The 65,367-nt window shown below is 41.7% G+C and overlaps 3 protein-coding genes across 5 annotated transcripts; 2 read left to right on the forward strand and 1 right to left on the reverse strand.

Moving 5' to 3' along the window:
- The first annotated feature begins 938 nt into the window (after positions 1–938).
- On the forward strand, positions 939–7,382 carry guf1 (GTP binding elongation factor GUF1). The gene is made up of 17 exons (XM_072663316.1): positions 939–1,382; positions 1,606–1,717; positions 1,848–1,996; positions 2,220–2,300; positions 2,531–2,608; positions 2,942–3,025; positions 3,561–3,625; positions 3,731–3,934; positions 4,143–4,282; positions 4,420–4,543; positions 4,667–4,799; positions 4,939–5,082; positions 5,631–5,764; positions 5,896–5,997; positions 6,630–6,749; positions 6,853–6,889; positions 6,986–7,382. The coding sequence occupies exons 1-17, from the start codon at positions 1,182–1,184 to the stop codon at positions 7,112–7,114; spliced, it is 2,037 nt and encodes a 678-aa protein (XP_072519417.1). The 5' UTR covers positions 939–1,181; the 3' UTR covers positions 7,115–7,382.
- Positions 7,383–7,848: 466 nt separating this feature from the next.
- gnpda2 (glucosamine-6-phosphate deaminase 2) lies at positions 7,849–16,739 on the reverse strand. Its single transcript, XM_072662947.1, has 7 exons — positions 16,601–16,739; positions 14,526–14,655; positions 13,520–13,621; positions 12,184–12,366; positions 11,751–11,935; positions 11,031–11,205; positions 7,849–9,658 (listed from the first exon to the last, which is right to left on the reverse strand). Exons 2-7 carry the CDS (start codon positions 14,647–14,649, stop codon positions 9,594–9,596), a joined length of 834 nt encoding a protein of 277 aa, XP_072519048.1. The 5' UTR covers positions 14,650–14,655; positions 16,601–16,739; the 3' UTR covers positions 7,849–9,593.
- A 470-nt stretch (positions 16,740–17,209) lies between these two features.
- Positions 17,210–60,068, forward strand: frmpd1b (FERM and PDZ domain containing 1b). 3 transcript variants are annotated; one of them, XM_072662945.1, is made up of 17 exons: positions 17,210–17,406; positions 28,414–28,554; positions 40,142–40,249; positions 42,249–42,412; positions 44,645–44,747; positions 46,017–46,062; positions 46,282–46,386; positions 47,141–47,236; positions 47,432–47,557; positions 49,061–49,180; positions 50,110–50,246; positions 50,401–50,527; positions 51,766–51,840; positions 52,750–52,932; positions 53,171–53,315; positions 54,254–55,288; positions 55,428–60,068. In XM_072662945.1, exons 3-17 carry the CDS (start codon positions 40,146–40,148, stop codon positions 57,833–57,835), a joined length of 4,974 nt encoding a protein of 1,657 aa, XP_072519046.1. In that variant the 5' UTR covers positions 17,210–17,406; positions 28,414–28,554; positions 40,142–40,145; the 3' UTR covers positions 57,836–60,068. The 3 variants fall into 3 exon arrangements, with proteins under 3 accessions (XP_072519046.1, XP_072519045.1, XP_072519047.1); XM_072662944.1 differs by having other exon boundaries at positions 17,211–17,406; positions 51,748–51,840; XM_072662946.1 differs by lacking the exons at positions 17,210–17,406; positions 28,414–28,554; positions 40,142–40,249; positions 42,249–42,412 and adding an exon at positions 43,039–44,515 and having other exon boundaries at positions 51,748–51,840.
- Positions 60,069–65,367: the final 5,299 nt, after the last annotated feature.

The following is a 65,367-nucleotide window of genomic DNA, read 5'->3' on the forward strand; positions in this document are numbered from 1 at the left end:
CCTACACTCTAGTGACAGACTGATATACTGCCTCACATTGCCTTTGAGAGGTTTTACAAGTGTACGTATCGCCCGACAGCCATCAAGCATCAAAGCAGGAGAGAGATATTTCATTTGATTTCTTATCTAGGCAATTTTCAGTGGGACCTACTTAGTAGGCCTATGAGTGCGCTGCCATGTTGCCATGGTAATGGTGCTCTCTCCTCGGCTCCTCCGGTGAAGGAGCTGCGTTTAGGGCGACACCGTGAGGAGAAGGAGGACATGGGAACAGTGGGTTCTCCGCCTGGATAGCAGCACGTTTATCCTTCTTTTTGTTACTACGAGCCACAAAAGTATCTAGCTAAAAGAATATTAGCGAAAAAAGCTGTTTAATATGTAATACATCGTTTAATACATTTTAATATTAATTCTCTTTATTTAGTAAATCGCTTCCTCAGTTTTCCTCGCTTTGTTTAAACTGAGGGAAAAATTTACTTTATTTTGTGAATCGAGGGAATAATTTATTAAATTATGAAATTACATATAGCTAGCTATATATTTATAAATATGCGATTTTTATTCCTGTAAAAGAATCCTTCCAAAATATATTTTACACAATAAAAAGTATTTATTTTACATTTATTTCAAAAAGATTTTATTTTAAAATATATAGGGACGTTTTTGTTGTTGTTTTAGTTTGTTTGAGAACTAAAACAAATGTATTTTAAAATATACAAATATTCCATATGTCAACATTTTTTTTCTATATTTTTTTCGTTTTAGTTTTTATATTTTCATACATTGTAAAATATATTTTATTTATTAATATTTCTTCCGTAAATGTGGGTTCTTTATTTAGCTATTATGTTTATACCGTGATACTTTAAGGGCTCTATCCGCTACAGTAGGTGGCGCTGGTGTGTTTTTGAAGCTGTTGGTGGTCAAAGAAGAAGAGGACTCAGGACTTGTCACCTCAACATGGCGGCTCCCTGCAAAACATGACTGTAATACAGAAAACATGATCAAACCCGGGATGTTTGGGAGGGTCTGTCAGGCTGTTTCGTGGAGGATTAAGGATGGCCCGTTTCATCTCTCTATTTTGAACTTGAATATTGTGTGACGAGACGTACAGGGAGGCTATAAACATATCATTAGCTAGCTAGCTTATTACCGTTAGCTGAGTCTAGCTGCTCGCTGCAGTAATGCAGCTCTTGTTGAGACCCCTGGGCAGTGTGTTACCTCTCACTGGCCGCCTGCCCCGTGTAAAGATCTGTCGAATAAAGCGGAGAAGTGAGGGGTCTGCACAGCCATGCCAGCCCTGCACTCTGATCCGACACAGCTGGATGAAGACGGGCTGTGTGTCTGCTCACTGTGCCAGACAGTACAGCTCCTCACAACACAAGGTATTCTCTCAGTCCTGTGGAATATACTTCATGAGTTTATTCCTTGTAAACGTTTTCATAGTCGTAATTGGTCTAATTATGTAATTCCAAATCAAAATTTGGAAAATGATCATAAATACATGCATGCATGAAGCTAACTGATGCCTACAGAGCAGTGTGAAATGTCATGAAGAAAAAAAACGTTGTGATCATCCCTAATCATGTTAATATTTCCTTCTTGCAGCATAATACTGACATGTCAGAGTTTCCTGTGGAAAGAATAAGAAATTTTAGCATCATCGCCCATATAGATCATGGAAAAAGCACCCTGGCTGACAGGCTACTGGAGATGACCGGTGATGACTGGTGTTTTTTTTTTTTTTGGGGGGTTTTAAAATTACCCTTTACTGCAGATACCAACATTTAAAGTCTCTTTCTAAGCTCCAAATGTGTATTTAGGGTCTCTGTCTTTTATATTTGGTGCAGGTGCCATTGCAAAGACTGCAAATAATAAGCAGGTGTTGGATAAGCTCCAGGTGGAGAGGGAGAGAGGAATCACTGTAAAGGCCCAGACTGCCTCTCTGTTCTATCAGCATGATGGACAGACATACTTACTCAACCTCATCGACACACCGGTCAGTAATAATGCTTTGAACTATTATTCAAAGTTAATAATGTAAAAATGAAATGAATGAGTAAATAGTTAAATCAAACTTATAGATTTAAGAAAAGTCTTTCCAAATAATTGAAAAAACCTTCTTCTAGTTCTAGTTTTTGCATATTTGCATATTTGTTGTAATCTGTCTAAAAGCTGATTGATTTTTCTGTTTTTGTTTTGTTTTGTTTTTCTGTGCTTAGGGCCATGTTGACTTCAGCTACGAGGTGTCCCGCTCCATATCTGCCTGCCAAGGGGTCCTGCTGATTGTAGATGCTAATCAGGTAGAACTTTCATTTATAACCATTAAAGGAAAACCCAAAAATGAGAGAGCATATAATAATATTTTATTATAGGAATAATAAATTAGGGCCACAGCAGTACACCTAGTACTACTGTATCTTAGTACTGGATTGATGTTAGCTCAGATAGAATCAGCAGTTGTTCATTGAATTGGTAATGAATAAATGTGCAACCTGTGCAATTTATTTGTGTCAATCTATAACACCTAAAGGGCATACAAGCACAGACAGTGGCCAACTTCTACTTGGCATTTGAAGCTCAGCTGACCATCATACCTGTTATAAATAAGGTAAGTGCACAGCTGTAAACTTAGCTTGGAATAGTGAGTCTTTCAAACGGGTTGTTTATCAGGCAAAACCCCTTATATACTTTGTAGATAATAATCATTAATTAATATTTAACCAAATATCTATTAAATATGTCGGAATGTTGACTGTAATCAATTATATTGATTTTAAAGACCTTACACTAAAACTAAAGCTCACTCTAGTCCAAATGATACAAATAGTCAGTCTATCTCCACCCGGTAGTAACTAAAATATAGTTGCTTAAAATTTTGTAGATAATCTATGTAGGACTCTAAAAAGCAAGTGTAACTCAAAATTGCTCTCTTTGCTATCAGATTGATTTGAAAAATGCAGATCCTGACCGAGTGGAGAAGCAAATTGAAAAGATCTTTGATATTCCGAAGGATGAGTGCATCAGGGTGAGTTAAACCAAAGAAATGAATGAATTACAGTGTGTTCTTTTTGTACAGGTATACACAGATCATCCATAACATTAGAACCAGGTGCAGTGAAAAATATTGATTATGTTCATCTACAGTGGTACTAAGTGAACAGCCAGTTCTTGAATGTGGTTGTTAAAAGCAGGAAAAATGGAAAAAATATAAGAATCTGAACCACATTTACAAGGGCCAGATTGTGATGACTGGATGATTGGGTCAGTGCATCTCCAAAGAGGCAGGTCTTGTGGGGTGTTCACGGTATGTAGCTAGTGGTCAGTACCTACCAAAAGTGGTCAAAGAAAGAACAACCGGTGAACCAGCAACAGGATCATGGGCACCTAAAGCTCATTCAATATTAGGCAGATTTCAGTGTTATGGCTGATTTGTGTATTGTAAGCATTGGCCTTTCAGCATTTGTTGCAATGCCAAGACAGCTTCCATTCATAGCATCCGTTGCTCGGAAAAATATGCTGAACAAATCTGTTAAGTTACTCATGGTTTTGAAAATGTTTAGATCTCTGCTAAAATTGGCACAAATGTGGATCAAGTTCTTCAAGCAGTGGTCAACAGAATACCTCAGTGAGTTCCCATCAAAGTATTTGCCACCTTTTCTATGATTTATTCTGTGTAGGCTGTCATTTCTCTTTCTGTTCTTGGAATTGACTTTTGTCTTTCTATATCTAGTCCCACAGCTAAAGTCGAAGAGCCGTTTAAAGCACTGGTCTTTGACTCCACTTTTGACCACTACAGAGGAGTGGTGGCCAATATCGCTATATTTGGTGGACAGGTCTGTAAGGGTGACAAGGTCGTCTCGGCACACATGAAAAAGACGTATGAAGTCAATCAACTGGGAATACTTAGACCAGATGAACACCCCACAGAGAAACTGTAAGAAACCCTACATCTACTGATACATAGTTTTGCCTGTTCTGTACTTTTTGCCATCGACTGAGCTGTTCCCACTATTTTGGTAATTCAGAGGGATTTTTAGAGACAATTTAGAGTGGTACATTCATTTTATGTACACCAACCAATATATATTACAGTCTTAACAATGAACCCTCCCTGGTGCCCAAACTCTGACCTTTGAACCCAGCTATGCTGGACAGGTGGGCTATATGATAGCCGGGATGAAGGAGGTGAATGAGGCTCAGATTGGAGACACGCTGTATCTCCATAAACAGCCAGTGGAGGCGCTGCCGGGCTTTAAACCTGCTAAATCCATGGTGTTTGCAGGTATACCAATTACAGTTAATTATTGAAATACATAGTGTTTTTCCATACATACACCATAACAGTAGATGGAGTAAATAATCCAAGCAGCTGACCAAGCAACTTTCCCAGCTAATGGAGGTAAATTTCTAATGTCTTAGGCATCTACCCAATGGACCAGTCTGAGTACACTACGCTGCGTAGTGCGGTGGAGAAGCTGACCCTTAATGACTCCAGCGTGACTCTGCAGAGAGACAGCAGCCTGGCTCTGGGGGCTGGGTGGAGGTCAGGGCCAAGTACATGTGTATATACACTTCCCTTACTGCGATATTGTAGCAGAGCTATTATGCTGTTGATCTATGAGGATGCCCTTTAAAAATGTCCTTGTTCTGGTTCTCATTTTCTCAGGCTGGGGTTTCTGGGTTTATTGCACATGGAAGTGTTTAACCAGCGTTTGGAACAGGAGTATAATGCCTCTGTTATAGTAACAGCACCGACAGTGCCATACAAAGCTGTTCTGTCCTCTCCCAAACTCATAAAGGTATGTTTATGGTTTTAGAATTTTTTTCCAATCCTTAAGAGTTTGAAATTCAATTTTTCATTTTTCTGTAATATTTTAGTTGTATGGTAGTTGTAATGGTTTTGAATTGAGCCTTTAATGATGTCACTGTTCTGTGCAGGAGTATGGGAAGGAGATCGTGACCATCGTGAACCCGGCCCAATTTCCAGACAAGTCTCAGGTGGTACAATACCTGGAACCCATGGTTAATGGAACTATTATCACGCCTGATGAGTTCACTGGCAAGATCATGAGCCTCTGTCTGGTGAGACTTACATTTTATAAAATCCTACAGATTGTTTTCGAAATTAGAAGACTGTCAAAGACGTTTGCGCAGTGTTTACTGTATTACAACTCGAATATTTTGAAGGCTTTAACTTATTAACTCCTGATGTCTTCTGACAAACTGTGAAAACTGACTGTTGATGAAACAAAAAAGCAAACATGGAAGTTCTGAGGTGGAGGTTCTCAATAACCTGTGCTTAGTAACCCCTCGTCATTATCAAGTGGCTCCTCACATGCGATCACCCTCAGCTATATTAGCATCATGTTAATAGCTTCTTTGTCTGGCCATAATCTTTACTGTTCAGTGGCGGTGTGGTGTGTATTAGCCACAAAGCCTTTAGCTCAATAACTAGCAATCTAACAGAGTAAAATAATGAAGACATTGCAGACAACTTCAAACCTGGCGAATCGAGTAGAACCATACGAGTGGTTTGTTATCTGGTGTGTTTAAACTCTTCTTCAGACTTGTTAAGAGTGGTGATCTTTACGAGCTGCCAGCCTATAACACAATGTACTGCTTCTGTTCAGAGCCGCAGAGCCATTCAGAAGAACATGGTTTATATCGATGACCATCGAGTGATGATGAAGTATCTGTTCCCGCTTAATGAGATTGTGGTGGATTTTTATGACCAACTTAAGTCCATGTCCTCGGGATATGCTAGGTAATATTACTGCTGAGTTTTACAGATGTGTATATCATGCAGAGCTGTTGCTCTGGAAGCCAGCAGAGAATTGAGCTGTCACTTGAGCCTGATTCAGCACTTTGACACGATAATGCAATTCTCTCCTTCAGCTTTGACTACGAGGCTGCTGGATATGAACCGGCTGAACTGATTAAGATTGATTTCCTGCTCAATGGGAGACCAGTGGAAGAGCTCACCACTATTGTTCACAAGTAAGTTCAGTATGATGTAAATTGATTATTGATAGGTGCAGTAAACAATGGCCAGTCGCAGGTAGATATTCCTAGATTTTTTTTTTTTTAAGAATTTACGCTATATATCCAAATGTTTGTGGACACCCCTTCTACTTTGCTACTTAAAGTCGCAGCGTAGAGATGTACTGCCAATAGAATACGACTCTCTGGAGCAGATAAGTATGAACCCACAGGCACCATGCCTAATGCCAGGCGAAGGCTAGATAGGTATAAAGCCTCCCCAGCATTGAGCTGTGTAGCAGTGGAACTGTGTTCTCTGGAATGATGGTGCTCCATCCAGTACTTTTGGGATGAGTTGAGGATGAGTTGGATGATCACAATCACCACCCCACCTCATCCTAAACATCCTGACCTCACTAACGCTCTTGTCACTGAATGCAGTTAGATCCTCACAGCAGTGCTCCAAAATCTAGTAAAAGTTATAGTCCTTCCCTGGGCAGTAGAGACAGTCGGCCCAACAAAAACAGAATAAACTCTATTTAATACCTTTGATTTAAGAAGAAACTGTGAAGTCCCAATACTTTTGTCCGTGTAGGGTATCAGCAGTTCATGTGGTTTGATGAGAGTCTTTGCTGTGTTGCTTCTCTCAGAGACAGAGCATACAGCATGGGAAAAGCCATGTGTGAGAGGCTAAAGGAGTCCATCCCCAGACAGATGTTTGAGATTGCTGTGCAGGCATCCATTGGAAGCAAAATTATCGCCAGGGAAACGTGAGTCTTCATGCATGCTTGTTACCTAACATCAGCTTGATTTAAATGCAGTTTGCCATGGTATATCTTGATTGTGCATCTCTGCCAATGTTTATTCCACCAGGATCAAGGCATATAGAAAGGATGTTCTAGCAAAATGTGTAAGTAGATGCATCTTGTTGCTTATCATAATCATGGTTAATTTACTGTATATTATTTGACTCTTGTATTGTTCTAAATTCGGCTGTTCCCAACAGTACGGAGGAGATATCACACGGAAAATGAAACTGTTGAAGAGACAAGCTGAGGGCAAGAAGAAAATGAGGCGTATCGGAAATGTGGAGGTGCCGAAAGACGCTTTCATTCACATTTTGAAGAGGAAGTAGACGTTACATTGCAAGGAGATAAGACAACATTGTGCAACAAGCAATGGACATATGAGTTATGTGCTCCTGTGAAAAATGCTGCTACAACTTTACAGACTAAAATATTTAATAACAGACTTGAATGATTTTAAAACGGCTTGAGGAGTGTTTTTTTAAACAGTTGCTATTGGTGCATATGCACTAGAATATGCACTATCAGGACACAAGTACACCTTCTCATTTATTGCTTTTTCTGAAATCAAGGGAATTAAAGATTTTGTTGAAGTAACTGTCTGTACTGTCCATGAAAATTAGCACCATCATTCCAGAGAACACAGTGCCACGGCTCAATGCAGGGGTGCTTAAGATGAGTTGAGTCGAGTCTTGGACACAGACGCGATTTGGCCTCCACCTTTAACCTATCCATGTAACACACGGCCAGGGAGTACAGAGGGTGAAGGGCCTTGCTCAAGGGCCCAACAACCTGTATTGAACCCACGACCCTGTCATCAATAGCCCGGTGCGCTAACAGCTGAGCCACCACTGCCCCACCCCTTTATACTCCTCCAGTCCATACATCTCTACAGGGAGTAGGTAAGCTGAATGCAGCTGAATTGCCAGCTAAATGCATTTCTTAGAGGGGGTGTCCACAAACATTTCAAGATTTAGTGTAGGTGCAATGACAGTATTTGAAACTGCAAGTAGTGTTTTGGGTAATGTATAAAGCTTTTAAGCAAAAATCACTCAAAATCAAGTGTCTCTTAACCAAAAATGGCATTTTTTATTACGTGGATATGAAAGGCAGATTTGGCATAAGTACAAATCTGGTATCAGTTTCAGATTAACTAAAGAGGCAGAATGGAATTTATTTTTTAATAAACCAAAAGAAGTCATGTGCCCACTCCAACTTCCACATGCATGGTATAAGCTACAGGTTGAGCAAAAACACTGAAGTCCCAAAATATACCAAAGCAATGCAGTCAAACTATACCATTAAGCTTTAACATGTTGAAATATGAGAGCGAACTATAAAATTAAATGTGCTGGCTGCCAGTGATCTCTTAACAGTTAAAAAAGCAGCCAACACAGGAATAATAAAGGCCAATATATAAAGTTGTAATAAAGAGAAAGTATACAGAACATGCTAAAGAGGCACAGTTCTGTTAAGCAAATGGCACTAAAGTTTGAAACAGAAAACCAATATCACTCAGCTTCCATCATATAACAGACATTTCCATGGATTCCAAGAGTGTCTCAGAGTGAAATAACCTGATTCACTAAAAGTACATTCAGGAGAGACAGTTCGGAAATGTAAGGGGAAAAAAGAAAAAAGAAAAAACAGTTAATGTTGGTCCCTAATAAACACACGTCACTCAAGCTTGGTCTCAAAAATTGTACACCAACTATTTTTTAGCATCCAGGCAATCTAGATCAATGCTTCCCAATCTCAGCCCTGGAAATACAGGAGCCCTTAAGGGTAGCAGGTACCATACAGGTACAGTACTGCCCACACTAAAGAGCTCAGAAGGTCATAATGAACCCGAATACTCTTTGACTCTGTGGTAGTTTAAGCAACACAGCACCCCCTTTTTTAGGGGGTTTCCCCTGTTCAACCAAACCCATCTCAGCTCATGAATGCTGGATTAATTAGCTGAAGCAGTTGTGTAGTAAGTAGTATGAAACTGTATTCTGGGGGAGAAAAACAAAGGAATTAAGACACTTCACTAAAATAAGAGCTTCTTTCTTAATTTGCACGTGAACATAAGCACTGAAGAGTTAACATGAATAAAAGCAATGTGAGTGTTTTAACATTCCAGCATGTGCGTTACAGTAACGACGTGAAAAGGTCGTAACAAAATCCTGTTAAAAGTGTCAGATTGTTACAGGTGGAGATGAATGATCTTCTAAGAGTGCTGAAGTCAACGGAATACAGTACCTCATGTAACCCAGGATTAATAAAATGGAGATCAAAACTTTACCCAAGACAGTACTGAATTGGCTGTAGATGAGCTCACTGCTTCAACTGTAGCACATTCCCCTCACTCCAAATGATAGTACATAGCAGAAGGCATGTAAATTATAGAATGGAAGAAGAAATAAATGATCTTAGACTAAGTATCAGAGCAAAGTGTTAATCAATGAAACCTTGTCCTTGTAACAAAGAATCACCTTCACAGATTTCCCTTAAAACTCACTCATAGTCATGGTCTTTCTTTATAATACTGGCCACCCAGCAGTTTCCAGTTGGCAGGCATTAATTTGCCCTTGATTTGAGTGTGTTTCTGGAGTGCAAGAAGAAAACCACTGCAGATGCAGATCAAACCTATTGATACAAGTCAACAGCTGAGACGCAAAGACATAATGTACTACACAGGTCAGTGGGACATGCTATTCTCGCTCTCGTCTGGAGGTTGCTGTGGTCTCTGAAGCCATATTCTTCTACTGTAAACTGGTGACAATGTAACCGTTCCTCTCCCTCAAGACGCAGCAATGCTCATCCTTAATCCTTGTAGTTCTTCATGCTGTGCATCGGGTCCACCAGCTGATTGTGAACGTGCATTAGTCCTGTCCAATATAAAAGAAATGTAAAAGAAGAAGACATTCAGATATAACTGGGAAGTCTACAAGGATAAGATGTTGATGGTCCGGGTACTGTTATACACAGTGCTTATAGTGAGAAGTCTACTGTAGAAGTTCTAATGTATAAAATATTATCTAAATAAATATATATATTCTTGATCAATTATTAAATCAATACTTCACATGCAAAGACTTGTGGCTGTGGTTCAATTTGTGTTGTGTTTAAACCCCAAACGCTGGATACACTGTATGGACAAAGGGATGGGACACCTGCTCATTCATAGTTTCTTCCGAAATAAGAAGAAAAGGGTTCCCTGAAGGTTCCTCAAAGCATCCTAAAGAGGTTCCTTTACAGTTTCAAACTGAAGAACCTCAAGGATCTTTTCATTATCTTTTTATTTGGGTGACTGGTCATTCTCAGCACAGCGGAGACACAGACATGATGGTGGCGTGTTGGATCTGACACAGCAGTGCAGCTGGAGTTCCTAAACACTGTGTCCACTCACTGCCCACTTGATTAGACACCCCTACATAGTTGGTCCATCCTGTAGATGTAAAGTCTAGACAGGAGGTCGTTTGTTGCTGCACAGTTTGTGTTGGTCATCCTCTAGTATTTCATCAGTGCTCACAGGACTCTACTGTCTGGGTAAGGCTTTCTACTAGATTGCTGGGAGGATCTGATTGCATTCAGAAACCTGTGCATTACGGAGGTCAAGACATTGGATAATCCCCACCCCACTTCATCCCAAATGTACTGAATGAAGCACCATCATTCCCAAGAACACAGTTCCACTGCTCCACAGCTCAATATCGGAGACGGGGGCTTTAAACTCCTCCAGCCCAGGCCTGGCATTAGGCATGGCACCAACAGGTTCATGTCTGTCTGCTCCAGAAAGTTCAACTGTATTGGCCATACTCTTTTACAGGGACTAGACAAGCTGTGTGTGCGCTGCATCTGCACATCTGTGTCAGCAATGGGTGCAACTTAAAGTAGCTGAATGCATTCGTTAAAAGGGGTGTCCACAAACATTTGGACATATAGTGTCCATATATGCTAATCCATGTTGACCCCAAACTTACTGTAGGTTTATCTGTTTGCATACAAGAGTAACAAGATGCAAGAAATTGTGTGGAATCAGAGCAGTAAACAAACATTGCATTGTGTTTACTGAGAGAGAAAATGGAGTGTTCTGTTACACTATTGACAGCAGAAATGCTGTTTTTTAGTCATATGATCTCGCAGGGGTCAAACTGCTCAAGAAAGCGGTCTTTGAGAAAGGAAGACAACAAGAAGCTGTTAAGCCACAGAGTTCAGACCCAGTCAATTTAGTATAGCTCCCAAAACATGCTCACATACCTCTAAAGTACTTTACGGTCTTGACCCTGAGCTCAAGCGTAGCGTCCTCATCGCACACAAAGATGGTACGAGGGTGTTGTTGGAAGGCAGATACTGTCCACATGTGGTTCACTCCTTCCTCTATGGCCTTATAGAGGGCAAAGGCCTTGTGTGCACCAGTGATCAGGATCATTACCTGGAAATGCAATACAACCAGAAGTGGGTTCGCTGCTCAAGCAGTGATGGCTTCTTGAACCAGGCACCTGCAGGTAATGATGTTATTGTGATGATCAGATAATTTGACAAGCGTGGCACTAAAACATTGGGAAATTACACAATTATGACTACAATAGGGCAGTTTTGGCAGACTGTCCAACATCTGTCCACTGGAGATGAATTAGAAATGCTGAGGAAAAACTAAGGGCTTCATGACATAATTATGAAAGAAAAAAACAAATTAATTTAAAATTAATTAATTCTTCCTTTTTTGGATAAAGTCCATTCAGCTCCAGTCCTGGAGTGCTGGTGTGCTGAACAATCTGATGATTTTCCAGGTCCAACATACTTAAATCAGCTCTTATTTGCAAAGTTTAGTAGGTGTGTTTGTTTCAGAGAAATCACCAACCTGGGCAGAACACCAGCACCTCAGGAGTGGCATTGAATATCCCCACCATAGCACACTTCCTCAGCTCAGAATGTCCTCTGTGTCAATTTGTGTGTCCCTTAGTTAGTGGTTTTTACCTCTCTCGCATCCATAACTGTCCCCACACCAACAGTGAGAGTCATAGTGGGGACTTTAGACAGGTCATTCCCAAAAAAGCGAGCATTGGCCACTATAGTGTCCTTAGCCAGAGTCTTCACTCGTGTCCTCGACACCAGACTGGAACCAGGCTCATTAAAGGCAATGTGGCCGTCTGGCCCGATTCCTGCACAACAAAAAAAGGAGAGCAATGGAAAATCATGCAACACATAGTCCAGTCCAGTCCAGTTAGTACCATACATTTAAATGATGACATTATGGCACTGCCTTGAGTCATCCACCAGTAACAGACTATGCCTATTCATTCCATACATGCTTGTCCGCTTGTCTAGATTGCACATGCACTTAACTCATCTGTGTAGTAATGCAATGGTATTTTTAAAGCTTGTGAAACCAGCAGAGTCCTTAGCATACCTCCTACAAACAGCTCGATGCCCCCGGCAGCCGTTATCTTCTGCTCAAATGCTTCACACTCCGCCTGCAAGTCAGCTGCATTGCCGTCCAAAACGTGGGCGTTTTGAGGCTCAATGTCGATGTGCTTGAAGAAGTTGTTCCACATGTAGGAATGATAACTCTCTGGATGGTCTCGAGGCAGACCTGAAGAGAAATAAGTGTTTTAAAGAAAACAGCATTAAACAAATCAGTAAATTATTGGATTCCATAGTAATTGATGACTTATTTACACAAAGCTGATTTTTAGCAGCATACTGTTAAAGTTCTATTAATTAAATGAAAGATTGGATTTTCAGTCCTGTGCAATGTGCTATTCATTAATTTGCCCTGTAACTCCAGATCAAGGTCTGTTATCAGTGGGGTAACTGGCCATTGACATTTGACATGTGGAATGGCGGGGTGCTGTCCAAGGTATGTGTGCACCAGTGTGTTTGTAGGTGCATTTGACTCGACAGATGTTAAGCAATTTGGTTAGCTCTATGGTGGACAATGGGATTATCACTTTCTGTCAGACATTGCTTACTGGGAAACTTTGAAACGCTCCTCATAAAGAGATCAGCACCTAGATATACACAGACCAAATTATTGGGACACCTGCTCATTCATTGGTTGTTCCAAAATTAAGAGTTTATTCTGCCTTTGTTGAAGTAACTGTCTCTACTGTTCAGGGAAGGATTTATACTAGATTTGATTGCATTCAGCATCAAGAGCATTATTGAGGGCAGGATGTTGGATGATCACCACCCCACCTCACCCCCAACTCCCCAATTTATCCCAACAGTATTGGATGGAGCACCATCATTCCAGAAAACTACAGCTCCACAGGTCAGTGCTGGAGGGCTTTATACCCCTCTAACCCACACCTGGCATTAGGTTGATGTTTAGGTTCTTTAGAGAGTCCTATTGTATTGGCAATCCTTCTCTACAGGGACTAGGCAAGCTGTGGGTGAGTATGCATTTGCACATCTGTGTCAGCAATGGCTGCAACTTAAAGCAGCTCAGTGCATCAATGAGACTGTGTGTCCACAAACATTTAGACATACAGTATGAACTTGCACACTCTGGTCATCATTAAATATGGGATGCACTGAGCGATAAAAAAGTAATTATTCATTAGCTCATTTAGCTTTGCACTGTAAAAAATACATCTATGCTACTGTTAAAGGTGCTATTTTTGTCATGTAGACTGGCTGATATGTAGTGTCAGCATGCTATCCTGCAATGCTATTATAACAGAATTACATCCGCTATCAGTAAATGACATCAGAACTCTCTGTAAATAGGCTTCTTGACTCACCAACATACTCATCCATGTTAAAGGTCTTTACATATTTAAAGGAGAGGTCTCCACTCTTGTGATACTCGATCAGCTTCCTATAGCAGCCCAATGGAGTGCTCCCTAAACACACAAATTTGAAAACAAAAGAAAGAAAATGCAGATTAATTCATGTTCACTGGATGTTGTTCATTCTCTAATAGCTTACTTACCACATGATGCTCTTAAAAAATACTAAATAGGATTCCCCTCAGAAGTTCTGTACAGTGCTTCATGTGCTGAAGACTCAAAAAAGCAGGCAGTTCAAGCACAGTACAGAAAAAAAAAAAAAAAAAACACTCCTTCAAGTAGCTTGAGCATGATAGTCTTCTTTTAGATGCTCAAGAGAAACTAGATGCATTAGGAGAAACTCATTTTAAAGCGTAATGGTCTTTAAATGAGATTATATAATCACCAAATACTGGATAGTTGGCTATAAATCTTGATATTTATAGGTTGTACTTTTTAAATATCTTATCCAAAATAAGATACAATAAGCTTGAAAGAACAGCATTTACAGGTTGCATAACTGCAAACTGCATATTGGCAAAGTTTTAGAACTACGAAAAAATACAAATGGCCACAGTGCAGAAACACGTGCAGGTAGGGTAGCATAATCACATATCTGGCTGGGCTTCACCAAACAGCTTTTTAACTGGTGGTTAAAGTTCACGTTTCAGAGCAGTGACAAAATTGCCACAGTTTAGAAACAAAAAGTGCTTCTGCAGCAATTTCACTTTAAGGTACTAAACTTAAATGTCTAACCTCTAAACAAGCTCATCTTTTTGGTCTCAGAATCTAATGTAAAAGGTCCATTAAATGTCTTTAGGGCTGGCTTTTACTTGTGGTTTAAACATTTGGTTTCATAACAAAGAAACAAAAATGTTCTATGTTAAAAAATACATTAATTTGTGTTATTAAAATAACATTAATAACAAAAAAGGAAGGATAAAACTGTCCTGTATCATTATAATCATCATTAACTTACCTGTTGGCAGGCCTAGAGTGAAGTATCTGTCTGCGCTGGGCTTGAAATGGACAATTCGGTTGCGGATGTATTTGGCAGCCCACTCACTGGCCAGGTCATAGTCATCAAGAATCACAAGTCTCATGATTTACTTTAAAAAGAGAGGAGTAAAAATCAATAATGAATCAATGTCCTTTCAAGATGATTAAATCCTGAACTAGAAAAGGGGGTTACACAAAGTTCCGCAAATACAAGACTGATGGAAAATCCATTTGCATAACTGTGCAAAACATAAGGAAAACATTTAGCAATAAACTATTATAATTACACAATGATAAATAATTTATCAATGATAAAAACACATTCAACACCTGTGTGTTAAAGCAACATCTGTCAATCACTTATGAAAGACTACTGTAAAACACATCATCAATTCCTGTAATAATGGATTGAGGAGGATGGAAACAAGTGGAGGGGAAAGTGATAGGCAAGTGTGCCATCGTCTAAAGGCGAATTACACAATGACCGACTTTGAAAAAATCCAGACAATAGAGGTCACATCTGCAGCCATGGACGAGCCATCAGGGATGGATACTTTGATTTGTATTTGATCTGTTTTTATTATCTGCAAAATTTCATTTTATTTTGTCTACTTTTTTGTATTGTTCATTATTAATTTTGTTTTATTTAGTTTTATTATTTACCTTTTATCAGTATTTTAAAATTAAATATGTATTTTCATTATTAGAATTATTATTATTATTTCTCTTTATCCTATACTTTTATCAATCGCCTGTGAGACACCTTGAATTTCTGAATTTTGTCTGAAAGGTGCTATAAAAATAAAGTTTGATCTCATGGCCAGCATCTGCTCGTAGCTGGTGTCAGATGGTCTAAGCTGGTCTTTAATTAGGGTGGTGGTTGAAAAGCTGGTCTTCCAGGTGAAGCCTGAATCCTCTTAAGTAGATATAGAATATAGTAGATATGTATTGAAATCTATGTCCAGATCTATATAGAGATCCAGATCATATCAAGCATCGTGATGAACGATTCTAGGTACGTGTGCACCAGTGTGTAGATGCATTTGACTCGACAGATGTTAAGCAATTTGGTTAGCTCTGTGGTGGATTCATGGTGGTGGGCTTAATGGGATTTCATAACTTTCTGTCTGACATTGCTTACTGGGAAACTTTGAAACGCTACTCATAAAGATATCAACACCAAGATATACACTATATGAACCAACGTATTGGGACACCTGCTCATTCATTGGTTGTTCCAAAATTAAGAGTTTTTTTTTTTTTTTGGAGTAACTGTCTCTACTGTTCAGTGAAGGACGTCTACTAGATTTGATTGCAGTCAGAATCAAGAGCGTTATTGAGGTCAGGATGTTAGATGATCACCACCCCACCTCACCTCACCCCACCCCACCCCACACTCCCCAGTTTATCCCAACAGTATGGATAGGTGAAGCCTGAATCCTCTTAAGTAGTCATATATGTAGATATGTATAGAAATCTATGTCGAGATCTATATAGAGATCCAGATCATATCAAGCATCGTGATGAACGATTCTAGCCATATCGCCCAGCCTCACTTTAGAGATGCAGCCCACAACACAAATAAAAGATGGGCGACCTCAAACTGGTGCTTTTTTGGCCACATGTTCCCTCAGCTGAGTAAACCGTTCCTTCAGATTAGAGGACTTGTTAGTTAAACTGAGACGATTTATTAAAATGGGGAAACTGATTTTTAAATCAATTAAACTATTTAATAAATCCAGGCACGAAATGAGAACTGTTAAACTGGCACCGTTTTTATTTAACCACTCACACTTCAGTACTGCACATTTTAATCACCAGCTTTACCTACAACACAGAAGACCTTTTAACCCGAGACATTTCCACAATATGGCCTGAATAAAGACCCCTCCTGGGGCACAGCCCGGGGAGACCTGCTGAAGTTCCCTCTCCTGCAGTTCAGCTAGTGCTAGCTATCTCTCCGCATAAATATCTCACATAAATGTAGTGCTAAATTATCGGGACATGCTGCACAACAACGAAGCAATGATGCCTGTAAAACAGCATTTTTCTTACCGTGGAAAAAAACCCACTCCAGCGGCGTCTCACGGCGGGTTGAATGGAGCGCAGTGTTTTTGTACACCTGATCATGTGATGGCTTTCCGGTCATATGCTCTGACGTCACGCGGCGGCTCCTCCGTCTGTCGGTGTATGGTGGTCGAGCACGTTCAAACATCCTAAAAGCCAGACGTGCAGCACGCGATTGCGAAATGAAAATGTAGGTTAATTACAGTCAGTTAATAAAATGCAACATTTGAGACATCAGTTATTAAGCAAGACGCGAATCTCAGCACCCGTGAATGGGAATGAACCCACTGATTATATGCATGTTCTAGGCTGCACACTTCTGCAGAAGCTCGTGCAAATGGCCCGATTATATTCATTATATTTTTTTTTTTCTCGCGACATTCTATTTTTAATGTGTAGGCTACCCAGGCTGACCTTGCAACGCGAGCCCTGGGGGCAGAAGGGCAGAGAGAGAGAGAGAGAGAGAGAGAGAGAGAGAGAGAGAGAGAGAGATGCGTGACGCGTGATGGAGAGAGAGATGGAGAAGGCAGGAGGGGAGGGGATAGGTTAGGAGGGGGTGGGGTGGCCCAGCTAGCCCTCGCAGGATTAAGTCCTTCTGCTGACAGCATCCAGTCCAAGCCCTACCCCTTACACACACACACACACACACGCGCGCGCGCGCACGCCCGCCCGCCGCGCTGCATCCTTGTCCCACGCTCGGATTCGGCTCAAATCTGACACCTCCGGCTGCCCGCACAACCTCCGCTCCATACATACCCATTCACACAGCCAGTGGTCCCACCTACAGCGACGAGGTGAGTGCAGGCAGGTCTCGCCTCTGTAAATGTGTGCCGCTAGCTGAACGATCTCTGTTGGTAAATAGCATGGAGGCCCATGCATGGCGATGCACCTTGCATAAACAACGAGGGCTTTAGCCTGCGCTGGATGTAGCTGTGCGGTTCGCTTTAGCCTACAGGCTATACATGCTGCACGAGCCGCACACATGTGTGTCCTTTTAAAGGGAGCACATGGGAAAGACCCCAAGTCGGATTAAGATTACTGGAGACGACAACAAAAGATTGACCAGTTTTCCTTCGTTAGTGCCAAAATTCAGAAGATGACTTCTTGAGGAGCACTGAAACATGAGGTATCTGAGGCAGTGCGGTGCTCCCTTTGAAAACGTTATTTATGTGTCGTATTTATTCAGAGCCTAGAAAATGAAATAGTAGCGATGTGTTGTCAGTCTGAAACGGGACATCGTTTAAATTGTACGGGTTTTTTGTAGATGTTGGTTAACAGGCTGTGGGTTGCGTCTGTGAGAGACGGGCTGTTCTCATTGTTTGGCTGGCCAGTGCTGCTGCTGCTGCTGCTGCTGCTCGCTCGTGGGGAGAAGCCCCTCGCGTCGGTGGAAAACTACACTGGGGCTTTTGTGTGAGGGCGCTGAAACCAGCGCTGAAACGGACCCACACTGATTTTAGTCAAATAAAAAAATGGCCTCGAGGTGGAGATTCCTGTAAACCATGTGAGGATATTTGCTAGACCAAGTGTACCACAAGACGCGTGCAGAAAGTGGTGCTGTGCTGAGCGGCTGAGGCGTGGCTCAGTGTCCCACACTCACTCTCTCTGTGGGGCTTGGAGGCTTGGGCTGCATGCTTAATGCAGGGGGGCTGCTGCTAGACTGGAGTTTAGGTCGGGGTGAAGAGTCTGAGGTCAGCATTCAGTATAGCTGTTGATATTTTGTCAATTGAAGTGTTATTATATATGGATGGGCTGTGTAGAGGGATCCTCGGTTTCTGTATGTGTGGACATGTGTGTATATTTAGTGCTGTCCATTTGTGCTGTCCTGCTGTAAACCTGAGCCTCAGAGTGTCTTGGCATGTTGTGCAAATGACATTGCGTTTGAGTTAGGATTAGATGTTGGGTTGATGTTAGGCTTTGGTTTAGAATGATGATTAGTATTAATAATAAAAAAAAATAATAATAATAATGGCCAGCATCTGCTGGTAGCTGGTTTCAGATGGTCTAAGCTGGTCTTTGATGGTCGAGATGGTTGAAAAGCTGGTCATCCAGGTGACAACATAGCCTACACTCTTAATAAAAAGGGTGCTACTAAAGGTAAGAACCATTTTGCATTTCTTTTAATAAAGAGAAGGTAGAAAAGACAAGGTTTAAAAGTATTTAAACCTTTAAAATATTCAACACACATGATTCTTTGTGGAAGAAGTGGCTCTTCTATGGCATTGCTCAAATAACAGTTTGTAGTACCTATGTTTTTGGGCATTTGGGAAAATTGAAGTGTAGTGTATTTATTTATTTATTTTTTTTTTTTTATTTTTTTTGTGATTGGATGACCCGCTTTTCAGCCCCCTTCACACATCAAAGACCTGCTTAGACCCTGTGCATACTGTTATTAAGCTAATTAAGAAGGTTAACCATCTTGGCTTATGACCAGCATGGGTGTGATTTGTATTTGAGTTTGATGGACTTGCCAGTCTGTCAGTTTGGTATACTGGTGGACCAGCATGGTCAGGCTGGTCATGCTGGTCAACTCTCGGCTAACTTGGTCAGGTAGGACATGCTGGTAGACCAGCTAAACCATCAGACTCGACTCATGATATTCTTTGCTGGTCAAGGGCTAAGCTGGTCAGCCAGGCTGATGTTATCTAATACACACAGTGATCTAGCTAAGCAAAGTTTGAAATTGTCTTGATTCTACAGAGCTACGCTGATCATCCCAGAATTTTTTCTAAAGCCCGATAACAGCATATGCCCCACAAAACACAAATCCATAAATCCATGTGCCTTCAGACAGTTGACAGTACTTATTGCTTTAGAGGTCTTCCCAGTTTATCTAACCACTGGACCAATTAAGACTTCACACAAATTCACCACTGTTACTTTTAGAAAAACGGGCTTGTACGCAACACTTGCTTGCATTGAGGACTGGCTGCTAATTCTAAATACAGTGTATACAATAAACTCTTAGTATTGGCCATAAGATCCATTGACTTAGTGGCCTGAGTGGCAAAATTGTGTATCTGCCTATCCCTGCCTTCAGAAAAAGGCCTCAGTCAAGCAGCAAATTTACCACAGTGAGGAACGAATCATGTTAAGCCCAAAAAAACAATAATAAATCATGTTGCTTTTCTGGCTTGTGATTCGACACAGTTAAACTGATACGGCATTGAAATCAGTACGCTCTTGCATCAAAGATATTTATTCTTTTGCATTTATTGGAAGTTATTTGCATGTCCACTGTGAAGAAAGCCACAGTTTTGTCACCATGATACAAATGTAAACAACTCAGCAGTGTATGGCTGGGGTGTGGGGTGTCTGTATTTCATGTTAGAGTGTGACTTTGCATGTGGAAGTGCTGTGTAACTGTGCAACACTGCTGCTGTGTGTGTGTGTGTGTGTGTGTGTGTGTGTGTGTGTGTGTGTGTGTGTGTGTGTGTGTGTGTGTGTGTGTTTATTTATTGCTCCGGGGTCTGTGTCATGACTCACTGATGAATGAGGAACATGTGATGAATCTGACTGGAAACATCCCGGCAGTTACTTGCACATCAGGAAATTCTCTCTCTCTCTATCTCTCTCTCTATCTCTCTCTCTATCTCTCTCTCTATCTCTCTCTGTCTGTTCCTCTCTTTATCTATCTATCTCTTTCTCTCTCACACGTGCGGACATATGGGACCAGACATTTGAGACTGTGTGGAGAATTGATTGGCCACCTCTCTCTCGCCTCCTGTTTCTGTACACACTCGCCAAAATGCAGCTGCTTTCTCTTACACAAGCAAGCCCACCTTTCCAGACAGACAGATACTGACTTTTAGAACAAGGCCTGGTGGCGCACCCAGACCAGGTACCAGGTTGTCTACTTAATCAGCTCATCAATCACTTTATTAACCAGTTTATGTTAATTGTAGCACTGACTGGAGTGATCCCGGCTAAAAGTGTGTACTTTTTATTTTTTTTTAATGAACGGAACAAAAGGTCCTCGCAGTCTTTCCAGCTGTCTCTAAGCAAACAGGCCCGCACACGAATGCCGTGCTGCATCTTCAAAGCCTCTCCACTCGCCCATTCATCAGACAAAAGGCATAAACTCAGAACCTGCACATGTGCACTATTAATCACCAAATGGTGCTGAGATTAAAAGCGTGCGGGGGCCCAAAAGTCCTTGGTCATCGTCGATGTTGGAATTGAATTGAGAGGCACATGGGAGGTTCTGTCTTTATTATGCTAATGGAATGCTTTGACAGACGGGCTTGTATAAAGAGCAGATAGATTTAATTAATGTAACAGAGGAAATGCAGAATCATTAGCCACACCAACTTAAATTTGCTGCGCAGCAGAGCCAGAAACAAAAAGGAGAAATTCAGTGGGAGCCGTCCGTGCTAGAAGTCGTGTTAGATGCTGCATTTCTAAGCAGTTTGACCTAGTTATGGTTCGACTGTATGAACAGCATGTAATTTTGATATGCACCGCTTTTTTTAAATTGCTGTTGCCAGCGTCAGTAGTTCCAGTGCCAGTTTAACCACATTCTTATCTTTCCTTACTCAGGTGACATATTAGCCAGACTTTCTATTAGATTGTGGACCATTGCTGTGCAGATTTGATTGCGAGAAGAGCATTGCTGAGGTCAGGATGTTGAGGACCCTCAACTCATCCCGAAAGTACTGGATGGAGCACCATCCTTCAAGGGATCACCGTTCCACTGCTCCACAGCTCATAGGGCTCCATAGAGCACCATTAGCACAACACAATGCCGGGGGGTCGGGGAGGGGGGGCTTATACCGCTCTAGCCCATGCCTGGAATTAGGCATGGTGCCAGTAGGTTCATGTTTAGCTGCTCCAGAGAGGCCTATTCTACTGGCAGTGCTTCTCTACAGCGACATGAACACATTCCTTGGAAGAGATGTCCACAAACTTTTGGACATATAGTGTTTCAAAAGGAAGTCTGTACTTGTGGATCACAGGGTGTAAAGGTGCTCGGAAAGCCAATGGAGCGGCTAAAAGGCTAACAGAGAAGTGAATGCCAGGTGTGGGCCCCCCAGCATTGAGCTGTGGAGCAGTGGAACTGTGTTCTCTGGAATGATGGTGCTCCATCCAATACGTCTGGGAAGAGTTGGCGAGTCAAGGATGATGGTGATCATCCCAACATCCTCACCTCACTGACTCTCAGACCTTGTCGCTGAATGCAGTTGAACCGTCACAGCAATGCTCCAAAATCTAGTGGAAGTTAGATGGAAGTTAGTGGAGTTTAACCAGATTACAGAGCAGCTGTCCCAATACTTTTGTCTGTATAGTGTATCATAGCAAAACAGTACTTTAGAAAGTGATTGTTTACCAGGATATGTTTTATAGCTTTATATCATGATGTCTTTTTGTCCAGTAAAGTATTTTGGACTCCTGCAAACCTTGTTTAGAATAGTAGAATCAGGTTCCTCGATTTACAAGTCAGTAGATTATGCGAATGCTAATACTGTATCATGCATAGTAGCTTTGTTTGGATGAGTTATCACCGTGTCCCTTATCTTGTCGCCCTCTCCCACTGTAGGGTGGAAGGTATCTTTTGCCCCTAGTCTCTCCTGTGTCCACCATGGGTTAATTAACACTGGCCTGCTCTCACCCCTCCCTGATTCTGCGCTGTTCAGCACAGCACCGTCTGCTCCAGCTTGGCTAGCTCTGGCAGGGCCTGCGCTGACACACAGCGGTTTCAATTGGATTTAAATGCACAGAGCACTGACCAACTGCCAGAGCTTACAGCTTACAAAGCCAGTTCCAAGAGCGACGGAGACAACAAGAGTGAGACAGCGAAGCAGGGGGAGAGGAGAGTGAGAACGGTGGGGGTGGGGGTGGGGGTGGCGGTAGGGGGTGGCGGTAGGGGTTGGAGTGAGGAAACGGGGCAGCAGTGTGACAGCGGAAGAGAAGAGAGGCAGAGCAAGAGGGAGAGAAGATTGAAGTGAATGGATGAATGTGTGAGTCCAGATGGCCGTTGTGTGTATTTCTTGTGTTTTGGATGAGTAACTCTAGGGTGTGGGCAGTATGACGATTACGTTGTTGGTGGTGGTGGTGGTGGTGTTATCGGGTGACGTATGTCACAGTGTGCTTGTCGGACTGTATCAGGAGCATGTGTCATAAAAAGACTGTTAACAACAACCGGTGTACAGTAAGAAAAGCTGATTGAGTGTTAATGAAATAGGACAATGCATCCAGGTTAACAGGCAGTGCATTAATTATCATGTTTCATTTTATTGCATTATTTGACCCAAAGCACCAATCACCAGCCCAATGGAGCATGCTCAGGTCATGAGCCCCACTCCATCGGCCTCCCAGCACTAGAGTAGTTCAGTAGATTATGCAACAGCAGGGATACAGTGTTCAGTTTGTCTCCCATTTGTTTTGTTCATAATATTGTGAGATATCGAATCATGAACCTTGACGGTATCGCTCCACCCCTGTATTGTAAGTACAGGGGGTAAAGGGTCTCAGTGGTTAAGGCGCTGGGTTGTTAATCACGTAGTTGTAGGTTCGATACCCTTAATGCCAAGCTGCCACTGTTGGGCTCTAGGTCAAGGCCCTTAACCTTGTCCCATAGCATGGCTGAAACTGCCCCATGTGACCCAGCTTTCCAATATTTTCAAGCTTGTGAACTGGGATATTGTGAAGAGAGCACTTTCATTGTACTGTGCAAGTTTAGAATCACAATAATGGGACCTCTATTATTTATATTATTTATATTAATTATTTAGTTACTATATTATATAGTAACTGTCTCTGCTCTCTAGGGAAGGCTTTCTACTTGATTGTGGAGCATTGCTGTGAGGATTTGATTGCATTCAGCGACAAGTGCGTTAGTACTAGTCAGTCAGGATGCTGGATTATCAGCTCTCCACCTGATTCTCAACTTACTCCAAAAGTATTGGATGGAGCAGCAGCATCAATCCAGGGAATACAGGCCCACTGCTCCACAGCTCAATGCTGGGGAGCTTGATACTCCTCCAGACCAGGCCTTGCGTTAGGCATGGTGCTAACAGGTTCATGTTCATCTGCTCCAGAGGGTCCTATTCTATTGGCAATACTTCTCTACAGGGACTAGACAAGCTTTTTGTGTGTGCATTTTCACATCTGGGTCAGCAAAGGGGTCAACTTAAAAACCTGAATGTCTTCATTTGAAGGGGTGTCCACAAACATTTGGACAGAGTCCCACCTGCCCGTTACGATATACCTACATGCACCTGGTCAAACTGCTTTCCACCGCAACTGTTTTTTTCCACAGCCTAAAAATGCCCAAATATGAATGTAAATACACACACATCAGTTACACATGGTTTTGTTATCAGGGAACCAAGTGAACCAAATATTCTGAAAGAAAAGCACAGAATTTCAAAACAATATTAATAAAATAAATTACACATAGTTAGAGCTCTGTAGGACACACCAGGAAGACTAAAACAGTAGATTTCTATCTGAAATAGTATTTTTTACTATTTTGATCTGAAATAGTAGATTATTAAATAGCAATTGACTTTTTTTTTACATTTAAATATTAGTTTATAAAATTAATATTAAACAAATTATGTAAAAAATGCTAAAAGTAAAACTTTATTTTGCTATGTACTATTTTACTAAAACATATTTGAGTTGAAATGTAAGAGATTATTTGGCACTATAGGCTTTGAGGGATATTTATGAGTTTTGGTAAATGTTTACGTTTTAATGCTTATTAACTTAGTTGCATGGCTTTAGAGGTATTTAACTCCCACCCACACCCTGAAACTTGTGATAATATTAATATGCTTGATTTTATTATAATGTCCATGTAGTTGTTGAGACATTTGGACATTGGACATTTTTCTGCAAGTTGTTTGGTGTAAGACCGGCATTGGGACTATACTTGAAGCCCCCAGGCCACAACATCTTAACCATGGTGGACACCCCAGTATTCCCAGTGACCTCTTTTTTGTAAACCAAGATATAATCACCCTAATATTGCATAATGTTATATATGAAGTATGTTTGTTTGTTTTTGGCCATAATGTCTACCCTTTAGAAGCCCTACGCAAAGCCTGAGGAAACATAATTTAGTAAAGCATCAAAGCACAGGCAGGAAATGTTTAACTTGACAGTCAATGCAGTAGTGATTTTCTTTTGTTTCCAGCAGTGGTTGTGTTCGTGTTCATCTGTGCACGGATATGAGTGTGGTCAGAGAAGTCATCATGTCAGAAAGCACAGCTGCACTTGGTATGACCTGCTGTTTGTTTCTGAACATTTACAGCGTATTGATGGCGGCTAACGCCGACCTGCTTCGACCCCAGCACGGAGCGAGAGAGCGAGAGGGAATTGAAACATGGCGGCCACTGCCTGCCATCGATTCCACTCATACTGTCTTACGGATTAAAGACAGGGTGACGCATCCCACTCATAGACACGGATTGCTATTGATTGCCATTAAAGGCACGTTTGTGTCTAAACTGTACGGTGATTATGTAGACACTTGTATCCATTGATTTACCATGGTTACAGTACGGTTGCTAGCCATAGCTCGTTTCATGAGCTTCTTGGTTGGGCCAAGCTGGTCCCATGGTAGTCAGAGGCTCCAAACTACAACTTTAAGGATTGCTTTTATGAAAGCATATCATTTATTAGTAGTTATTACCCCGGTAACAGCTTTTACAGCACTAAAATTATATAAGCTAAAATTAGCCCTTTTTACTGTGGTGTGAGTGTCTCGACCAATCAGAGTCCGAGATGACCGTTTCTGTGGGAGTTTTGATTTATTTAAAGTTCATTCATTTTAAGTTCACATGTCATATTAATGATTTTCCACCGTGTTGCAAGGTACAGTGCTGTTTCTGCATGCATATTTTAAATGTTTCAGATCATCCAATTTTTTAACATAAGATAAAGGCAATACAAGTAAACACCAAATGCAGCTTTTTATAATCAAATAAATAATTTAAAAAGGCAATTTTTTATTAAAAACATGTATCGCCCATGGGGTAGGGGGGTTGGGGTGAGTAATAGCCTGCCTAAACCTAAGAACTGGAGCAAGTGAGATCTGTATTTCTTTAGATGTTCTTTTGGGGTTTTGTGACCTCCTGGTTCTGGATAAGTTGTTGATGTGCTCTTGGTGAAAGGTCTTGGTTGGGAGGTCTTTGGAAAGGTTCACCACAGTTCCAAGTTTTCTCTGTTTGTGAATAACAGATGCCACAACGATGTCTCTAACTCTTTCCAGCCTAGATTTCAATGACTTTAATGAATCTCTTTAGAACATGGCATCAGGTTCTACTTTTTGAGACCTTCTGGCCTGCTTCACATCGCCAAACAGGTTATACACAGTCTGGCAGTAATCGTGTCTGGGTATGGCTGGTGAAATTCAACCCAATTGCTTTTTCATGTAGGTGATCTAGGTTTTAAATAGATCTTGCATGCATTTCTGGACAAGCTGAGATATACAGAATTGTAACTAAAAGTGAAAGACGTATATGGACTGACATGGATCTTGCGGGAATTGTCCTGTCCACTTTACCAAAGTTACTTAGTGCAGTTAGCAGCAGTGCAGAACCAGAAGTAGTAATGATAGACTAGGAATGTCCCAAGCAAGGTTTTTTTGCTCCACGATCCGACCCAAGCACCATAATGCTGACTGTTGCCTGATTTCGATCCAATTTCTATAATGAATGCAGCCCCACAAGACTGAATGAGCTATGATTTTGCTTTTCTGTAGCGTCGGAGCTTAAGCCTCCATCTCTCGGTTCTGCCAGGATAGTTGAAATGTACACAATGTAACTGCTGCACTGTTTAAGGTGGAACGGAGAGTTAGAATTAGAAGCCAAATTCCGCCTCGTTTTGGCTGCTAACTGGTAATGTCACCTCACTCATCAGGTAAAATAAGGCTCTCTGTCTAGGGTTGTTTTCAGAAAAATGAGGTCCTTACTGGAGCAGCTGATAATAATTTCTGTTAATGGTGCCTAGTAGACACCAAATGGTCTGATGCTACAACAAAACTAAGGAGACGATTAGTTTCCTATTAAAACTCCAGTGGATCGGATCAGGACATCCCTAATAGAGACGCTGTTCTGCTAATTGCATATTACAGGGAAGCCTCACAAGGAGTTTGAAGATACTATTGTAAGATAAATGTGTCACATTATGCTGCTTTACCAGCAATGTATTTGTGTGTGTGTGTCACATTACAAGATTTTGTTCATATTGTGCAGCTACATATGATCGTATCATAATTATAAGAGGTTTGTTGACCTCATAGTTGTTGCATGCTCTTACTATCAACCACAGTAGTTGTTAAAAAAAAAACAACACTGTAAGAGCTTTATCTGTATTTTTAGAAAGCACAGCTGTTTAACGGACCTGGGGGCGGGGACAGAGTACAGCCGTGTGAGATCAGTGGGTGCGCCATTTGTTTGCTTATTTGTGTTTCCTTTGCCATTGACCAGTTGCTGATGAATGCTCCGCGCCACAGAGGTTTTGCTGTACTGCGGACATCGCCTGCTGTACTTTGCACCGCTCAGCTCTTTCTCTCACTCCTTGCTCTCCTTAGCCTTGCTTTTTCACACCTTACCCACCCATCCTGCCCTCTTCTGACACCTTTCCCACCCTGCTTCCTCAGGACCTGTGCTGCTTCCACTGTTCTCTTTCTCCATCATTCTCTCTCAATTGCACACTTTCCCTTTTCCTTGTTGTCGGCTTACCTTTTAATCCTTACTAAATGCTGTTTGTCCCTCTTCCTCCATCAATACCACCTTCTTTTTCTCTCTTATGCAGCAGTCTTTGTTCTGGGCTCTCATGTTCTCCCCACTTTATGCACACAAAAAAAGAACATATTCTTTATTAAATATCATTTTTAATATTATATGTGTTTCTTCCTAATGGCTATAGTAGAACTGGTTTCTTTAAATGCATCTGTACACCCCTTTTAACACCTCACTCCTCCTCCTCTGGGGTTTTTTCACCAATGAAGGCTGGGACGGCGGGAGCCTTGGTGCAATTCAGTGGCTGCAATAACGGAATTCATTATTCATACGCCCTGCAGTCTGCACGAGAGTTACAGTTAGCCTAGATTAAAAAGAGGGGAGGGACTCCGGAGCAGGCTGCACGAGGACGACATGGTGGAGAGAGCAGGGTCTCTGAGCTCTGCTCTGGGAAGGGCCTTGAACCACAAAAGTGCTTAAAAAAACAAGCTCCATAAGAAAACCAGATACAAGCCCCTATGGCAGATCAGTGCAGGAGGAGCATGAGAAAATATGGCAAGGTTTCTGGAAGGATCTTGGGAGTGAGGGGACTATGCACAGCTGCTCTATACATTGCAAGTGGTTCAGATGTCCTAAAAATATCATTATATAACCGTACATGTAGAGTTAAGAATGTTTGCTTGTTTGTTTTTATTCCTGCTGACGTTTTGCAGAAGAAGGAAGCCTCCAGAAAGAGCTCCATGCAGGGGTTCCTAGGACAAGACGGGGCCTGGAGGAGGAGCTACACATCTAGGTCACAGAGTGTAAACATTACTATTGATGTGCAGAGTGTTAAAAGAACGCTGCGTGACCACACTCCTAAAAGCAGTAGTCTTTGGTTTCTAGTAGACTAGTAGAAGCTTTCCAAGGAATGAGTAGAGCCTTCACATCAGGTCTTTTGAAAGCCTGGTCGGAACGGTATGAACTTGTGTTACATCAGCTTTTCATCACAGCTAGTGACCGGGCTTTTTTAATTTTTATATATATATTTTTTTTTTATGCAGTGTGCAGTGGCCCTGTGTATTTTCTAGTCAGGCGTACTTGGTTTAAGATTATTTCTTCTCCGCCTTGCAGATCTCTTCTCTGGTTGGTCCTGATGGTTAGAAGGGTCCGCCTCCGCTACTCCTCAGCAAACCCCTGTGTGAAGGATGTGAGCTCCAGTAAGATTGAGGAATTTCTGTGTTTTGAAGCTGTTAAGGCACAAATCACTCCCAGGTAAGTGTTATTGTGTGTGTTTCAAGATAGTTAACAGTAATACGTTGGACTCTTGAATTATTGGCCTGTCCGGACCAAAATGAAGAATAAAGATGATTTATAGACATTTAGTATGCGTTTATTAGGAAACTACTTGTGCTTTTGGGGTTTAAATTTCTCATCAGAATACAGAAAAACATAAAGCGACCAAAGTGACCGAGGTCTTACCTGAAGACAGGTAAAATGACTAACCCTGATTATCTTATTACAATGCCTCCTGTAATGGAATGGGCTATGAATAGTCAGATTTGATGTGTTGGAAGCAAAAAAAAAAGGGCAAGCATGAGGATCTGAGCCCCTTTCACATGGGCCAAATTGTGATGGCTGGACAACTGGGTCTGAACATGCCCAAAACCTCATACAGGTCTTGTGGGGAGTCCAGATTGCAGTAGTTAATGCCTTCCAAAAGTGGTCCAAGGAAAAACAACTGGTGAACTTTAAACACCATAGATCTGCTGGATCTGCTGCTTAAGAAAGTGCTGCTAGCGTCTTGATGCCAGATACCACAGGCCGCCTTCAGAGGTTGTATAAAGTCCATGCCTTGACAGGTCAGAGCTATTTTAGCAGAACAAGTTGTATAGACCATCTGTCTGAAAATCTGTCAGCAATTTAACTCTGCATGCCACTAAAACAGCTCACTTTGCGAAATCTTTGAAGGTGCCTCTTGGTATCTGGCAACAAGACGTTACAATCAGATCCTTTAAGTCCTGTGAGTTGCAAGGTGGAGCCATCAATGATGGGACATCCCACAGGTAAATGGTGCAAAAGTGCCTATGTAATATAAAAGTAAGCAGGACTTGTCAGACAAGACTTTTTCTTCATTGCTCAAAGGTCCAGTTCTCATGCTCATGTGTCCACTGTAGGTGCTTTCAGCGGTGGACAGGGGTTAGCATGGGCACTCTGAATGGTCTGTACGCAGCAGGATGCAATGCACTGTGTTGTGACACATTCCTTTCGTAATAATCTGTAATTGATGTGGCAAAAATGCCTCTGTCCATTCAGACCAGATGGTGTAACCCTTTATTGCCCTCACACATTGATAACCATTGGGTTTGTCCCTCTTCGGACCATCGTCAGTACTCGCCACTGCTGACTGGTAGCAGCCCACAAGCCTTGCTGTTTCAGAGTCAAAGTCTTCTGGTATCTCATAACCATTTAGTCCTTAGAAAATCATCACTAGGGTCTTCACAGATGGCCATTTCTTCACATCCAACACGTAGACTGTGAGAACTGAGAGACCGGTTGCAGCCTTGTTTTGGACAGTGCTTTGCATAAAAGCCACTTTTCTGCAGATGCTGCACTTACAGAGCCTTTTCTGATCTCTTTATTTGGAACCTGCTGTGGGGTAACACACTCTGCAGAGTCAGACCTTAAGGGAGACCGGACTGCCACTCTCAGTTTACAGCCTGAAATTCCTTTATTTCTTTTTAGTTGTCAGAAAAGTTCCAGTGAAACTGAGTGAAGAGTAAAGTGCGCTATAGTCCTGATACATTCGGCTCTTCTAACAAAGACGCATTTAGGTGAGTTACAGGCTTTTTTATGCCATATGGGTCAGCTGCATTCTGCACCAGTCAAGCTATCAGTCATTGTGATTTGAGGTGCTGCTCAATCCACTGACACACTCGGTTATAATTGAGTCCAGAATGTGTGTTAAATGTGTCCCGAACATTCTGATAGTTATTGGTTTGAGAAATACAGTGCCAGTATGAAGATGATATCTGTGCTAAGGTGGAAGGAAGCAGAGCCAGATGATGCTGCGTTCTCATGGGACAGAGCTATGCAGCTATGCAGTATAGCTTAGCAGGTATAGAGTTTCTGTAAGCTGCAGTAAGAGGAAAACGAATGTGACACTGGTGCATTTTTCTTTCTTCCCAAGAATAAAGTTATGTGTTTTTGATATTCAGTAACATACAATAATAACAAAGAATGATCTGATACACTCTGAGCTGAAGTCAGGTCTGACCACCTGTCTGTTATGTTAGAAATCCTGCAAAACATGCATTTTTAATCAATAATACATGACACCATACAATGGCAATGTTAATATGGGCTCTATTTGAATGTTTTAGTTCTGTATAGGCCAGAATAATAATCAGTGTAGTAATAGCATTCTCCTAAAGTACAATACAAAAGTTAAGCTGAAAAGAAACACACTTTCTCTAATGCCAGTGTGACCAGCTGGCCAAAGTTTGGTTCTCAAAGACAATTGAATTGGCCTGCTAGCAAGTTATCTTTCCTACTAAATAACCTTTTTTATTATAGTAAAGTATGAAATACAGTATAGTGTAACTTTTTTTAGTGTAAATTTTATTTGTAAATTGTGTAGCCCACCACGCACATTGTGCCTCAAAGAAAAAAAGAATGAGTTGCACTGAAGCTAAATGGCTTCATAAATTGTAAATAATTAAATTGAATATTAGCAAGGAGACATTGATCCAGTAAGCAACTGGATCTAAATATACATACAAATATGTGTATATGGGCAGCTGCAGTTGTTAAATTATGCAGTGAGATTTTGTTTAATAAATAAATGCAAATGTAATGTCAAAAGAGGCAACAGGGTCATGGTCACCTCAGGCTCACTCATGTGATCCATGGCAGCCCCATCTTACAAGGCTTTTAAGCATGTGCTGCTAACATCTTAGTGCCAGATACCACAGGACACCTCCAGAGGTCTTGTGAAGGCTGTGCCTCAAATGGTCAGATCTGTGGTGCCACTTAGGGGGCTTACTTAAATTAGGCTTTTTTAGTTGTATTTTATTTTTTGTAAATAAAACATCACTAAATTATTCCTTAATCAGTTTTTATCATGTTTTAGCATAATACTTTGGGATTTGGGGATACAGTATGATTAATAAAGTAATGACCGAGCTACACGACGAAGAGAACATGCAGCACTAATACCGTCATTTGTTCAGTGTGTGGATAGTTGGGTCCTAAAATTGAGTTTCTTGGGGCGTGGACTGCTGAGTGAATACTGTATCATCCGGTTTTCCAGTCAGGAAAAACAAATGATCAGATGTCCTGGAAATATTAATAAAATCCTGGAAAGGCTTAAAGCCATTAAGCCACCGAGATTGCATATTTTTAGCCACTAATGACATTCAGCTTGAGCGTCCATTCAAACCTGCAGTGTCACATGTGAACAGATGTGTGAGGCCTACAGCAGTCCAGCTTCTAGCTGTGTGTAACATTCACTGCTAGTATTTGAATAGAACTGGGCTTGTGTGTCTGTTTTGATTGGTCAGTTGAGGATGACCACAGCCATGCAGCACTTTAGGCATAGGATGACCTTTCACGAGCCACAGCTGTTATGTATGTCAGTAGGCTAATTGAAATCGTCCTGGAGAAAAGACTACTAAAAGAAGGGGGACGGGGAATGGGTAATGGGTAATGGAACTTTAGCTTTGATTCTAACAGATGAGAGGGCTGTAGCAGTGAAGCAGGGCAGGTAAAGTAAGTGTGTGTGTGTGTGTGTGTGTGTGTGTGTGTGTGTGTGTGTGTGTGTGTGTGTGTGTGTGTGTGCGCGTGTGTGTGTCGTTGCCGTGACTGCAGCAGAAACGGAGAGAGCTCATGTATTAATGGATGAAGTATTTGGAGCTGTACCTTTAAAATGTCACCTCAGACAACTTAATGAGTCCGCAAGGACACTGGAGCATCTACTGACTCAGCAACACGCATACAAACACACACACACTTGACATGCACACTCTCACAGGTTCTCAGGAATGCGGAGCACACACTCAAATGCAGATGTGCAACAAAGCACAAGACCTCAAGAATGGTACAAGAAATGCAGGGACATAAAGGGATACAATGCTGTGCTGTAGTCTAAAGTCGCCAAAACCTTCTGTACATCTGGAGAACAATCTTGCAGTGTGACCAGCAAGCTGATTGGCTCTTTTAGTTAAAGGTTGAGACTTTATCCTTTACAATTTAACTAATGCAGTGTTTAGGGTTACGAGAACTCTCATTCATATTTCAACGAGTGTCCCGCGTCCTCGTTTTTTAACGCCTCTGGTAACGCACATGGTAAAAGCCTGCACGTCTGTACAGTTATATGTATGCCAGCAGATACCACATAACCCTGGTGAGAAAGGTTAAATCTTGTGACTAGACTCTCTTAAGTACTCTAAAGCCAAATATAACCCACCAAAGAACTAATAAACCTAGTAAGAAAAGCATGTGTTCATTAGAAGGGCTGTCCACAAACATTTGGACATAGTATTTGTTTTCATACACTGAGTGATCTAATGTTGTTATTTAACCTGTTAGACCCTGTATTTAAGCCTACACTCCAGTTCCTTACCCTTATATCTACATTACTGTCATAATTAATATCAATTTCAATTTCATCAATTTCAATTTCATCCAGAATAGACCCTTGTGGGACTCCCAATAGTAGCAACCTTTATTTTGTCTTTCTTTTTGTCCTTGTGTAATAGATTACCGTGTGTTACACAGTGTCATAAACTGGTGTAGTGTGAGGTAATTTGGGCATGCAGTTTGCATGATGCTTATTAATATTTATGTATGAGCTTTGATTGTCTATTAGCTACAAGCTATCTGTTACGGCTACATTGCTTAATCAAACATTATACACATGCATATTTTTTTAATGGCATGGCATTTTCAGCTGTATATGGGGCAGTAATCTCTCTCTCTTACACCCTTGCTCTCTGACACACACAAACACACACGTGAATTCCTTCATCACGAAGTAGGATAGCAATCAGGCAGTGAGTGAGTGAGCGAGTGAGTGACAGCAGCTGCCTGTCTCAGATCCGCTCTATCCGGATCAATCTGGATCAGCATGGGTGACGAAGTGGCGCCCCATGGACTCTCCCAGGGAGTGCGGTTTAATCCTCTAAAACCCACCATGCGCACACACACATACTGTATACACACACACACTCCTCATACTCCATTTAATAGGTTTGAACCCCACCTAACGTTTGTGCATGTGTGTGAGTTTGTGATGTCTGTGGCTGTACATGTACTAAGGCAATGAGAGGAAAAGTATGGGTATGCAAAATCAAGGGAGAAGTGTGTGTGTGTGTGTGTGTGTGTGTGTGTGTGTGTGTGTGTGTGTGTGTGTGTGTGTGTGTGTGTGTGTGTGTGTGTGTGTGTGTGCGCGCGCGCGAGAGTGAGTGTGAGGGAGTTGATGTGTACATGAACAATGTGTGTTATTTCTTTCCAGGCTGTTTCAGAGATGTAGTGCAGTGTGTATGTAAGCGCCTCAGCAGTGGCTGAATTGCAGAGGGATTTGAGCGAGGCTCAGCAGCTACTGTTTAGGGTTATGTGTTCTGATTACAGACTGAAATAATCAAGGTTATCAAAACTGCAGCAAAAGCTTCAAGTGTTAGCTGCATAATCCCTGCAGACATTTAGCAGGTTGTTTAAAATGCTTCAGCTCTCTTTTTAAAAAGAAGAATAATTTATTATTATTATTATTATTATTATTTTATTATTATTATAGTATTAACAACTACTACTACTACTACTACTACTACTAATAATAATAATAATAATAATAATGGATATTCTGCTATTAGAACTATTCAACTTTATTGTTTTTGTTCATAGTATTAGTAGTAATAATAATATTATTGGTAGTAATATTATTATTATTATTATGGTTGTTGGTAACAATTAGTAGTATTAGTAGTATTAGTAGTAGTGGTGGTAATACTAATACTAATAATCGGTAACTATTCCACTTCATTGTTATTATTAGTATTGTTGTTGTTGGTAGTTGTAGTAGTTTATTTTTTAGTAGTAGTAGTATTTTCTTAATTTGTTTTATTATTATGTTTTTTTATTAATTATTATAAGTTTATGTATGTATTATTACTTATTATAAGTTTGTGTTTGTTGTTGTTATTATTATTATTATTATTATTATTATACTTTGAAACACTGCTTTAATAGTACATATCAGAAGCTTTGTAGGTACTTAACATACCTTTTATCTTTTCCTTCATTCATAAAAGATAACCTGTCTGTTTATTTATAAATATATATGAAGTTCACCTTAGTCCCAAACACCTTCACACCCAGAGCTGCCTCATAGATACAGGATGCACAACTACAGTAGCAGCAGCAGAATCAACCGTTACATAAGCACTCCAAACCCACAGCTTTAGAACAAATCTAGACAAGGCCAGAATCAGCAGGACCGAGGAGGAGGAAATTGTTGAGAATAGAGGAAGGCTTTGAGCTAGGCTTTATAGGAGAGGAGTGTAGAGTAGACTCTGAGGGATTGTGGAGGGTTGCAGAGTTTAGGAAGTTCTGTCTCGTGAGAAGCTCTAATGCTGGAAGATCTACAGAACAGTCTGTTCAGTCTGACACTTAAAAATGAAGTTTCTGTTAGCCGCCATGACACTGACCAAACACCAGAGGAAGAAGCTGTGCTTTTCTTTCTCTCTCTCTCTCTCTCTCTCTCTCTCTCTCTCTCTCTCTCGCTCTCTCTCTCTCTCGCTCTCTCTCTCTCTCTCTCTCAAAACCATGAATGAGCTCTTTCTTTCTGCCTCTCTGCTGCTGCTGCTGTCTGTGTCTCTGTCTGTCTGTGCTGCTGTTTGCTAGAGGTTTGGACACATCTCTCTCTTAAGTTGTCATTTTCTCTTTTCTTCTATTCCTTTCATTTATTTCTGTCATACTCGCTCTCCCCCTTCTATCTCGCTCTCACTCTCTCTCCCTCTCTCTCTCTCTCTCTCTCTCTCTCTTTCAAGATGTAAGATTCCAGGAAGCTTTATTGCCAAAGAATTACAAAAAATAGCAATAATGCAAATAAAGACTCTGGTTCTACAAAAGGATATATATAATATGTACATATACTTAATATACAAACTAATATCTATACACACACCATACTTTACTAATAATTAAACAGAAAGAAAAAGTTACAACTTGTGTAGTGTTAGATCAGAGTGTCAGACGATATACAAGGGCCTGTGTGAGGGATGGCCAGGTTGGATGGGCTTTATTGTTTTAGGCACTAATTTAATGTTATTTAAACCCAAGATACTGGCATTTTTAAACAAGTTTGTTTGTTTTTTTTTTGTTTTTGTTTTTTGGCATACCAACAACAGTATGCCTTCAGTTTTTACCAGCACATGACTTAGTCTATGGAATTGATGGCAACTGTTCTACAAATATAAAGACACATGGACTCCACTGGAGACAAAAGTCTTGTCGGAGAACTAAAAGAAGTAAAAGACTTCTGCACTTAGTGATCCTTTGGACATCAGGGGAAAGGGGGCTCTGGTCCGATCAGGTTTCAGTGCTTGATGCCCCATCCAAGTTTTTCTTTAAGCCTAAAAGCAGGAATGGCCAGAGCAGTTTATTCACTCTGTGTGTTCTCAGCCCTTTAGAGATCAGAAAATGGGCTGCACTGTTCCAGGCTGAACTGTACACAAGTGAACAGGGACAATGGAGAACTGGTCACTGGTTTTTATGCAAGGTTGCCAAGGGTCTCTGAATGCTCCCGTGCATAACTGGAAAGACCTCTAGATGAGGAGGAGCTCTGTGCTGCCTTGGGCATGGAAGGTGAAACAACCCCTGGTATTGATGACCTTCCAGTGAAGTGTTACAGGAGCTTTTTGATTGAGGTGGCACAGATCTGTTGGGCATGCTCAATGAGAGTCTGGCTGTTGGTTCCATGCCCTTGAGCTACAGGAAGGCTGTCCTCACCCTGATACTTAAGAATGGCACTTACAGGGCACTTTAAGAACTGCAGCTTGGTGAGTCTCCTGAGTGCAGATCTTAACGTAGTCTGACCTCGAGTCGACCCAACGATCAAGTGTACTATAAGCTAAATGGCTCCCATAGTTAGTGCCATCTCTGCTATTGCTCCATGTGAAACTGCACAGAATTATGCACTATTCCGGGACACAGATAAGGTCTTCTTCCTGTATTTACTTTCCTGCTCCCGCCCCAGGCAGATCTGACCAATAAGCAGAGAGAACGTTCTCACATGGCTTGTTGCGATTAATTTTAGTGCACTTCAATTTTTTCCCCTGTCTAGTCCCAAGCCCATTTGTCTAACCTTTTAGGCCATGGCTGCCCCCAGAAGTTAGAACTTTGGTAGCAGCAGGTCAACCTTGTGCCTACCGTTTCTAAAATGCAAAAAATTCTGAATTCAGTGTGGAGAGAGGTGGCCAGCACCATCCTATGCAAAGTTAATGGACTGGGACTGGATAATGACCTGTTTCTAATGGATTTCAAGCAATTGCACCGAAGTGGATCACTCACTTTCCACCGCATACCGCTGGATAAAACTACCGTGCTTCACTGGTTGCTGAATTAAAAGAGACCGGTTGCCCTTTGTTTAAAAGAGGCTTGTCTGGATGTGTAGGATGGTGTTGTACCAGACCAACAAAAGCGGGATCCACTCTTCTTTTTTTAATACACTTGATTTCGGAGGAAGCAGTAAATGAGCAGGTGTCCCAATACTTTTGTCCATATGGTGTATGATAATCACCATAATCACCATTTTTCTTTCTCTCTCTCTCTCTCTCTCTCTCTCTTTCTTTCTCACCCTGTGTGTGTGTGTGTGTGTGTGTGTGTGTGTGTGTGTGTGTGTGTGTGTGTGTGTGTGTGTGTGTGTGTGCGCGTGTGTGTGTGCGCGTGTGTGTGTATAGGGTGATTGAGTGCAGCTCTATAGATGGAGTATAATCTTATCGATTAGTCAGTACGTCCATTCATCATATTTAATCTGACTGATCGTTGCTCTACACCTTAAGCAACATCCACCCTGGCCTAAATACACAGGGCAAGGGTTAAAGAGGTACACACTTACAAACACACACACACACACACACACACACACACACACACACATTGACAGTGGCTGTGTAGTTGCGGTTTGCAGGAATGCTGAGCACATTTATCTGTGATGTGATTGAAGCTGTAACAACCCCCTTGTGTCTCTACTCACTGCTGAGAGTGCCTTATCATAGGTGTGTGTGTGTGTGTGTGTGTGTGTGTGTGTGTGTGTGTGTGTGTGTGTGTGTGTGTGTGTGTGTGTGTGTGTGTGTGTGTGTGGCCTAAGTCTCTATTCTTACTGCTGCGACACTACTGGCAGCCATGTGTGTGAGAAAATCTGAAACAGTGTGTCAGCATGAAAGTGTGTCATCATGCATGTATGTCACAGTGGGTTGAACGTGTGTGTGTGTGTGTGTGTGTGTGTGTTTTTCCTCTGAGCGCTGTGCGTGTGTGTGTCCGTTCATGTCTGCAGTGATGTGTGTTGTCCTCTAAATGCCATGTCTTGTTTGATCACATGACTTTAACATTGCTATTTCCATTTATATGAGAGAAGGAGGGAATTTGAATATGAATATGACTGTAAGAGGCTGGATGTGTTGTATTGTGCATAGGGTCATGTAAAATAGGACGCTCCATTAAAGCCTTTACCACTAAGGCTGACCGGGGGTCACAAGTTCAACAAGCCATGCTGCTTTGCCATCAGTGTCCGCTCTCTCATCGCTCAGCTTTTAAATGTTTTTTAATGAATAATATTTTTTCAATAAATAATATGTATTTTCTACCCAATTTGGAAAGCAAGTTAGAGTCCCCATTTATGTGAACTCACCCTATCACTTGCAGTGCCCCCAACACTAGGAGGGTGAAGACTAGCACTTGTAAAGCCACATGTAAAGCCAGCCACTGCCTCTTTTTCGAACTGCTGGGTAGACTCCATGTGCTAGGAAGCCAGAATACTCAGAGGAAAGTTCTGCTCCCCAGCTTCAATACAACAGCGAACACGCACCTGTTCTGACCAACATCACACTGAGAGTGATGTGGGGAATAAGTGCTGTCAACCCACCCATGAGAGAGCCAAGTGATGTTGGCCAGCACAGGCGTGTGTTAGCTGGTGCAGTGGAGCTTTCGTCTAAGCCTGTTGCTGCCTGGCGATACTACCTTGGCGGCAGTTCGAAAATAGGTGGTGGCTGGCTTTGCATGTCTTAGAGGAGAGATGTACAGAGTCCTTACCCTCCTAGTGTTGGGGACATAGTGCTAGCGGTCGGCATGAACCGGTGGGTTAATTGTCAGTACCAGATTGAGAGAAGAGGGGGGGAAATTTGACAAAGTTTAGGGAATATAACTAAACACCCTGAAAAAAACACCCTGTCTTATTTAATAATCTGTAAAATGTAATTAATGTAAATGTAATTTTCTTGTGAGAAAAAAAGTTAGACGGTCCCCACATGAGCCTGTCTTATTTAAATCTCCGGCATTTAGTTTGCTCTTGATTATTGAGCTCTCTGAGGCCTTCAGAAAAAAAGTTGTAGAAGAGTGAGTCTTGGCAGGGATTTGAAAAGATCTCAGAACAATTAAAAATCTGCCGTTCCTCTGTCCGCTAAATAATAGCAACTTCCAACATGGCCAGGTCACGCCGTCCTAGCAAGTTTAGTCCAGGAGTGGATCACAAAATGCATACGAAAGTCTAAATCCTAAACTGTCATCACAGGATCTACAAGTAGCTCTTGCAACAGAAAGAGTCTACACTAGTTTGATTTTCATGGGAGGTGTGCAAGGAGGAAACCCTTGCTGCCCAAAAAGAAAAAACATCACGACTGAGGTTTACCAGAGAACATCTAGACAGGTGAGATAAGAAGAACAATGAATGATAGAATGAGCAAGAGTAATTTTTAAAAGTAATTAAGTTTCAAGCTCTCCACATTTAGTGAACAGTTCTACTGACAGCATCAGGAATAATAATGAGCATTTGGAGGCGGGGCTTAGTGAGGCACGGGCAGGGTAGAAAGCAGCGAATCGGAGGCTTTCTGCCTCACTTTGTCCTTGCGGCAACTGATCTAGGCGCCAGCATTCAGATTGTCACTGTCCACGGCTACGTAATGGAAAGAAAACCTTCATTATTTCATTATCAATCGAGGCGGACGCAGCAGAATTGAATTTTCAACCTCTAGGGGGCGCACTAGCCAGGTTTGGAATGGCAAAAATGCTATTTTCAGCTTAAGATGGCTATTTTGGACAAGTCGCTTGTTTTAACCAGTTGCTACAAGACGCATGTGTGAAAATATTTGTAGATTAAAAAAAAACTTGATGTTTGATGTTTATGTATCTTCTCTGATATGGTTTTAATTAATAAAAATAATTGTATTTTGTACTTTTGAGGACAATATGGATTCATTTGAGAAACTGGTTTATCACTGTGTACCTCAAACCAGTGCAGAGTGGGAAGGGTGGAGCTGCATGTGGCAGGGAAGCACTGCAGATGCTGAGTTGAGCACTCTTCTGTAGGAGTGCCTGCTGTCTCTAAGAAGTGCAGTGGTGAAAAGAACAGATAACCTCAGCAAAAAAGACTGAACTGTCTGTGACCAAATGTTTTGTCAAGGTTTTTTTTTATTTTTAGGCAGTGGCTCAAAAGTAGCTTGATTATGATGTATGAAAGCATAGCAGCATCACCATTACACTGTGCAGTATGTTAATATCTTGTGTACTACCCTGCCAATATATCCAAATCACTAAGCACAATAAGCACTGTGTTTACTCACTCTCTCTCTTTCTCTCTTTCTCTCTCTAGTTAGATGGAGGAGAGGGAGAGGAGCAGAAGTCGTTCCCCGCGTAGGGTTCGTCGGGTGGAGCAGGTTGTGGGGAGATGGCTGCGCCGCTCACGAGACTCTCTCAGCAGGTAAAGTCCATACACAGACGTTAGCAATGTAGCAGCTTGTCGGATAAGATCACATGACTCAAATCGAACCCCTTAAAGGAGATATGAAGAGGGAAAGGTTATTTTACTTTGGAATAGGTGAATCATACAAGTAGATGGAAGTGACTGACCTGAACCTCGAGCGCTATTATGTCCTCTTTCAAAAGCAAAACCCGCGTAAGTAAAAGGGGTCAGTTCCAAAGCTACAACCCTGTTACGTAACGCTCTTGACTCAGGATGTCCGTACACCCACTAGCAAAAGCTTTTCAAGGCTGAACACTATGGCAATTTCAGGAAAATATTAAAGCGAGGCTACAAAAGCTAAGGACTAAAAGCTAACGCTCATCGACTGCTCTGAGAAGGGCGACCAGAGGAAGTGGACGCTAGGCTGAAAAGCTAACTCCAGCAGACACGACTGTCTCTGCAGCTAGCTAACAGAACACTGTACCGACTGGGCACTGAGTATGCTATGCTATGCTAGGTGGCTGCTGTGAGCTATCACAGTGTCGTAAACCAGCCAATCAAGTTTTGTAGACCAAATAGGGTTGTAAATAGGGTTGTAAAACTTAACTTGGGCATTTTTCACCCACATACATAATATTTAAACATAAAAAACCCACTGCTCACCAGGGCTGGGCGATATGGTAAAAATACTATATCACGATATTTAAAGACTTTATTCCCGATACACAGTATTTATCTCAATACATGTAATTACACACTAATTACACATTCTTGATATGCTTAGAAATAAACAAAATAACAACAAAATGATGATGAAATGTATCACGATACGGTAAAATATCGTTGAAAGGGGTAAAGTTTAAAGAACAGTCCTTTGTCTCAAGATTTTTAGCACATTCATACACACATGCACGTTTCACCAAGAACGTGAGCGCAGAAAGAAGAAAAACAAACCTGACTAATCTGGCATGAAGTTGACCCTGCCTGTGTAAACATAGCCATAGAGTACGGCTGTATTTACCTTTGCTCACTGTTTGCTGTTCTACAGTAACAGGTGCTCGTATTAATTTGTCAGATCTGCTCACAGCTTGGTGCGTTGGGTTTGTTTTAACCTCTTAACCAGTCACACAGCTTGCTGATTGCTTTGTACTTTGGTGCAAGAAGAACACACACTCTTTTAATGCCATACTGTACACCTTTAGGGGCAAATGCTCTTGTTTGGTGGGGGGGTGCTCCCTCATGCACCTTATTGTTATGTAACAACTCTGGTGAGGCTACACTACCTTCAAATTTGGCAGTCGTCAGGCTCCACAAGTGTGAATTACGTGAGAGTGTAATGGAAAGTACGCCGTGTGAGATTATATTAAGACATTACGATGCCTTCATCATTGAGTTGTGGACAAAAACTGGACAAAGTCAGACTTTAGTGACTAACATGTCCATGTGAGGCTTGTATGGGTAGCCCACCGGGGTGAGTGATGGAACAAGAAGGGGTTAAATGTGGGCACCGATTTGGTTGTACACTGCAGGGCCTAGATGAAACCCATGTGAGATTAAGGTGGGTTGTAACAATGAGGTCCATTTAGAAAGTTAAAACGCATGCCCACCTTGAACCTATTTGGCCCACGTTCCCCCCATTTGAGCCCTACATGAGCAGGTTGGCTGCGATGCCTTTAGACGTCATGTGAAGTCCATGTCTAGAATGTTCAGGTAGGGCTAGTTGTAGTATGTTGTATCGGCACAAGGGGGACCTACTTAATGTTAGGTATTAATGTTATGGCTGATCGATGCATAAACATATACATGTTATTCAGTACAAGCTAGGCTGCTTTGTGTAATGTAAGTATATGGATTGTTGTACATAGTAATTAATAATCAGTACCTAGAATGGTCACAGTCATGAAAGCCATTTAGTTTGCAACTTGAGTTCTGTACCTACCCTGCTGAAAAAAAAACAGCATGACTAGCTGTGTGTGTGTGTGTGTGATGCTATCTATACATCTGTTCTGTCTTATAGGGAGCGTATTCTAGGGGACAGGAAGTCGAGTCGCTCGGACGACGGCAGCCAACAGCATTTCCCAGTGAAGGAGATGGTGGAGGTGATCCGAGATGCTGTGCTGGATTCCCATGGCTTCACCCTCTCCACACAGCTCCCCCTGCTGGTCAGGGATGTCACTCCAGGTACATGTTAAATATTCTACCACCACACCACGTACATGTTCTCTTACGGTGTTTATGACACTTCAGCTTTGTGAAGACCAAAGCAGTAAATTTAAACACCATGTGGAAATATGTGTAGAATTAAGCACTGTAGTATGTTTAGACTAATAGAAATGGTTTAAAGTTATTTAAAATAAAATTGCGCTACATAAAATGTTATGTTGATATATTGACATTGATTTTGTCTGACATCGTCACTGTCAGGAACAAAAAACTGCCAAAAAACATCATATCTCCAAAATGGAAAATATTACAAGACCGGGAGTAAACCTTAACTTTGTATCTTTTAATGTAAGTCAACAATTTATTCAGAGTCATTTTTGGAGAATTTCGATTGGTCCTTTTATGGTCTAAAAAAAAAAGTACTGGAGTCATGTTTGGGCAGTTGACCAAAACATAAAATAACAATTGAAGTAACCTCTGTTGGCAATTTTTTTACTTCTGTATCAGAAATGGTGTAGAAATCACAATACATATTGTAATATAATTTTTTGGTTTAATTATACCCCCAATAGAGGCTGCTGAAGAAGCTTTTTAAAGCAACTGCCATCTACAGGTGTTCAGTGGGTACAGCATCCACATTTATTGAACTACAGCCTTGAGTATGAATATACAGTCAAAGCATTGATGCTAAATAATGTTTCTGTGATAATCATATTATTGGCACAGCTCTATACAGGAAGTACAAATCACACATGTCCTGTTCTGCCATCCTAGGCTGGAAACCAAACACTTAGTTTTACTGGATGGTATGTGCCTCTCTGTCTCTGTCTGATTCTTTACATTGTCTCTATGTGAAACTCGGATCCCCCCTTTCATTGCCATTACCAGGGTTACAGAGGGAGGAATGAGAGAGGGTAGAAATAGAACAGCTTTTACTCACTGCTCTGCCTCGTGTGTGTGTGTGTGTGTGTGTGTGTGTGTTTGAGAGAGTGAGCCAGAGAAAGAGAGAGAGTGAAACATTGAAATCAGGAGCATGTAATTACCTCTTGCCAGAATGTGTGTGTGTGTGTGTGTGTGTGTGTGTGTGTGTGTGTGTGTGTGTGTGTGTGTGTCGCCTGTCAGGCCCAGAACCAAAAGGACATCAGTGGGCAGAGACAGAGCCACCTGCTCCTCTTCTATTTATTTCTTTCTTTTACACGCAGGTGCACTCGAGAATGATGCTGCTTCTTCTACACACACACTGACACACACCCATCCACACACACACCTGTGTCACTGACATATCACTAACTTTTGCATCTAAATGCAGTCACCACACATTTACTTAGAAGTGAATAGTCTTCTTTACATTCTTTCAGTTAAACAAGCTCTGACTCGCAGATGCTCGCTTGTGCATGCACACACGCACACACACACACACGCACACACACTGTTTCTCACTGTCATAGCTGCGCTGTGCTGACTTCTCTCTTTCTGCTGCAGAAACAGCTGATAAGAGCCCAGAGGGAAAACCTTACTGCCCTACAGCCTCATAATTACAACCTGCTGCAAGAGAGCGAGATAGGAAGAGAGGGTTCAAGCAAAAGGGAGATAGGCAAGAGAGAGAGAGAGAGAGGCAGAGACTGAGGAGAGAGAGAGCGAGAGAGAGAGAGAGAGAGACGGACGTACGAACAGGGTTGGCAGGGAGTGACAGGAGGAGAGGGAAGGACAGAGGAGAGGAAGAGAGTAAGAGAGAGCGCACAGGAGAAGGGGAAAATGAGAGGGCGAGAGTGTGTCGTTTGCCATACTAAAAAGGACAAGCGAGTGAGAGAAAGCAGTATGTAATCTGGCAGAGAAAGAAGGTTGGCCTTGGCAGGGCAAGAGACATCAGGGATGGAGGGAATGTTGTGAGGGCAGGAGGGCAGACTGTGTGTGTGTGTGTGTGTGTGTGTGTGTGTGTGTGTGTGTGTGTGTGTGTGTGTGTGTGTGTGTGTGTGTGTGTGTGTGAGAGAGATGGATAGTGTGTGTGCGTGTGTGGCTGCCCTTCTGGCCTGAGGACAAATGTGTCTAAAAGGCTGCCCAGTACTGCGAGAAGAGCGAGCCTGCAGGATTCTGTCCACTCTCCCAACATGTGACCTAAAAGTACTGTTCACATAAATGCATTAACTGACCATTGAAAATGCACGCAATTTGTAGCTGCTGCTTATTGGCTGTCTTCCTAACCAATCCATACAGTGTGTGTGCTCACTTCTGTTCGCGTGTGTTTTGCAGGAGGACCAGCAGATGGTCGTCTCTTACCTGGTGACCAAGTGCTGAAAGTCAATAATAAAGCCATAGACGATCTGTCTCCAGAACATGTGGAGAACATGATCAGGTGAAGCTTCTTCCTCTTTCTCTCCATTTGTCTTTTACCATCATGATCTTTTTATGGTGCTCAGAGAAGCGCCCAGCGTGTCCGTGTACTGCATGCCATGTGGAACAGTATAAGGAGTAGTACTTGGAGCTTAAAGTGAAAAGCTCAAAGAAGGCCTGCCGAGTGCTTTGGCGTAGTCACAGATTTTGGGCTACGATCTTAATACTGACTAAAAATACTGCTGTGATTCAAGACTGGAAAAGTCAACAGGAGTACAGAATTGTATGAGGCCCAACTCATGCTAACTACAAGTGCACTATATGGGCAAAAGTATTGGGACAAAGTATAATGGACAATGAATTGCAAGGATATTGAAGGACTTATGTTATTGTTGGAGTAACCGTCTCGTCTACTGTCCTGGTTTAAGGCTTTCTACTAAGGCAGTGTTGTCAGGATTTGATTGCATTCAGTAACAAGAGCGTTAGTGAGGTCAGAATGTTGGATGATCATCACCAACTCATCCCAGAAGTATTGGATGGAGCACCACCATCATTCCAGAGGACACAGTTCCACTGCTCCACAGCTCAATCCTGCAGGGCTTAATATCCCACTAGCCCGCGCCTGGCATTAGGTATATAGGTGCCAATAGGTTCATGTTTATCCGCTCCAGAGAGTCCTGTTCTTCTGTCAGTACTTCTCTACAAGGACTAGACAAGCTGTGTGTCTGCGTGTATTTGCACTAGTGTCAGCAATAACTGCAGATTATAGTAGCTGAATGCATTCATTTGAAGGGTGTCCACAAACTTTGGAGCAAACTCGGCTGATTGTATCCTGATTGGTGGAAATGTACTCTCAGTGGACAGCTCAGGTTAGATATTTGGCTCGCTAGGTTGGGTTGTGCAGCAACAATCAGCAGTTCATCCATCATCTTTTTTTTTTTTTTTTTTTTTTTTTTTTTTTTTTAAAAGGCAGAGGATGTACCCACCCTCTGTTTTTTGACTGGCTCATGCTTCCGAAGTTTGTGAATTTGCAGGATTAAAGTTTACTTGGTTAAACCCGGTACAAGGCGAAAGTAACCAGTCCCACAAGCAGATTTATTGATCACTTCCCATTTAAGCGAACCATCTTTTTCGTTGGGCTGGTTTCATTTATGTCAGGTGTGATTGCAGCTTGGACCGGAATTCAGACAACATTTTATTGACTCTTATTGTTTACCGGTTCTTCATTCTAGAGGTTGGAGATTGCTTAGTAAAATGCTCTGGCCATAACTTTTATGTTCTTCACCTCTAGAGAGTGCCAGGACTCTGTAACCATGACGATCCTCAGAAACATGCTGGTGAGTATCTGGCATATCACTTTCAGCTGTGCAATTGGACGTTCCCTTAGACAGTAGTGGGTCATTCATCACTTCTCAAGTTTCTGTGTGCCTTCTTTATCTATTCAGTATGGTATATTGGTAGATGATTGTGTGTGTGTGTGAGTGTGTGTGAGTGTGTGTGAGTGTGTGTGAGTGTGTGTGAGTGTGCATTTGTTAATGAATGTTTGATTTTCTCAGAACCCCAAGTCGTCATTCATGAGTGCAGAAAAGAGAGCTCGCCTGAGAAGAAATCCAGTTAAAGTGCGCTTTGCCGAGGAGGTGGTCGTCAATGGACACACTCAGGTCTAGGCATAACCCACACACACTCACTTGCACCAAAATGTATTTGCCCCTTTCTCGATTTCTTCTATTCTGCATATTTGTCACAGTTTAATGTTTCAGATACAATCAGAACTGATTTTAATAGTTTTTAATAGGTCTTTGCATTAAATGAAGGTCAAGAAAAAAAACCCCAACTTACAACATAAGCTCTGCACTGTCATGTGTAAACCTACAATCAATGACATAGACATCTACCATTTTTCTTCAATTTTCATAATGAATGGACCAAAAGAAATGCTCCAAATTGATTTGGAATAAAATCTTATTACACTGACTTCCATAGGATCTTAGAAAGTCCTTTTCTTGCTATTTTGGAGATGCAGTCTGTGACAGTGGCAATACATCTCTGCTGTCCAATGAAAACCATGTCCATTTTTAGTCTTTTCCATGTTTAAGCTGCTCTGTACACTCACACTCCTGTGAAGTCACCATTTTTCATCATGTTTTTCATTGAACAGCACCAATATATTTATATAATGTAAGCATAAAAAGCCTAGGCATGTATGTCTATGATTAATGTTCATCTAGTGTATTTTTTTGTTTTCACATTCATCCATTCATCATGGAACTTTGTCCACATGTACAAAACCACTGCCAGATTTAAATGATGTCAAAACTGTGAAAAAAACAGAAGTTGAGATGCAAGGTTTTTGCAGGACAGCAATGATATAACATGTAATATTGAAACTCATGCCTGTTGCATTTGTCCTCACAGGGAAACTCTCTTCTCTTCCTGCCCAACGTGCTTAAGGTCTACCTGGAGAACGGGCAGACCAAAGCCTTCAAATTTGATAAAACCACCTCTGTCAAGGTTTGGCTTCAGCATTTCTGCCTCTGCAAGCGATTCCTCTGTGACTGTAAAAACAGTTATTGAATCTTATTTATTGCTACTGCAGGGAGAATTTCCCCTCCTGCAGAAAGAACTCATTTTTGAGAGATTATATTAGATGAATATTGTCTCCTCTGATGTCTCTGTTTGCGTGTATGGGTTTGCGCGTTTGTGTAGGACATAGTGCTGACTCTGAAGGAGAAGCTGTCGATTCGTTCAATTGAGCATTTCTCTCTGGTGCTGGAACAGCAATACAGCATCACCAAGCTCCTGTTACTGCACGAAGACGAGCTTATACAGAAGGTAACACTCAATATTCCCCCATCTGTCTCTCACACATGTGCACACGTGCATAGTTAATCAGCCAAGACATGTTTAGTGTGCTGAGTTTGCTTCTGTGGTTTTACCCTGGGGCTACAAGACGAATGTAGCTAGAAATGGGTGCTCGTAGTCTATGAATAAGCATTCACACTTTCCTCAAACCTCATTGAGTTGTTCAGTAATCTCAAATGGACTTGCTTACTAGTCCTAGCTCCAAACACAAGAAAAGCCATGATACTGTAGCGATAGTGAAACTAGTAAACATTTGGGTAAACATGGGATTTTAAGCTATGGGGTGTTTATAGCAACTAGAAACACTGTGCTGTTTTTACCGTGTGCATGCAGGGATGCTGGATTTGTGATTTTCACACCAATTTGGGGTAGTTTAAAATGGCAGTTCCTGGTGAAAATGATGAATTTCATTTGTGCTACATTTTTGAGGTACTTTTTATATAGCACAAAAGATTTCATGCTTGGATTTCGGACAGTAGAACATGAAAACAAATGGAGTGTTGATTCTGTCATTGAATATCTGGCAACCTAAGGACAAATAGGCACATACAGGAACAGAAGGCACATAGTCAATAACCTGACTGTTCTAAAAATCATCTTAATGGTCTTAAGATATTGTTGTAAAAAGATTAATATGAAATTGTCTCTTAAATGTCACATTTTGGGCTAGTTTCTGCTCATAACCTTGCATGTTAGCCGGCCTTAAGGCTCATTTTATGCTCAATATTAAATACAGATACAGATTCTGTCCGTATTCTGTCTTCATTTGAACAGTATTTGTGCACGGTTACATTTGGACTCACATTTTGGCTAGTTCCTGCTCATAACCTGGACGTGTGTGAGTGCATTAAGGCTCGTTTTGTGCTCAGCATTAAATACAGCTACAGATGGAGCCTTCTGTCCATACTCTGCATTCATTTCATCCGTATATTTGGTTATTGGATACGGACAGAATGCAGCAGTACCACTGGAAATTGTTTTGGTCAGTGTAGCCAGTAGCTCAACTGACCAGTTCCGTATGGGCACAACAAAGAAGAAACCGTGTATGTGGGCAGTGACCATTACACTGTTGCACTATTTGAAACAGACATTTCTGTATGTAAATAACGGTTAACCAAAATGGCAACAGTAATATTATGCGAGAATTGGAATTTCTCGCTCCTGGGCTCCCCCTACAGTCGGGAAGTGTAATTCATGCTTTGAGCCAGAGTTGTATTACAAGATTTTACACAAGAATGTCTCGCGAGCAGTGTCCTGTCCACTTCTCCAAAGTTACAGAGCGCAGTTAGCATAGCACTCCAAGCCCAGAATAGCAATGATAGTGATGTTATTCTCCCTATTACACATCAGTGAAGGATCCATATGATTCTGAAGCTGGTATGTTAAGGTGAAATGCTACATAATGTTATTTTAAAGTGGCTAATGGAGATGGTTGTCGGCATGCAGACTGTAATACATGTGGTAATCCCTCAGGTGGTGCAGAAAAAGGACTCTCACGATTATAGATGTCTGTTCCGAGTGTGTTTCATCCCACGAGACCCTGTGGATCTGCTACATGATGACCCAGTCGCCTTTGAATACCTCTTCCACCAGGTGTGTGTGTGTGTGTGTGTGTGTGTGTGTGTGTGTGTGTGTGTGTGTGTGTGTGTGTGTGTGTGTATGTTGAATATTTTTGGTAGGAAGAATTTTTTACACCGTGACCGTTAACATGTGTTTGTACTGGTGTGTGTGTGTGTAGATAATGTAGACAGTTAGGAGGCTAGTGCACGTGTGTCTGTCTGTGTGTAGTATTTGGCCAAGTAACACAATGATGTACTGCTACGTGTTAACAGTTCCCTGAGGAATGTTTGGAGGTTGTTCAATTTGAAACTGTGGAGGAACCCCTTAACCTTCTAGGAATTTTTTTTCTTCTAAATATCTTTTCTTGAACGTTCCTCAAGGCACCTCAAGAGGTTCCGCCACAGTTCAAAGTTCAAGTTTCTATCCAAAAGCCATAGACACGTTGTTCAAAGCGCAGTGTGGCATTTATTTTTCACTGCTGTCCGTTACATGTTCATCAGCATGTCCCGCTTGATATGAAGAGCTGTTTTTGTCTTGATGATGATGATTTTACATGGGTGATCTTTTCCAAACGACTGCTTAAAGCTACTTCAGAGAGCGTTTTGGCTCAAAGACAGTTGAAACAGCTGAGCGGTTGGAGTGCTGATGAGTGCTGACAGCACAACAAGGACTGTTCCAGGATCAAATGGGTAGTTTATGGCATTATTCCCAAGGTTGACAAAGTGCCTTTTGTCAGTTGTTCAATCCGACAAATGGCAGGATCTAAACAGCTCTCCAGTTAGTCCAGTATTGTTCTTAGATAATGAATGAAACTAATGAATGGTTTCTAGTTTCATACAGGATGATATTGCAGGTTTTTGCAAACTGGCAGAGAAAACCAAAAATAAAAATGTAGGGGGCCTTAAACGTTTGTGTGTGTAAAGTATTAACTCTGCATGTATGCATGTTGTCTATGTGTGTAGAGTGTAGGGGACGTGTTGCAGGAGCGGTTTGCAGTAGAGATGAAGTGCAACACTGCTTTAAGGCTGGCAGCTCTGCATATGCATGAAAGGATGGCCAGCTGTGGACAAACCACCAGAGCATCTGTCAAAAGCATCATGTGAGGACTCTCTCTCTCTCTCTCTCTCTCTCTCTCTCTCTCTCTCTCTCTCTCTCTCACATACACTAATTGTTCAGTACACCTGATTAAATGACTGCAGTGAAATGTTTGGCTTATAGCAAAATGCATGCATGTGTCTTCATATCTGTTCCAGTAAGGAGTTTGGTTTGGAGAGCTTTATTTCCCCTACATTACTGAGGAACATGAGAGAGAAAGACCTGAGGAAAGCGCTCGCAGGACACATGAAGAAGATCCAATCTCTGCTGGAGCCTCGCCAGAAAGTATGTGTGTGTTTTTGTTTGTTTGTTTATTTATTTATAAACAGGGTAAAATGCCCTGAACTAAAAGTGGAACAAAATGGCCTTCCAGTTGACTGTTAGACCTTTTTCCCCCAAACAAGCAAATCCTGTCTCAAAATAGAAGAACGAGGGGAAAAAACAGAACTTCACTTATTCGACACTTCTGCTTTTAAAGACACTTCAGTACTTAAAAACTTTGACATTGAGCCAAAAATAGAATGTCAATTCCTTGTCGATCTATACCAGATGAATATGACATGGCTTGCAAGGTATTGTTTTATTATATAATCAGTATATAATACATACCGAATGTATATACTGTATGTGTATGCATGACAAGCACTTTATTAGGAACACTGACAGGAGGGTTTGAGTATTTCTATAACTCCTGTCTCCTGGGATTTTCAGCCGATAGATAGATAGATAGATAGATAGATAGATACAAATGGTAGGGTCAGAATTTGGGTTTGTCAGCATAAATCTATGAACCTAGCCTGTTTTGTGTCAACAGTCCAGGCTGATTGGGGGATTGTAATTGTGTGGGTGTTTTGTCGGCTTGCTTTTGGCCTGTACTATTCAATTATTTCTAATGGCTACTGGTGATTGGGGCCCTACCCTATCCAAATTAAGTGTTCTTAAGAAGTATAAATAAAAATTAAGTAATAAAGTGATGTAATTCCCCATAATAATAATAATAATGAATGCATTCAGCAACTTTAAGTTGCACCCTTTACTGACACAGATGTGCAAATGCATACACACACAGCTTGTCTAGTCCTTGTAAAGAAGTCTTATCAATGCAAAAGGACTCTCTGGAGCAGATAAACTTGTATCTATTGACACAATACTTAATGCCAGACGTGGGGTAGAGATGTATAAAGCCTCCCAGCATTTAGCTGTGGAGCAGTGGAGCTGTGTTCTCTGGAATGGTGGTGCTCCATCCAATAGTTTTGAAATGAGTTTGGGAGGTAAGGTGGTGACTATCCAACATCCTGGTCTCACTGCTATGCTGCTATTGTTGCTGAATGCAACCAACCCTCCAAAATATAATAGAAAGCCTCTCAATACATTTGTCCAAATACATATTTCATTTATGGCACTGAAATGTTTGCAATCACCATTTAAATAACATCTGTAACTCTTATTATTGCACCATCTTATGCTTTTTTCTGACCCCTCACCCTATTCTATACCTATACCAGGTCATCTCTGTACCTCAGGCCAGGCTTGCATATCTGACTCAGATGGCAGAGCTGATTTCGTACAGTGGAAGAACCTACAACGCCACCATGCTGGTGAGAGTGCCTCCTCCATCTGCTACTTTCCACTTAAACAATAAACAAAATCTGCTGGCTTCAGGCTGTCTTAAACTTCAGCTCTCTGCTTCCCTTCATGATTAAAGCATGTACTCTTTTTATTCTTTGTGTGACAAATCCTTGAGAGACTGCATGAGAGGCAAGGATTGTCTGAAAGATCTTAATCCCTTTTTTGAGAATTCTAGCTGTACAACACAGTGTTTGGTGGCCAATCGTATCCATATATTAATAGTAAAGGATTCTTTAGTTTCTATATGGAACTATGACAACTCCAGGAACCATTTGAATGCTTAAATGGTTCTTTGTCTGATTAAAGGGTTCTTCATATTGGTTGAAAACCTTTTGAACATGGTTCTGTATAGCACAGTCAAAAACAAAATGGGTCTATATACTATTATAAAGAGTTCCACCATCACTATCGTCACAATACCTCTTTTTCCAGTACTATATTGAGCCCTTGTTGAATAAAGCACAGGCTTCTGGAAGCTGATGTAACAGAATAGGTAGTTGGTGTTCTCCTTAAAGCGTGTTCAACTGTCCAGCGACAGGTTGGCTGGCTTCAGGAAGTGTGTGTTAGCCTTTCACTAGTAGTATTGTGTAATAGGAGAGGCCTAGCTAGTGTGTGGGACTTGATAATGATGAAATTGGGTAGAAAATGTGGAAGAAGGTGAAAAATTCATAATGTTAATACCTTAACATACATTATAGTTATTGTTGCTGCGAAACCATGTTTGGTTACAACACTGACAGTATATTAAAATCTGTACTTTTTTTATATAACCTTTTCATGAAAGCGAATTTCATTTTCAGCTTATCCTCCGTTTTCCTTGGCAGAGTGTGAGCAAAGGTAATATTGATTGAGCAAGCGTATTTGTGCATGTGTCTCAGCTGCAGGACCGGGAGTCCTTGGTGAGTTTGCTGGTGGGAGCACGGTATGGCATCAGTCAGATCCTAAACCACAAGCTCAACATGATTTCCACCATCATAGACTTCCATTACATCACCCGTGTAGAGGTGCTCTCTGAATCTGACAGAGTCAGCATGCTAAAGATCTATCTGCATGACATCCAGGTGGGTACACACACAGACTTTCTTGTGCGCAAGCTAAGTCTGAAAAAGCATGTGGCTATATATAGACTCAGTGCAATGTTCCATCTGTATCTCTAATTTAGATTTGAGATGTTTAGATCTTATTATTTCCATTTAATATGATTGAAATATTTTATTTGAATGTTATTTTTTGGAACTTGGGAACCACATGTATATGCACATCTTATGTTACATGTGTTCTGAATCCTTCTGTGTGCAGCCCCTGGCTTTGCTAATGGATTCGGTGGCTGCTAAGGACTTGGCCTGTCTGCTGGCTGGCTACTGCAGACTGTTGGTGGATCCCAACATGAACGTGTTCCGTTGGGGCCCTCGTCCCAAAATACGCCGAATACCTTTAGATGAAGGTGAAAGATACGGGCAGTGACTTCTATGACAGTATTGTACATGGAGAAGGGGGGTGTAATGTAGTTTATCTCTCGGACGTCTGTAATGTATATGACTGACAAACTTGTGCACTGCTGCCACATGCCAAATGCCATACAAAATACAGTATATGGACAAAGTCATAGGACACCTACACTGGAGCTTTTATGGCATCCCATTCTAAATCCATTGGCATTAATATGGAGTTGTAGCTTTGTAGCTCTAACAGCAGGTTTTGAACTCTGCAGTTATCCAATCAGCAGGGCGCGTGGGACTTTTATGCACTATGCGCTGAGCTCAGCACTTGGCGACCCCACTCTGTGACCTTACATGGTCTGCCACGTTGTGGCTTCTTGGCTTCTGGAGTTGATGTGTTTACAAAATATTACTTACAGTTGATGGTAGAATATCTATGAGGGAAGAAATTTCACTTGTTGCAGTGATTACATCTTATTCTAGTACCACTCTGGAATTCACTGAGCTCTTCAGAACCACCTATTCACTAATGTGTGTAAAAGCAGACTGCATGGCTAGGTGCTTGATTTTATACACCTGTGGCAATGGGACTGAATGAAATACCTGAATTCAACAATTAAGTGGTGTCCAAATAATTTTGTCCATTTAGTATTGGTTCAGCTGCCACATACTGGTTTGATCTGGAGAATCATATCAAGAATAGAAATGCACAGTCCATAAAAATAATGTCATGGTGGGACAAAAAAAATCAAATGGGACTAAAATCAAGGAGCCAGACTGGCCTTAACTACATTTAGTCCACATCCTCATGTCCAGAAACTGTACAGAACGTAGGTCTTACCATGAATAAACATTCTTTCAATGGATTCTAGGCCAAAGAACATGTAAAAATGCAATTATTTTACTTAGTGTGATATTGATGCTATTATTAACATTGCCCTAGGATATGGGTTCCGTTGCGGTAGTGACTCAGATGAGAGTTCAGAGGAGGATTACTCCATGGACAACCTGCTGGACGCTCAGCACTCTGAAGACACTGCATCAACACATACAAATGATGAAAAGGACGACGAAAAGGCTGAAGACGATAAACAAGACGCCACGGCAGAGACAGTAAGAGTGTATGTGACCCATGCTGAAGAAAGGAATAAAGCAGTGGAAGGTGGTCTAGATGGAATAAGTACAAGTGGGTCTGTTGAAGATGAGGACTACGCAGCAAGGGTAAATGCACTTCTGGAGACAGGCTGGTACACAGACCCAAGAGTGAATAGCAGCTTCTCCAGTCTGTCGAGTAACTCCCTTAATGCTCTGGAAGAAAGCAGCAGGGCATCCACTGCAGCAGAAGCTGCTCATTTGGACAATTTTCAGGAGGAGACACTCAAACCAGATCAGGCTGCTGGTACTAGCCTTGATGTCCACCATCCATACTTATTGGAGGTGCCTGAACAACTGCACCCGAAAGAGGATTCAGACACCTCAGTGCGACCCTCTGACCTGTCTTACAGTCGGAACCCAGGCTTGCGGTACAGTCAGCTCTCCCAAATGCCTGACTACCTCCCCAGCCCACCTGAAGCCAGTGATGACGCACTTAGTGATGAGGAAGAGGAGGGTGCAGATGAGAATGGGAATGATAGACTCATTCCTGACATGTCTGCCGATCTAGAAGCTGTGTTGGCATCAGGTAGTAGCAATAGCATAAAAAGTACAGTTTCAGGCGTCGATGTTCAAGCTCTCTTAGCAAGGATCCGTAGCCATCCAGTATGTAAGCAAGAATGGAAAAACCCTGGTGTCTTCCACAAGCAAGAAGTAAAAGCAAGGGGAGCTTTGGCGCGAGGAAGACCTCCACCTCCTCCCCCACCTCCAAGAACGGTGTCTGTGAGGGCCTGTAAGGACTTCAGAGACAGTGGTACAGAATCAGAAGATGAATTTTTTGATGCTCAGGATCGACTTACCCCACCTATCTTGGAACGTCCTGCAGGTCAGTAAGGCTTTTGTAGTAAAATTGGTCATTTATGTTTATGGCAAATCTGTGCATTTATTATGTCTGGCATTGCTGTTCATTCAGTTTCCATTAGATCTCTTATATTTGTACATGTTTCTTGTTCAATCTTTTTCAGAGAAAGACACAAAAGTAAGTAGCAAGGAGCATGGTCGGAACATAAACGATGTCAAGACCCATGTGGAAGAGAAAGCAACGCATGAAGTCAAGCAACACATGGACACTTCTTTCCCGATCAATAGAAACAATATTAAGAAATCTCCCCTCCTTAATCATCTCACTCCTGAAGCTACTGTTCTTGATAAACAAGAGCTGGAGGTTCATCAGCCCTCACTAACCCTGCTTCCGCAACGAACACTGCTTGAATCTAAGCCTATTTTGGATAATCACATCTCTGAGCATGGCCAACAGTGTAACGGAGATATCCCTGGACGCAATGCTCACCTGTCCTCTGAGCTTTTAGAGATGGAGCCAGACACTATGGAGTTTAAGCCTGTTACTACAGCTGGACCACCACTATCATCCCCCATAATAAGGGCGGTGCGGCAAGCTAAATCACAGCCGCTAACCTCAGTGGATCCTGCACTTCTGTATGGATCCAAGCAGCAAAAACAAATTTCCAATCATGCCCCGGTCTGTTTTGAACACACCAGCCATACACGCATCATTGTCCCTGATACCCAAGATGTCACAAAACCAACAGAGATTCCTGAGGACACAAACATTGAAACTTCTAGAAAAGAGAATACAGCAGAATTCCAGTCACTACCTTTTCCACAATCCAACAAAGAAGAGAATATGTTATCGTCTGTTTTGGCCAAACCTCCAGTACCCCCAAAACCCAAATCTATTGTTTCTCAACCGTCCTCAGTTTCGAATATTTCCCCTGCTCCGAAAACTGAAAGCAAACAACATGTACCACCAAACGGGATTTCCTTGCACACCTGGTCCCAGCGGAATGGCACATCTCCAGCCTCTACTTTGAGTAAGGGCGTCTCTCTGAGCCATGAGAACCTTCGAAAAACTGAGAACACTACTGTCAAGATGACAAGTGCATCAACTACTCCAACCCCCACTTCCACTCCAGCTCTATCCCCGTCTGTTTCTATCAGAGGGTCTGTTAGCATGGATCCCAAGGATCCTTTTGGAATTGGGATGAGTTTCCCTAACAGAACCTCTTCTGGACGTCTGTCTGCTTCAGCACTGCGAGGAAAGATCCAAGATATGCCTTGGTATCTTACCCGATCACAGGAAATCTTAGGTACTGTTGCTCTCGGCGGAGCTAAATCAAGAGACACTAAGGCATCAGAGGATGAGCACAAGGAATCTAAGAAGGAATCGCCAAAGGCCACTTCAGTACCTTCTTTGAATGACTGGAAAGACAAAGATGCTGAAGTTGTTGTTGTGAAACTGAAAGACGGTCCACAAGAGGTGACCTCGCTTGTAAAAGACACCAGTGAGATGTCCTTGTCTGGTCTTCCAGACCTGAGGCAAAATGGGTTGCGGGACTCCACTGAACTCTTGTCGCACTTGGGAACGTGCAAGTCTGAACAGCCCCAGTCTCAGAACGTCACTGGAACGAAGGATGGCCTGGAAAGGTCCGCCCCTGAATCAAGCACCAGCACACCACACAGGGAAGCTTGTGGATGCCATACTGTTTATGCCAACTGCTTCAGCGGGGATGCCGAAGATGTGTGCGGCTTCGATGACGATCTGACTGTGTACGAGTTCTCCCGTCAGAAACGAGTCAGCAAACCACCGCAGACATCTACTGCGCCTTTGTCCCTCTGTGCCCCCTCGCCAAACATCCTGTCCCTGCTCAGGGACTCTCCTCATCCCCTGTCGACCTCTTCAGAGCTCAGCCCCCTCCTCACCCCACCCCGTGCCCTTGAACCTCGACCGATGGGGCGCGGCCCGCTGGACGATCCACTGCGGGACCTTCAGGGCAGGCGGTACCTAACGGGCCCAAAAGGCACAGGGCTTAAAGGTGGCTACACAGCCCTGCACAGAGACATAGATGAGCTATTGCTGGTGCTTAAGAACGGAGAGACAGCAATAAACCCTCAATGCCACAAGGGATCGTGCGAAAAAGGCTCAAACGGCTCAAACGGCCACTCCTTTCCAGAAACGGAGCGCTGCCTGGTGCAGGCCGAGGCTCGGAGGCTGGCGTCAGGGTGCCAACGCGCAACACGTGTCGGCTGGGCACCCGACGACGCCCTCCTCTCTCTAGGCAACAGCTTTGGAGCTCTGGTGCATCTGTCAGCGGCCTGCCTACGAGTTTCCTGCTCGGACTGTGGGGGTTGCCATGGAGATATCGATGGAGCCGAAGCTCTGAGGAAGCTTCAGGAGATTGTGTGTCTGTACAAGGAGTTTGTGACGGCTGTGGAAACTGCCCAAGAGGCGGAAGGTGTAAGGCTGTTGGCCAAACAGTGCACGGTTCTAATCTCTGCAGTGTTTTCTCTCACACAGCTCTTCAGAACACACACTCCAGACACGGACAATAGACACTTACCTCTGAACTTCTGAACTTTCTGACCCTTCTGTGCGAAACTGAGCTCGAGAACTCCAAATGAGAATGACGTTCCCTCTTCTTGCATTTAAAGACTATGAATGTGTGCTGGCACACATGACCTGAAAGTAAGTGCCGTATGTACACACAGACACATGCTCATACACACACTAACCAAGCAAAAGTAGAACTTTTATCCTCTTAAAGTGTTGGTCTTGCCATGTCTCCTTCTGAACGTACATGGGTTATGCATTTATTGATCGATATACAGTAGCTATTTTCTAACTAGTTCTTCTAGTATGTACAGTATGTATTCAAGGACTTATTTATTTTTACATACTATCTGTGTGCACCGTGGATTCTAACCTACACCTACATTCAATTTTTTGTTTGTTTGTTTTGGTCTGTGTAAATTCCTACCTCTTTGTCTAACAACCGTGGAAACCTGAAAGACATGGACAGTATTAGGATGTCCCGTTTATTCTTTTTTTTTCTTTGAATTTTGGTCTGTTGTGCTGCTCTTCTTCAGTGGTCTAGGCATGGTACTTGATAAGGACAATGCAGATGCCAACCCTTCTTCTATGTGTACATACAATGGATGCTTAGAAAGATACTGAAACGCTCAACACGACCGTAGCCGTGTCCGGTAATTTAGCACGTCCAAAGGATTTTTCTTTGTTTCTGTCTGGAAGATGGATATGAATAGGGTACGCCGGCAGATGTTTGGCCGTGGAAATCCAGTCGGATCGTTTTTGAATTTTATACCTGTATGTCAGTGTGAACATTCGATGTTAGTTTTTATATTAGCCCGTTAGCTGACTGTTAATGGTAGCGATCTGTTTTATCCAAAGACATTGTAGCACAAAAGAGGTGCTTTTTCATCAACAAACCCATCAACACTCACCCGTAACCCCTGTAACACTCAGACACTCCAATTTGATTAACACCAGTCAACCTGCGGTATTTTCACTTGTCCTTATTTTATTACTATGCAAGTGTCACTGATCGATTCATAGCTGAATTTTTTCCACATATCGTTCTTTCTTACGTTGAGTATTTTATATATCTGATCAGAACTGTTTAAAACCGTTCATGATCACTAATACTTTAGTTTTGATAAGAGGGCTTCCCTAAAAAAACCTAAGCCTTATTCTTGATCTGGAAGGGTTTTTTTTTTTAAGAAAATTTCCTGGATCAAGGTCAAATTGAAGCAATTTATGCAAATGCAACACGGATTCCAGTTTGCCTTTTGCTGATTAGAAGAAAAAAAAAAAAAAAGACTAGTTGCCAAGGATGTCCTTTTAGTTCTGCTACCATATCAGTAGTGTTAGGCAACCCCAAATCCACAGAGCACTCCACATTTGGCTGTATGAAGTATGTTAAAAATTATGGTATTAGAAATAGGGCCCCTTGGGGGCAGGGTGGTGAACTCCAGTATGGTCAGCAGCTGCATTCTGCGTTTGATATTGGACCGTTTTGTAGTTCCTTGGATGGAAGTAATGCTTGATTAGTAAGTAAATCTATGGAAGGTGGCCCGGTTCTAGATCAGGGTGAAAAGAGGCAGTGGAGTGCTCGGAGTATTGATGATGATGATGATGATGACCAGATAATGTGACTTAAGACTCATTGATCTACTATGACATGAACCATTTTAAGCGCTTAACTGAGTTGATTACGTTAGAGAAGAGCTTCCAGATGGCAGCAGCACTGTCTCACACGCACACACGCACCTAGACCTTGGACGGTCAAGTCAGATGCTGCAAAGTTTTGTTGGAGGCAACAGGTCCTAAGAACTGAGGAGATAATGGTGAGATAAGGATGGAAGAAGGACGGACGGATGATTTCTTATACCAACTCCGGATGGAATTTGATCTAGTGATCTGTTAAAGTTTTATAATTTTGTAGCACATTAGCACAAGTTGACACTAATCTCTACTCTGTCAGAGAAGTCTTCTATCTGAACTACCTGAATGAGGATGAGTCTAAATGTCCTGTTGCCATCTGTGATTCTTGGGATGAAATGCGTTGTCTTAACTGTAGCAAATGAGGGGGGAAATAAAAGCGAGCGAAAGCAAATGTGCTGAATGGTATCTGAGAAAGAAAAGGTGGTTGAGTATAGCTGGTGTTCAGAGTGCACAGAAACGAAGCCAAGCTCAAGAGCTGAGAAACGGTCTGAAATGTAAAGTAAGAAAAAACAAAAGGAAGGGACAATCCTGAAGTCATTTTGCATTCCTTCTACTGTATCAATAATAAAAGGATGAATTTGAATGGAACCTGCTGTGGGACTCTTGCTTCCTATGTGGTTCTCTCTTCGCTTTAAACTGTTCGGTTCAGCCCGTCTATGCTTCAGCATTGCAGCCTTCATATATTCTGTATGGACAAAAGTATTGGTCCACCCTGCTCATTTATTGTTTGTTTCTTTTGAAAACGAACATAGTCTGCCTTTATAGGAGTAGCTTGTCTCCACTGTCCATAAATGGCTTTTAAAATAGATGCTGGGGGGGCGTCATACCCCTCTAGCCCATGGCAGGCATTAGGCATGGTGCCAATAAGTTTATATGTATCTGCTCCAGAGAGTCCTATTCTGTTGGCAATACTTTTCCACAGGGACAAGAGCTCATTAGATGGGATGTCCACAAACGTTTGGCCATATAGTGTATTTAGTATTCATGATGAATATACATAATGAATGATCAGTCTCATGTAGACTCACATGTCCGCACAAGCATTAAATTAGATTCTGGTAAATATTTGACTGACTGCTAGCTGTCGTATACTGTCTAATCTGCCATACACTACATGTCCAAATGTTTGTGGACGCCCCGTTCAATGAATGCATTCAGCTATTATAAGTCGCACCCCTTGCTGACACAGATGTGCAAATGCCCGAACATAGCTTTTATAGTCCCTGTATAGAGAAGTATTGCCAATAGAATAGAACTCCTCCGGACCTCACAAATGCTCACAGCAATGCTCCAAATTCTACCAGAAAGCCTTCCATGGACAGTAGAGACAGTTCCTCCTACAAAAGCAGGATTAACAAACAATGAATGAGCACGTGGCCCAATACTTTTGTCTATATAGTATATTTAATATTTATGTATATGTCTCATATACAGTCACATGTATGCACAAGCATATCCACAGCTGGAGATTAGAAACTAGGACTAAGGAGTTAAACTCTGGTAAATTCCTTTACAATTCAGACACCAGCGTGATTGGATTACGGTGGATCTGTCTGCCGGCTCAGAGTCATGTACTTTCTAATCTGCAAAATGTGAGCGGCAGAAGGAGGGGTAAACCTTACCTTAGGATAATGGGTTTTAATGTGAGCTTTAGGGATAATGCTTTTAATGTGAGATCACCCACTGTTTTGTGAAGTGTCCATATTATAGAGAAAAGAATTACTACTTTTTTGCTAAACGTATTTGGTACGCTCTGTAAATGTACACTGATCAGCCATAACATTAATACCACTGACAGGTTCTGTGTAAAACATTGATTACCTTCATCTACAGTGGCATCTTTCAAGGGCTGAATATATTAGGCAGTAAGTGAACAGTCAATTCTTAAAGGCGATGATGTGTTAAAAGTTGTAAAAATGAGCAAGCATTGGGATCTGAGCCACCTTTACGAGCCAAATTATGATGGCTAGACGACTGGGTCAGAACATCTCCAATCATCAGGCAGGTATTGTGGTTTTTTCTGGTATGCAGGGGTCCGTACCACGAAAGGCAGCCAGTAAAGAGGTGACAGGGTCATGGATACCCAAGGATGGTTGATGCAATCCAAAAGTACAGCTGATAAAGTACCATCATTCCCTTGTCCTTACGGCCCACCCACCTATTCAACCTACAGCAGCTCTGCTCCGGCCAGTGTTTTTCTCTAGATTGCTCTTTGAAAGAGGCATGAGACAGAACAGCCAATGAAAACACGAGTCATTTGTAAACAAATCAAATCTGTAAAGAGACAGTAAGAAAAAACAGGCTGTTTAATAAACATAGAACATTGTGTACACATTGACTATTTTGTTACACAGAATCCAGAGATGTGAGGTAGCCTGTTTCGTTCACCTAGTACTCAGGCAAGTCAGAGTATTGGTGTATTTGAGTATTAGAGTATTTTCCATGAAATACTTTACGTTCTAAAGTATATTAGTGAGTAGGATGTTTTCTTCTGTTTTCCTCGTTAATATTTAGTTCCTATTTACTTTCTGGGGTTTATTCATTTAGTGCCGTTTCAGCTGAAAGTACTAAGACGTTCCATTGCAGTACCATGGCCTGTTTTCCAACAAGCCTTGTCTTGGACTAAACTGCAGGTTCAGTGCTGACATTACATCGTAAATGCTTTTTAGTCTAAGTTATGGTTTACTTTTCGTCAGAGTGAGTACTTAAGTAGGTTTTGAGCTGTGGCTTTGGTTTGGCTTCCATTGTAGTATCAATACATTCCCTGAAATGTGGGTTTAGCACAAAATTAGACTAAGTATGCCCAGCGCATGGAAAAAATCAATGATATGGGCCCTTTAAGCTCTACTGCAGAACTATTGCAATTAAAAATACTGCAAGTGGTTATCCAGTCTTACCAATTATCTGGAGTTCTTACATGGAAGACATATTTTCAATACTGTATTACACCAATGTCATACCAACTCAACATCAATATTGTAGATTTCAGCATGCACAGACGGGACACTATAGCCTTGCAGGACCAACGCAATGCTACCTTTCTTGGCAGAACTTCAGTAACTGCAAATATGAGAATGAGGCCAGACTAAACATTTGAAAAGCACTGTGGTATTTAGCAATACCAACTCCATGCAGACTCCCTTCTGCCCATGATGGCACATTAAAGGATCTCATTAAAGGAAAAGTCTAAATGTCTGCTTGGTGGGTGGTAATCCACTAAGAGGTGTGAACCCCATGGGGACTGGCAATCATTCGAAAATTGGGTTAAGCTTCACCTTGCCTATTGTCCAGGCGAGTAAATCGTTAACAAGGAAATCCGTTTAGCAATAAACTAATAATAGAGGACCTAATCTTTGTTTGTAACCCCTAGGTACAGAAGACAAGCACTGTACACACTGAACCTCTTTTGTGAGAAACCAGAATTCCAGGTGTACACAAACGCAGCAAAGGGGCCCTGATAACAACAGATCCTGCAGTGCCAGTGAAGTCAAAAAGCAGAATGTATAGTACAAGCTGCAGTCCTAATACAGCAGTGGTTTCCTCCATCCGCTGGCTACTGTACGCTCTCTGGCAAAGCTGGAGGACTCCACAGAGGGACGACATCAGGCTTGCGAGGCACTCAAGCTCAATAATTGGGCCCATTATGTCAGCAGAGGTTATGTAGAGGGAGTTTAAAAAGTGTGTCACCAGAGCCAAGAAGCGGTGTGTGTGTGTGGGAGGCAATAGAAGTGGATGCGTAAGGAGGTGCCCAGGGACCGAAAGGGAGTAGGTTACATAGACAGCAATAGCAACACCTGGATAAATAACAGTCTTTTTAAAGCAGCTTTGAGAAATAAACAATGAAGACAGTAAAGGAGTAACAGTGCATCTCAGAACAGCACCAGAAACCCAGGAACAACAGTAGCTCAGTTTCTCTGTGGGTCTTTTGTTTGCTGTCTTGTGTGGAAATCTCGGCCAATGATCTAAACGGAGCGCATCTGAAAACGCCAAATTAAAGTGGGAGGGGCTTACGACAAGGGGCGGGGCTGGTAACATGTACGCACCAACGAAATTGATCACTAATTTGAAGGGTGTTTGAGTTTATGTGAGATAATATTCTATGACAAAAATGATATACTAAAGCATGCTGTTGGTATAATTATTCAACCCCTGTGCTGTACAAGGTTTACAGCACATCTTTTTTCCAGAAAAAAAATTGTTTTTAATTTATACACACACACACACACACACAATTTATTGTATTATTATTTTTTATTATTATATATTTCTTTGCTTTACTGTTTTTAAGTTTTAGTATTTTTCCCTGTTTAAGTAAAGCATGTTGAATTGCCACTCTAACTGTAAGTCATCGATAAAAAAAAAAAAAACTTTTTATAAAGCCTGGACAAAAAAAAAAGTGTACATTTCCAACAGACTGCTGTGTATAATCTGTCAAAATAGCTGCAGTTTTGTTTGGCTTGCAGGGTCTGTTCACTGTTCACGGTGTTCTGGCACTGCCTCCCTTTTTCATGATCAGCTGCTCTGCTATCCTGGGACAGCAAAGTGGAAGTCTGCTCTCAAGATTCTTATGCTTTCATGTAGTTCACATGAAGTCCTGTCGATCATTTTAGAGCTGTTTATTTTCTCTCGAAATCTTCGGACTGGTGCACGCCTCACTCGCCTTCACCAAGGGCCTTTATCTTTAGCGCAGGGGCTATATGGTTTAAATAATAATAATAATAATAATAATAATAATAATAATAAAGCAGCTGTGGACATGGTTATACTATTCTCATAACAGTGTCAGAATAATATATATATATATATAAAAAAAAACGTTCTGTCGTTCCAAAATACCATTATTCACGTTTATTCTTAAGGCGCACTGTAAGGAAATTAGCTAGCTATTAGATATTAAGTTGCAGATTCCAGATAGCACTGTTGGATTTAACTGTAGGGGAAACGGAAACTGCAGCCTATAATTCCCATGCACTCCCAAGACAAGGTCGTCCCACCAAAAATTAGCATGAGATCAAGAAAAGCTCTTCTGAGAGGGGTTGTTCGCATCACATCCAACACTACCAGTTAACCTGGGCTAAGATGCTTTTGGGAAACTTAGTCTTGGCTAAACTGGTCAAAGCCATTACTACAGCTAATAAGAATCAACTAAAGCTGAAAGATGAAGGTTTCATTAATTCAAATAAATGAATGAACTTCAGATCTTAATTCAGTGAATAATCTGTGTACTCTTTCACAGAAGTACTCCAACCAACCTGAACAACCTGGAGCCCACTCGCCAGGAAGAGTGGTCAAAAGAAATCCCAAAGAGTGAGCAAAGCCGGAAGACACTCGCCCCAACATACTCCAAGCTGTAACTGCAACAAACTGTTGAAATTGGCTAAATAATTATGCAAACAGCAGTTTCCAGTAATAGGTTTTACCTTGAATGAAATTTACTCACAATACTGGCTGTATAGACAATACAGTCTGTGTAGGCAAATCTAATGGCTTGTGAGTTAAACAGTTCTGCAAAGTAAGCAATCTTCTGAAATTACGAAACTAAAGAAGGACATAAGTTAAAAGAACAAGTCAATTCTGCGAGTTTCCCAAAACCTAAGGAAACACTATATACCTCTTGTACCTTAAAACCCACAGACTTGCAATAGGGACAATAGAATTGCTGTTGTTGCTACTCCGTGCCCGGCCCACTGCTAACTGCCGTATGCACTATGTAACTCTGGTGAAGCAGGCAGCTCGTAACACTCGCAAGAACTACGGAACACTGCTTAACCATATGAGTCATGTTTGTGAAAAATCTGTAATATTACTGTACCTCTCAGCTCATCCAGAAAAGCGTGTCCTTCCAGAGTTGCTTTAACAGAGGA

The sequence above is a fragment of the Salminus brasiliensis genome, chromosome 19 (assembly GCF_030463535.1).
Source record: "Salminus brasiliensis chromosome 19, fSalBra1.hap2, whole genome shotgun sequence".
NCBI lineage: Eukaryota > Metazoa > Chordata > Actinopteri > Characiformes > Bryconidae > Salminus > Salminus brasiliensis.

Coding starts and splice junctions, on each gene's coding strand:
- frmpd1b (XM_072662944.1), top strand. CDS start 40,146: ATGGAGGAGAGGGAGAGGAGCAGAAGTCGTTCCCCGCGTAGGGTTCGT. Junction 47,237..47,431: donor ATAAAACCACCTCTGTCAAG/GTTTGGCTTCAG, acceptor GCGTTTGTGTAG/GACATAGTGCTGACTCTGAA. Junction 50,247..50,400: donor GCATCTGTCAAAAGCATCAT/GTGAGGACTCTC, acceptor TATCTGTTCCAG/TAAGGAGTTTGGTTTGGAGA.
- guf1 (XM_072663316.1), top strand. CDS start 1,182: ATGCAGCTCTTGTTGAGACCCCTGGGCAGTGTGTTACCTCTCACTGGC. Junction 4,283..4,419: donor TAAATCCATGGTGTTTGCAG/GTATACCAATTA, acceptor CTAATGTCTTAG/GCATCTACCCAATGGACCAG. Junction 4,800..4,938: donor CCTCTCCCAAACTCATAAAG/GTATGTTTATGG, acceptor TGTTCTGTGCAG/GAGTATGGGAAGGAGATCGT.
- gnpda2 (XM_072662947.1), bottom strand. CDS start 14,649: ATGAGACTTGTGATTCTTGATGACTATGACCTGGCCAGTGAGTGGGCT. Junction 13,622..14,525: donor CACTCTAGGCCTGCCAACAG/GTAAGTTAATGA, acceptor TTGTGTGTTTAG/GGAGCACTCCATTGGGCTGC. Junction 11,206..11,750: donor CAGTTATGGATGCGAGAGAG/GTAAAAACCACT, acceptor TTGCATTTCCAG/GTAATGATCCTGATCACTGG.